The 72,089-nt window shown below is 34.3% G+C and overlaps 6 protein-coding genes and 2 non-coding genes across 8 annotated transcripts in view; all 8 read right to left on the bottom strand.

Moving 5' to 3' along the window:
- The window catches only part of LOC145075852 (uncharacterized), an 859-nt gene extending 579 nt beyond the window's left edge, over window positions 1-280 (bottom strand). Inside the window, exon 1 of the mRNA XM_079021943.1 lies at window positions 1-280. This exon is cut by the window's left edge and continues 78 nt beyond it. Within this exon, the coding sequence (XP_078878069.1) occupies window positions 1-280 (280 nt within the window).
- Window positions 281-1,490: 1,210 nt separating this feature from the next.
- LOC145077135 (uncharacterized) lies at window positions 1,491-2,978 on the bottom strand. The gene is made up of 4 exons (XM_079022908.1): window positions 2,899-2,978; window positions 2,432-2,502; window positions 1,963-2,337; window positions 1,491-1,872 (listed from the first exon to the last, which is right to left on the bottom strand). Exons 2-4 carry the CDS (start codon window positions 2,478-2,480, stop codon window positions 1,628-1,630), a joined length of 669 nt encoding a protein of 222 aa, XP_078879034.1. The 5' UTR covers window positions 2,481-2,502; window positions 2,899-2,978; the 3' UTR covers window positions 1,491-1,627.
- Window positions 2,979-5,373: 2,395 nt separating this feature from the next.
- Window positions 5,374-7,416, bottom strand: LOC145076685 (ribosome biogenesis protein BRX1 homolog 1-like). Its single transcript, XM_079022496.1, has 8 exons — window positions 7,116-7,416; window positions 6,891-7,032; window positions 6,562-6,640; window positions 6,322-6,446; window positions 6,135-6,236; window positions 5,986-6,054; window positions 5,801-5,899; window positions 5,374-5,706 (listed from the first exon to the last, which is right to left on the bottom strand). Exons 1-8 carry the CDS (start codon window positions 7,307-7,309, stop codon window positions 5,575-5,577), a joined length of 942 nt encoding a protein of 313 aa, XP_078878622.1. The 5' UTR covers window positions 7,310-7,416; the 3' UTR covers window positions 5,374-5,574.
- A 7,852-nt stretch (window positions 7,417-15,268) lies between these two features.
- LOC145075850 (uncharacterized) lies at window positions 15,269-15,794 on the bottom strand. The gene is made up of 3 exons (XM_079021942.1): window positions 15,654-15,794; window positions 15,413-15,561; window positions 15,269-15,299 (listed from the first exon to the last, which is right to left on the bottom strand). The coding sequence occupies exons 1-3, from the start codon at window positions 15,792-15,794 to the stop codon at window positions 15,269-15,271; spliced, it is 321 nt and encodes a 106-aa protein (XP_078878068.1).
- Window positions 15,795-17,742: 1,948 nt separating this feature from the next.
- On the bottom strand, window positions 17,743-20,039 carry FIB2 (fibrillarin 2). Its single transcript, XM_079019157.1, has 7 exons — window positions 19,927-20,039; window positions 19,507-19,850; window positions 19,321-19,416; window positions 19,162-19,239; window positions 18,897-19,073; window positions 18,179-18,247; window positions 17,743-18,099 (listed from the first exon to the last, which is right to left on the bottom strand). The coding sequence occupies exons 1-7, from the start codon at window positions 19,946-19,948 to the stop codon at window positions 17,923-17,925; spliced, it is 963 nt and encodes a 320-aa protein (XP_078875283.1). The 5' UTR covers window positions 19,949-20,039; the 3' UTR covers window positions 17,743-17,922.
- On the bottom strand, window positions 18,401-18,472 carry LOC145077328 (small nucleolar RNA snoR60). The gene has a single exon (XR_013693110.1). It is a non-coding gene; the product is annotated as a small nucleolar RNA snoR60 (small nucleolar RNA).
- Window positions 18,591-18,662, bottom strand: LOC145077327 (small nucleolar RNA snoR60). Its single transcript, XR_013693109.1, has one exon. It is a non-coding gene; the product is annotated as a small nucleolar RNA snoR60 (small nucleolar RNA).
- Window positions 20,040-50,575: 30,536 nt separating the features above from the next.
- LOC145074362 (sec-independent protein translocase protein TATB, chloroplastic-like) lies at window positions 50,576-52,331 on the bottom strand. Its single transcript, XM_079020757.1, has 5 exons — window positions 51,943-52,331; window positions 51,645-51,766; window positions 51,466-51,525; window positions 51,038-51,356; window positions 50,576-50,943 (listed from the first exon to the last, which is right to left on the bottom strand). The coding sequence occupies exons 1-5, from the start codon at window positions 52,157-52,159 to the stop codon at window positions 50,813-50,815; spliced, it is 849 nt and encodes a 282-aa protein (XP_078876883.1). The 5' UTR covers window positions 52,160-52,331; the 3' UTR covers window positions 50,576-50,812.
- Between the last annotated feature and the right edge of the window lie 19,758 nt (window positions 52,332-72,089).

Here is a 72,089-nt window from a genome sequence, read left to right as displayed (position 1 = left end):
CCAGTGTGCAATCAATGCTTCTTAGCATACCCAGAAAACCATGTCTTTCTTTGTGCGCCGCATATAGTTGTTGTATATCACTCAACGAAGGTTTACGCAAATAAACATCACCGAAGGTTTCGACAACACCCATCGCCAATCTATACAAACTTTCTCTTGCAATTCTCTCATACATTCTCATATAGTCGTCAATCAAATCAGGCGACTCTCCCATTGCCATAAGCTTAATTGCAGCAACACATTTGCAACCCTGTGAATCCTCGTTTACCTCTACGGTCATATCTCATTTGGAAAAATTCATACCTAAACATATATTTAATATATAAAAACTATATATTGAAAGAAGCTATGTATTAAAAAAGTATAAAAGCTATATTAGAAAAAAACAATACCTGCTTTCCAACACGTTGACTATCCGAACAAATACATTTTTCCGCAAACGAAACCTTTTTTTGAAATCGCGTGGCTGGTAGACATAATCATCCGCAAAATAATCGTGATCTAAACGTCTGTGCCGTTCTTCGCGATCTCTGTTTAATGTTGCACGCCTGGTTAATAAAGGAGCTGGAGCTGGTTGCATTAGCACATTCGTGCAATACTCGTACATCAAATTGACAAACATGTCATCGTCGTCACTATCATCAAATGGATTCATTTTTTTTTATGGAATGTCTTCAAAATATATGAGAGAGAGAGAGAGAGAAGTAGTGAATAGAGAGAAAAATTGTGATTTTTATATGGAAATGTAGAGGTAAATTATGATTATATAGGTAAAGTTTTTTTTTAAATGTTACATTTATTCAACGGTATAAAATGAAAAAAGAAAAAAATAATAAAAAAAAACATGTTATCGTCTATTGCCACGAAAACAAATGACAACATAACAGCTAAAAACAAAAGGGCAGGGCGGTGTTCCGCGTTATAACGTCGTTGAGGGGCGTTCCACATCACAAAAACGGTTGTGGGCGTTGCCCACACCGTTCAGTCTAACCACGGTTGGTTGCTATCTATCTTTGGCAACCCATTTTATTGATAGTTCTTGATGCTTGCAAAAACTAATCCTTAATTTCATTTTTTTCCTCTATCACATTGCTATGAGTAATCATGTTTTTAGCCTTTTGAAGGATTAGGGAATTACAAAAAAAAATGTTTTCAATTACTTTAGATAATGCTTCTTCCAACGATGTAACGGTTGATTTTCTTAAAATTGAAATTGATTTGCTTTTCTGAAGGCGCATCATACTTTCATGTTAGGTGTTGTGCACACATTATGAATTTAATTGTGCAAGATGGTTTGAAAAAGATAAATGATGTTGTAAATTGTAATAAAGGTCAGAGTGAGTGTAAAGGAAGAAAATCTAGTGTTGCACATGTAGAGTTACAAACTTACAAAATAGTCTTTACCAAATAGTCTTTACCAAATTTTACTCATCTTGATTTCTAACACTCAAATGTATCATTTAGTCTTCCTTTTTGAAAAAACTGCCAAGTAACCAAGAATTATTATTATCCATTAATCACCACCGAGTTGCCCAAAACATAAGAAACATAAATCCTAATATGTTTCACTACAATACAAGTCAAAAGCTTGACTCCATAACAACTATATTAACCACAAAATCCCATTTTACTTTGATCCTCTTCCTCTTGGTGTCTCTGTCAAGATGAAGCTAGGAAACTCATCATAATCCTTCTTCATGTATGACCACATTCTTGGAGAATTAGGGCTTCCAAAAATTGGGGATCTTTCTCCAAATGCATCATCTTCTATTATCGGCTCAAGTATCTCCTCCATTTCCATCTCAACAAACACATTTTCATCCCTTGGTTTTCTTACTACTTGATTGCGTCTCACAGATTCACAACAAACATCTATAATTCATGGAAACAGGTTATTAGCTAATCACTTTCAATTAAATTAAGTCAAAATATATGAAAAAAAGTGAAAATTTATGACAATACCTTCATGTAGCCCAATGTTCTTCAAGAACTGGTCAAAATCCAAATCCAAAGATTTCTTCTGTGATTTCACACATTCATCATGGTTATGAAGGAATCGTTCTTCTGCAACAGCTATTGAAGAATTCTTCTTTTTCTTTAAAGACTGTTGCTGCTGAATCAATGGTTTGACCGAGTTTGTAAGATCACCGAGTGCTTTCCTGCCACTAACTTGAGTCTTCTTGGAGACACCAAGATCTTCCCCAATTGGAATCACATTCTTGGGATTTTGTTTTCTTGATGTGTTGAGTGCAGGTGGTTTTCCAGAGTTTGAGATGTCGTTAAGTGCTTTCCTTCCTCCAAGACCCCCTACTCTGTTCTTTTGAACAGTCTTAACACCTGAAAGGAACAATCGTATCAAAAATGGATATTAGATTACAAGCAAAAACTGGAAAAAGTAAAAAGATTGTAGATATTTTATCAGGAAACTTACCGTTGAACTGAACACTGAAATTCTGATCTTGAATAACATTCATCGCCATCTTTTGTAATCGATTTGATTTCCTGCAGTCGGCAAAAACAGATTTCAGGCATTGATGAAGAAAACACGGATTGATAAACCGTAGATGGGGAAATCGGTGAATCAAATTCGAGAATGTAAAACACGCAGAATAAATGCGATTTGAAATGATTTGAAACCCCAACAAAGAGGATTTATAGATAGGTCAGATTCATTGAAAATTTGAAGTTCCGTTTTCGAATTCACCTACGAGAAACTCCAGACGTTTCGACACTAATAAACGCGATAATGCACTGCAGATAGACACTTTAATCAACGAAAAATAGAAACTAAACACGAAAAATCGAAATCATTTATTAAACGAATAAATCGATATCTGTAATTCAACTACTAACATACAGACAGACTAAATTAGGGTTTCATGGAAGAAGAATACTTACAGATTAGTATAGCGATCGAGCGAAAGAGAGTGAAGATTTTGTGCTTTGAACTGCAATATTTCTTTGATTGAAAACGATTTTTCTGTAAAATATTTTATTGAAACCTTCGGTATATAAACGAGGGGGAAGACTCCCTCACAACGGTCATATTTTTTCTTTCTTTTTACGGTTTTGCCCCTGGAGTGGCAATTATTTACATCAATTTATTTTCCCACAAAATTTTGTCCGTTCATGTTAAAAAAGGATCTTAACAAGGGTTTGCTACAAAGCCTTATATCTTTGTATTTATTTTCGTCTTCGATCTTTTTTTTTCAAAATAAACTTAACTTTAACTAATTAAACATTAAAATTTCACCAGACTCGGTAGGAAATTCGGTTGACCTGTCCCAATCGGGGACATGTATTTCTCTCTCTCTCTCTCTATATATATATATATATATATATATATATATATATATATATATATATATATATATATATATATATATATATATATATATATATATATATATATGATCTATTTCGTCGGACCATTACGCTAGAGCGTTTAAGTGACAAATCTGAAATGAGTTGCCTATATATATACATATATATATATATATATATATATATATATATATATATATATATATATATATATATATATATATAAGTCCATTAAACATTAATTGATATATATTAAACCATCAGACAGAGTTTATATATCAAATTACTTTCCAAATTTTAAGAGTTCGTCAATCGTCACTTCATTTGACGGCCAGTATACCAAATCGTCACATCCTTTTTTGATGTTTGTTAAATTTTATGAGTGTTGTAAAAAAAGTTTGATTATGGCCTTTAGTTTTGAGCAAGGTTTTAAAAATCGTTCGAGGCGTACGCCTTGAGGCGAGGCGGACGAAAAACGATTCTGAGGCTACACTTCTTAGGGGGAGAATGAGGCGCACGCCTCAGTCTTGTGTGGCGGTGAAAAGCGGTCCGAGGCGGGGCGTTCCGAGGCGAGGCGTAAGAGGCGTTCTGGGTTTTTTTTTTTTTTGACTTTTTGACCTTAGAAATCACGTGATATCTTTACTTGACCTAATTTTTCTCTAGCCGTCACTCCTTATTCTCTCGTTTCTTCTTTCTTTTCTCTTCTCGTTTCTTCTTACTCCCCCTGTTAACTGTTGTTAGCCAAATCGAACATGGTCATCAACTTGTGAGTTAAAATCGAAGTTGTTCCCCGCTTCTTACTCCCCCTGTTAACTATTATGCATTTGTTTTTACTAATTTGGCATGATTTGAAGACTATTATGAATTTTAGTATCTTTTTATTTTTGGGATGATGGCATTAAGTAAGACTGTTATGTTTGAAATTGGACTTTAGTATGTTTTTTTATGATTAATATAATATATTATTATTATTTTATTCCGCCTCGAGGCTTACGCCTCATTTCGCCTCGAGGCTTACGCCTCATGAGGCGAGGGGTAAACGCCTTGAGGCCCGATTCCGTATTTTAAAACCTTGGTTTTGAGCGCTTATTAAACTTGAATTTTCTTTTTTGCATCAATTGAGTTTGTTATGTTCATAAATCGGGGACGGGCTAGGGAACCAATTACTCGTTATTTCATTGATAGAGTCGGTTACCAACAAGTAACCATATATCCTCCTAACTCACATGTGCCTGAACTCCTAAGCATCCATCGCCTCAAGTCATCTAATTAGATATTATGTTTTTCACCCCAATGATGGTTTAAAAACTTGATAACAACTAACCCATTAAAGAGAATAAACATTTCTTCATCAAGGTTTTATGTTGGAGTTATAATTCCACATACAAACAATACAAGTGCTTAAAAGGTCAATATAGCTTCATCATCTTCATTTGTAGTGATTAATATTATGCTATTGGATTAGAATGGAAATCAAGCACATTACATATCCCCACCCCCATCCCTACCGCACACCCACCCACATTTTTTTCTAAACCTTACCATTATCATCAAACACAAGAGTTAACGAAATGTTATGACAAACCCAATCTAAGTCTCTTATTCATCAATTAATGCCAAAAACAAACACACCCACTTTCTCTAAACAAAGTTTTATGTCTTTCAATCCAGCCTTGTAACACGATTATTTAAAAAAAAAAAAACATTAGACATTAACAAATCATAAAACTTCCATTAAACAACATGGTTACACAAATATCAAGCAAATTAATAAAGAATTAAACGTGTTCAAAAGCTCAAAAAATCACAGACAAACACCATATAGAAGGATGGACCCAAGGGTTTTGCATTGAGCAACACCCCTTAAACACACACGAAATATTAAAAATCTTTCATACAAATTAAACAAATTATTTGCACTCCCCTGGCATTAAATTATTAAAATTGATCTATATTATGAAATTTGTTTCTTTTGAAACGCACAAGGATATAATGGTCATTCAATACAATTTTTAGGTATAATCACTCATTACACATTAAGTCAAAAGAAACAAACAACAGCTTACATACTTTTAATTTATTAAAGATAATCTAATTACACTAAAAACTGTAAGTGTACAAAAAACATGCATCCAAAAAGCAGAGAATCCACAAGTTTTCTCTTATATCAAAATTCAACAACAGGACTCTTTAAATCGATCATTAAATCCTACATATCAAAATTAAAAATACATAATAATTAACAATCAATCATTCCTTCCACATGTCTGCAAACTCATCAGTCTCAAGTGGATTACTCATCTCATGCATTTTTCTTCTTGTCTTTGCTTTAACCTTCATTGCATACTTCCCAGCCTTTTGTCTCTTCTCCAAAGATCGTATCTAATCAATAATAATTTTTATTTAAAAATTAGCATCCATTAAAACATAAATATGCTTTCTTTAATAATATCCAACCAAATAAATAAATAATCACCTGATTTGGTGAAACATAGAATGGATTCTCATATAGAGTTGGACCTCCAAAACTACCCCCAAATATCTTTATTGGATTCAAACAAAATCTTGGACCAACCTGTAACAATTATTTTTAAATCTTTAATCTTAATTAATAAATTTATTACAATATTTATAAAAATATAAAAATACATCACTACAAACCTCAATAAGTGTCATCTTTTCCAACCCTCCACGATCAATTTTATCTGCTCCAGTATGAGGACATGATATCTGTTACATTAAACAAAAAAACATTACTTTTAAATAATTATATAAAATCTTTATTTATTACAAAAAAAAAACAAACAAACCTGGTAATTACGGAACCAAATGTGGTCATCAACAATTGAGAAGACAAAGACATGGTCATGGTAAGGCTTTGACTTTCTGTGCTCTTTAGGAGTTCCAAATATCTGTTTAACAATTTATAAATAAGCACCAAAATAAAAAGAAAATTTGTGGGAGGTATTTGTTTAATAAGAAGAAAAGGAGGCATACCTGTGTGATTATTTCTTTCAGAAGTTTCCAATGAGGGTCTTTATCAAAATTTGATGAAAATGTGAGAAGAGGGCGAGACCCTTTCAGATGATTTCCAGTAAGTTTTAACTCTTCCATTGTGTGAACTGTTATAAAACATTCATAAGTCAAAATAAATATAACCATATGTATCTTCAACTTAATCGATTAAGAACCAAGATACATAATGGAATCAATGAGAAATTTTGGGAATGAGATTACCTGCATTCACTAAAAACTTCACAGATGGACCATTTGGGCATTTCGACATCCACAGGTATAAGTCTTTGTGTTTCCTACACTGAAAATGAAGGCGTCAATCAAACACCTGTAAACTTCTGTTTCATGTGATGATAGAAATAGATTGATTCAATTACTTTATTTCTGTTAATGTATTGTATGTCTGGAATAATGAATGTAGGATTAAAAGAACCTTTTCTCAAAAACTTAAATCTACCATGGTTTAAAAGATGAATTGCAAAATTGCTCAGCTTATGACAGTTTTTGAGGGTGTCCATTAACAAATATAACACGAAAAGGAAAAAACTAACCTCAAAGAAGAGACAAGATGAACAGCTCTTAAGTTCAACAAGCTCATTCAGGGTTGCTCCTTTGGTAGCCTTGGATTCAACTTTGTTGTCTTTCTTGCAGTGAGGCAAAATCGATACCAAATTCAACATCAAATGGCGATATCTAAAGTAATTCACACCGATCAATCAAATCAAAAAGAAGATGAGTAATACAATATAAAATGACCAAATCGAGAAACAGCTAACCTGTAATTTATGCGACGAGAGCAAGTGACAAGAACTTTCTCTCTGTTTCTAAAAACTGGATTAGTTGTAGAGTCTTGTGGGTTTTCCGGCTTGTCTTTCCAACCCAAAAGAGTCCTTTTAGGCCTCTCCGGCGCCGTTTCATCCTTCTTCGCCTCCGGCACCACCACTTCACTGTGTTTTCGCTTCTTTCCCATTTTGTTTTCAGAGAGAGAGAGAGAGAGAGAGAGAGAGAGAGAGGTGAAATTGATGTCGTCGACTAGTTGAAGTTCACGTAAACCCTAAACCCTGTGATTGATGTCGTCGTCTGGCAAGATTTAGGAGATACTGAAATTGGCTACATACTTGATGGGCTTTTGGGCCTATTTTTATAAATGTCAAAAACTCACAATAACAACTTATTTATTTTTAGGGATTTTGAAGTCACTAAGTTTTCAAAATTTGTTCGGTTTAGTCCCCGTGACGATTTTGGTGTGTTAATGCCCAACATTTGGGCTCTTTTTGTCAAAAACGTCATTTAGCAGGTCATCCGGTAACATCCGGTGACACACCTCTCATTTACTCCCGTTATCTTGTCCGTTAGATATCGAGAACACAAATACCCATCACCTTTACACCAAAACGTACGTCTTCGTCATTTCTCCACAAAAATCATCATTGTCGCCCATATTTCTCTGCATTTTCAGAGCTTTTTAGGGTTTGATTGTTATCAGAAGCGCGAGTAAAGAAGAAAACGATAATCAGTGTTGATAGTGTAAGTCAAGTAAAGATCATCACATGTTAGGTATTTACGGTTTTGGACTAAATTTTCATTTTTTTCCTTTGATCTCTTAGTTAAAATGACGTTATGTAACCTTGATTTTATGTAGGAGTGAAGAATGGCTTCATCAGAAGAAGAATGGAACGATCAATTTGCTGCTTTGAACGAACCTTTTTGCTGGGTTGAACGAGATGGACTTTGAACTACATCGTATTTACATGGACCATGAACCAGAGGATGAGTTCGTGAGCGCACTAGATAAGTGTAAGGATAATTTCTTGAATGTATTACTTAATGATGCTAATCTTCGTAATGCAAGTATGTCTAATGAAATGAGAGCACGAGTATATCATGAAAATGGCTAGGAAAGTGATAAAGATGATGAGGAAGAAGTACAACCTAAGTATAGGGTTCATGATCCTAACATCAAATGGGACAAGATGGAACCAAAATTTGGCGATATATTTGAATCCGCTGAGCAACTTAAATTTTGTGTTGCAAACTATGTTGTGTCCCATGGGTATCAAATATATTTTGCCAAATGTGATAGTGTTAGAATTGTTGCAAAATGTGGGAAAAGTAATGAAGACAACCAATGCCCTTTTAGATTGCATGCTGCTTGGATGTACAAGGAAAGGTCATTACAAATCAAAACTATGACTAGGATCCACAAATGCTCTAGGCCATTCACGTTTGGTTCAATTGTGTCTCCTAAATGGATTGGGAGACATTACATGACTGAGATTGCAAAAAAGCCAAAGCTTAAGCTTAGGGAGATGATAAGTGATATTAGACGGACATTTAGATGTGATGTGTCTATTAACCAATGTAGGAGGGCAAAAAAATGGGCAAAAGAGTTAATTTAAGGAAAGTTAAATGAGCATTATGCAAGAATATGGGACTACTTCTATGAGCTTTTAAGATCAAACCCAGGGTCTACTTGCAAGGTTAGTGTCATCAACAACCCTGATGGAAAGAGTTATTTCTACATATTTTATATTTGTTTTAAGGCTTTAAGTAGTGGAAGGAAAAGTGGTTGTAAAAAAATGATTGGTTTAGATGGATGCTTCTTGAAAGGTGAGGTGAAAGATGAACTGTTGACAACAATTGCAAGGGATGCAAACAACCAAGTCTATCCAATAGCTTGGGTTGTTGTAGATGCAGAGAATAAACCTAATTGGACTTGGTTTTTAGAGCTCACACATGATGATCTAATATTGGATGGTGGTAGAGGGTTGGTTATCATATCAGATCAACATAAGGTACTTTTAGTTGCTATGTTTTGTATTAATATACTATATAATTGAAATGTTTTGTATTAATATTCAATGTACTTATATGTTTCAGGGCTTACTGGAAGCCGTGAAAGACATTTTGCCACATGTGGAGCACAGACAATGTGCTAGACATATTTATGAAAACTTCAAGAAGGCTTACACCAAATTAGAATTGAAAAGACTTTTTTGGGCTTCATCAATGAGTTGCGTAGAATGAGACTTCAAGAAACATATAGGTGAAATAAAGAAGCTTAGTCCTGGTGTATATGAGTATTTGATGTCCAAACATCCTAGAACTTGGTGCAGAGCTTTCTTTACTCCAGGGTTTGCATGTGAAGCAGTTTAGAATGGAATCTCATAATTCTTTAACTCCATCATAATAGAAGCTAGGAAAAAACCTTTGATAACAATGCTTGAGGAAATAATAATCTACATAATGGTTAGGTTTGCTCACATGACTGATAAGTGTAACAAATGGAAGTCCAATGTGTGCCCAAATGTGTTGAAAAAAATGAACCTTTTTGGGAAGTATATGAAGTATGTATTATTTAGCCAATTGCATTTGTATTTTATAAATCAATGCTCTTATGTTAATGTTTTTAAATCTATGTGCTAATTTCAGTTTTTGGATGGTTATTCATAGCCAAGGTTCGGTGTTTGAAGCTAGGTTCAATTATAAAAGTTTCAAGGTAGACTTGGAGGCCAGGACTTGCACATGCAGGCTTTGGGATCTTTCTGGAATCCCTTGTGTTCATGCAAATGCTGTGTCGCACCCCAAAACCACGAACAGCGGAAACGTTCAGGGGTGGAGGACGTCATGTACAGTATCACAATAGTGTAATATAATAAACAAGCAACAACATCATCCATTGCATTATAAGTAGAGTTTCAATACATGTGTGTTCTTTCATAATGTACATCAATAAAATGAATAATCAAAATAAGGCGAGTCTTGTCTGTGCTCCATCTTCTCAAAAACCTGACCACCGCACCTGTCTAACTGATGACCTGAGAATACGAGTTATTTTGAAAGCGAGTATCAGCTTTAAAGCTGGTGAATTCATAAGTATTTACATGATATTGTCCTGTTTTGGAATGTTGTTAAGAATGTCATATAAATCCTTAAATAGAACAGTTGATATAAGTATGAAATGCGATCTTCTACCAAGACCCGAATGTTTTGTTATGACCAAGTAAAATGATAGGTTTTCCCTTCTATTGTCTAGTACTAAGAGTACTCAGTCTAACTCATTGTTTATGTGAATATATCACAAAATAAAGTAAAATAGGAAAATGATATGATAGTCTTCTACCAAGACCCTAATGTTCTGTAAGAAAATTGATAGTTTTCCTTTCTATCGACTAGTACTAAGAATACTTAGTCTAACTCATCGTTTATGTGAATATCTCACAAAATAAAGTAAAATAGGAAAATGATATGCTAGTCTTCTACCAAGACCCTAATGTTCTGTTATGACTAAGTAGTCTTCTACCAAGACTCGAATGTTCTGTTATGACTAAGTAGTCTTCTACCAAGACTTGAATGTTCTGTTATGGCTAAGTAGTCTTCTACCAAGACTCGAATGTTCTGTAAGTAATATGATAGTTTTTCCTTTCTATTGACTAGTACTAGAGTACTTAGTCTAACTCATCGTTTAAGTGAAAGTATCACAAAATAAAGTAAACAGGAAAAATATAATCATGTAAGTGTTATTATCTTGGGTTACCAGGAAAAACACGACATCGCCGAAGCGAAAGATAGACCCTATGGACATCCGAAGAGTGTCCCCTCATCCTCTGTAGCGGCAGCAGGGTAGAGGGAGGGTTAGTCCCCGTATCGATCTCTTAATACAGATCGTCAACCTAATGATCCTCCGAAGATTCACATCTCATCCACTGTTGCAACAGTGGACAGAGGGATGGTTAGTCCCGTCACTAACTACTAAATAAGTGACAACCTTAGACATCCGTAGACGTTCATCGACCACTGGTGCTAATCAGTGGGATTCGGAATGGTAAGTCCCGCCGAATTATCCCATTGAACTGGGGTAGGAAAGATAATTTACACAGTAAATACTAATAAATCATCCTGGTAATTCTAAGTACAAGTATCCAGGTAAGTAAATACAGGATAATGTACCTAAGTAACAGTCTTCTTGTATGGTATTCATGTAAGTGTGTTCATGTAACAGGTAAGTATATGTAAACATATTCATGTATCAGGTAATCCTAAGTAAGTGTACTCATGTATCATGTAAGGTATTGGTATAGACTCATGTATGAACTGACTCTTGTGTGATCCCTTGTAGTAGTAATAATGTTTGATATCTTCTAACTATCCCTATGATAATTAACTAGAAAGTAATTGGTTGTTTACGTAGGTTTAGGCACTCTTGCTACCCAAGAGTATTGGCAACTAAATGAAGGGTGAAAACTATAATCTCTAACATATATATGAACATATGTGCATAAGTATAGTTTGATTCAAGAAGGTAAAATAATGGTTTTGCAAGATATCTAGGAATTTTGAACAATAATTAAGAATGACTTGATGTCATTTTAATAAACATTTCAAAACTAATACTTTTGTTATCAAGGTATTTTAAGATAGAAAACCACTTCATGTGTCACCTTTTGAAATCTGTGAAACCTACTGAGTGAAAACACAGTTATAAAATACATAAGATTTATTTAATAACATACTGTTTTCTACTTGTATTCCCCCCCCCCCCATTAAAACATTTAAAATCATTTAAAACATTGATTAAGGGGTATGAACTCACCTGCAGTAAGTGACTGGAATTGAACGGACTGTTATCGTACGGAAGGATCGGACAAGTGCTTGGTGTCAAGTGAAGACTTAGACACACACAATGATCCTAATTACATATGAAAACATATGTATATAAATAATTAGTGATTAAAACACTAATTATACAAGTATAAACATTTAAACGCGAGGAAAACACTTTTGGTCAAGTGCTAGGAGGCTAATGGGTTGCAACAAAGGAGTGCAATGACCCTATTTGGAGTTTAAGGTCTAATGACCATAATCATTGGAGTTTATGGCCCAGGGGAATAAGCTCCTGAAACTCTCAACCAAGGCCTAAATGGAGCTTAGAATTATCACAACTCTAGTGGGGAATTGTTTCAAGGCTTAAACAAGTTTTTGGGTACCATATTGACTCCTTTGGGGAGTTTACGGCCCATAGACCATATTCCCTTGGAGTTTATGGCCGTAAACTCCCTTGGGAGGGTTCTTATGATGTTTTCAAGTCTCAAACATTTCTAGGAACTAAACTAGGCTTTGGTACTTGTCTTTAGAAGAGTTTATGGCACATTTGGCACCATTTTTATGGAGTTTACGGCCCTAGAACCTTTTGGGCCGTAAACTCCCTCACTCATGGGGTTCTAAATGTTTTGACTAGTCCATAACTTATTTAGGTACATGCCCAAATTGTTTCATGGCTCAAGGAAGGTGTTAGGGTGTCCTTTGACCCCTTTATAGGAGTTTACGGCCCAAGAACCACTCTTGGCCGTAAACTCTTCAACACTTGTGTTTTCCTTATGTTTTCTAGGTACTAAACACTTTAGGGTATTAGTCTAAAATAGTGTCCAAGCCTTAGGTGCCTTAAAAGCACCATTTGAGCAACTTACATGGGAGTTTACGGCCTAAGCTATTCTTGGGCCGTGAACTCCTAACTTGGGTGTTTCTTGGTTGATTTCTTGTCTCACATGTACATACATATTATCCTTAACTAGTTGCCTAACAAGGAAATGGGACTAGGTGGCCTTTTAAGCTTGATTTTGGAGTTTACTCCCCATGAACGTTCTTGGGCGGTAAACTCCCAGATCTCATGTATTTGACATACAATCTATGTTAATAAGCATAAAACAAGCATTAAAACACAACTAGAGAAGTGTACTCACGATTTGGGATGAAAACTCGAAGATCCGTGAGAGGGAATTTGGCTTTTCTCTAATTGGAATTCAACTAATGAATCAATTTGGTTCAGAATTCTATTTATAGTCCTGAGATTTTTGGCAGAAAATATTTTTATTCTCGGAATGGATTCTAATGTCCCAGAGTATTGGATTTACAGTGTTGCACAAAACCCTAGTGCATCCACTCTCCTAATATCTCCTTAGATGTACAATCCTGAAAACTGCCAAACTTATACTCGAAATTTGAGTTTTCACTGTAACTGCTCTACTTCTATTGGCTTGATATGGTTTGTTCAGAATTGAAATTTCGGGTTGTCACATGTTGCCATTAACTATATCTATAAGACAGTTGATGGATATGTTAATGAATGCTTCTCAAAAGACAGGTTTATTGAATGTTACCAAAGTAACATAATGTCTGTCAATGGGAGCAATTTATGGGAACAAACTCCCTTCCAAAAGCCTTTGCCACCAATAGCTAGAAGAATGCCAAGAAGACCTGCCTCCAAAAGGTGAAGGTATTCAAGTGAAAAAGAGACCAAGTTTGCTACTACAAGAGTTAAAGTATCCAGAACTGTGAGGTGTGGTAATTGCTTTGAATTTGGACATAACCAACAAAGCTGCACAAGTGAAACAAAGCCAAGAGTTCCACATGTACCCAAAAAATTGGTAGGCCAAGAAAAAACCAAGAGGAACATGAAAGTGCAACAACTGAAACTCCAATCAATCAAAATGTGGATCCCAATCAAGCATCTGGTTCTAGGAGAAAGACTAGAAGGAGGAGTACAAAAACCAATAATGAGCCAAATCAAGCAACTGCTCAAAGGAGAAAAATAAATAGTAGAAGGGGTGGAGGTAGAGCTGGAGGTAAGGGGAAAAACGTGTGGATGAGGGACAAGTTCAGATTGAGGGACAAAAACTTGTTGGTGAAGGGAAAAATCAGGAAAATGGACAACAAGAGGTTGATGAGGGTATGGTCAGTCAAGTTATAGATGAAGTTGTTGAGGGAAAATCTAAGTCATGAAAGCTGAGTGAAACTCTTGATGATGTTGAGGATGGTATAAATGAAATTCTTAGAGACATTCAAGAGGAAGAACATGTGTTTCTAGAAGGTAATGCAGATGATGTTATACCTGAGAAAATCCAAGTGAATGAAGAAGATGTAGCCATGCTACTAGAGTCAGGATATAGCGTTGGTGAAATTAAAGGGAGTAAAAGGATAGTAATGTCATTAGATGACATGGCACCTGTTGAACTGGTAATTGAGTCTCTATTTATTCTACTTAAATTCAATTTTATTCTATTTGTCCCATATTTTAATTACATGTCATATATTGCCTTAACATGAATTAGAAGATCAAGAAGGGCATCCAGATGATGTTGAGGTGTTTGATGATGATGAAGTTGATGATGGAGGAGTTGATGCAGGGGGGAAGCATGGAGTGAAGGTGATGATGAGGGAGTGGTTGTAGCTAATAATCATGTAGTGGATGAGGTACAAGTGGAAGCATGGATTGAAGCTGCTATTGAGGGAGTGGATGATAGAGTCAATAACTTGTCAAACCTGTCTACCAAACCTGTGCATAGGAAAAGGAAACCTTTTGAGAGGATATTGAAGCTAAAGTTGAAGAAGACTGTGTATGAAAAAAATGGTAGTGGTTCCAGTGCTACCAAACTTGTCAAGTTGGATTAGTGGGTAGTGATTATGAAAAGGGGTGAAGTAGGGTGTTAATCATTGGCATATGATGCCTTCTTTTTGTATATCTTTTGTTATTCTTGGTTTTTGCAGCATACATCCAATTGTTATATGTGTTGCCTTATATGTTGCCTTGATAGGCTTTTTGGCACAATTGGATGATTGCTACATGAAACATTATATGAAACTTTATGTAATGCATGCCCCTTTTCTTTGAAATATGGTTTATGGTACTATTATTTGATTATAGCGTCTTACAATAGGTTTGGTTAATTGCATCTTAGGTGTGGATTATAACATCTGATATTTGGTTTTTTATGCTTTATAGCATCATACTTTGGTATGGATTAAAACATCTTAATTTTGTATGAATTATATCATCTGAATTGCCCTATGTCATGACATTATTCAATGCCTAAACTGCCCTCTATTGATATTATTCAATGCATATTATTCACTGCCTAAAGTGGGTTACCAATTACAACTTTGCACATACCAAATTAGAAAGACTACAAAAAGGATTATCATTACATTATCATTGCCTGAATTATAGTGATTCCAGTTCAAAACACAACTTCATTACATTACCAACCACATTGCAAAAGTACAATACCTAAATTACATTTTTAGGACAACAATTACAAGCATTATTGCATTAAACAATAACAACCCTACAACAATCTTCATCAAACCCATCAATTCATCTTCTTGCTGGATAGATTTGTTCCCACATTCATCCATCCAGTTGAATAAACGACACCTTGAAGACTCCTAGAAAATAAAAGGGAGAAAAACGCGTAATCAAAACCCTAAAACCCTGCTAATAGTAATCATTTCAATTTAACACAAAAATTACAAAATACCTTGAAATTAGGGCATCCCCAAAATTTTCTACCAGGGTTATCTGGTGTTCTTGACACTGCTACGTAGCACACATCACCACAATAACATTTAACAAGTTTCGTTCTGCATGAAGTTGTTGAGATTGAAGACGATGCAGCCATTGGTGCATGAAGATGCTCTGATTAAAGCTACGTAAATGAGGGAGAAGGGCTACGTAAATAAGGGAGGGGGGACGGAATTCGTTGGGATTCCCTTTTTTATAAGGGTATTTCTTTAACAGGTTGGATGTCACCGGATGACCGACTCCAAACCTGCTATATGGCGTTTTTTTGACAAAAAGAGCCCAAATGTTGGGCATTAACGCACCAAAATTCGTCGCAGGGACTAAACCGAACAAACTTTGAAAACTTAGGGACTTTTAAGTCAAAAGCCCTTATTTTTAATTAGCAGATGAACATGATTTTTTTTATTTACTTTAGGTAAAATTTATGATAGACAACCATTTTTGAGTTTAATTGTCAAAAAGAAATGTTGATTTTGTCAAGTGTCATAATCGTGCTATTAATTAGAATGTTAAATAGAAAAAATTAAAAAAAATTAAAAAAAAAAAAAAAAAAAAAAAAACTTGTTATAATTATATATCGGTATGACAGTAAATAATAATTAATTCAAATGAATCATATACAAATCGGTACAATATTCAAATCCATAATTATCTATATATCTATATATCGAGAATTATCTATCTAAAGATTTAGATCAAATCCAAATGATGTATATATTTTCATATTTCTTACTTAAGAATGGTACCATGTAAAGAAGAATGTGCATCATGTTTTAATTAATCATTGAAAATATTTCTTATTTGGTTTCTATGTCCTTGTTCTCTAGGTAATTGTTAAAAATAATATTTTCAATATAACTTAAAGATCAAGATTTATCATTGTCAAGATGAAAAGGCCTGGAATCCATAAGATAGTGTGCGTTGGGTAATGGTACAAAATGGAACGAGACTGATCAAACTAGGATTGAACCGGACAAAACTGAGTTTAAAATTACCAAATTTCCCTACAAGGTTATGAATTTCTCTAATCCTTTTATACGGCTACAAAGAATCCAACACCCTAAAAAAATTAAAGTGCTAGGTAAAAGATGGAATTTGGAGATTCTTTGCTACCAAATTAATGAATTATATAAACCCTCCTTCACTAGACCAAGGGCGTATTTGGCAAAATAGATGTTAGCTGAAAGCGGGTAGCAGTTAGCTGGTAGCGGGAAGCAGTAGCTTTTATTTGTCATATGAATGTTTGGCAAAAGTAGCTGGAAGCTTTTGAAATATATAAAATTACATAAAATGACAATTAATTAAAAATTAAAAAAAATATACAAATATATTTTTAAGGATAATTATGAAAATTGATTTCAAAAGCTCCGAAGCGTTTTGTTAAAAGCTACATGAAGTAGCTTTTAGAATCGGAACATTTGTTAAAACTAAAAGTTAAACGCTCGTACCGCCAAACGAAGCTTTTTGCTTAAACTAGAGCGTTTTGTCAAAAGCTAAAAGCTAGAAGCTCCAAAACGCTTCCAAAAGTTCCGTGACAAACACGCCCCAAATCCAGTTAGCTCTCTCTCTCTCTCTTCAAAACCATTTCGTTAAAACGAAAGCTCCATTATTTACAACCCCTTCTTGGAGTTGGAAATCAAGATTCGATTGGGCTTGTGGTAATGAGAAGGCCATGAGACCTAATGCCTACACTTTGAGATCCTTAAAACAATATTAAGATAATCATAAATCTCGATTCCATTAAGTTCATCAAAGGGATTGCAACTCTCCTTTCATCTCTCTAATCCCAAAAGTTTGTGATCCTCTCTCCCTTAGAGATTACTGGCCTTATTACTCTTTATTGGTTGCATGTTCGAAGTCATGTCTAAAAAGCTTTTAACTAATCGCTTCAAGGTCAAATATTTATACCCTATTGTTTTCAGAAAAAACATTGTTGAGTGTTGGCATTCCTATTATTACAAAGTAGAGAGTTGAATTTATTTTTTGACTCTTTCCTTAAACTTTGTGATGGGAGTTGATGACAACAACAAAAAGATAAAGGTCGCTTTGGCATAACAAAATTTCCATCATTCTCACCACAAAGAACATAGTACAGACAAAAATTAAATCCACTATTCTGATAAACTATTAAAAGTCACAAAAACGAAACCAAATCCACAAACCTAAAATCACAAACCCCATAGAGAGTTTCATTACATTTGGTGTAAACAAGAAACATTAATCTATTAAGCTGCAGTCTTTTGTTTCTTTGGGACACGATAGGCTCCAACAACACAAGCATGATCTCTCTCAAATGGCTCAAGTGTCACCTGCTCCATTGGCTTAAACTGCTCAGCTTGAAGCTTCTTCACCTCAGAAGCAAACACAGCTTCAGCAGGAACTGTTGAGTCAATGCAGTTTGCCTACACCATTCAAATTAATCAACTACTTACTCAAAAACTAAATTAAGTTGAAATAACTAAAAAAATATAGAAAACATACCTTGATAGAGATAACAAAATAGCCTCCAGATTTCAGGAAATAAGAAGCATTCAGTGCTAGAATTCTTGCCTGTTTTTACAAAAAAGACATAAATAAATAAATAAGTAGTGATGTTTGAATAAATAATAATCATGAGGATATACTAGAGTTACAGAATTCGTTACCAATTATAAAAATTAGGCAGAAGATATGAAGAAATTAAAATTAATATTTCATCATGGAAGCATCAGAAACTCGATTTTGCATCACTCATGACGTCTTGAAGGGGAATCCGAGTAAATTCATCATGCACTTGAAAGTCAAAGTGACTTCCATTTAAAGAACTAGTTTAATAATAAACACAAAGTCTAAAAAGTAATCTTTAAAGTCGACAGCAAAAAACATTGAAAATATAAATATAGAAATCAATAGATGCATCAGAAACTCGGTTTTGCATCATCCAAGATGTCCTGAAGGGGAATCCGAGTAAGCTCATCATATGCTACATTGTAACTCAAAAAGGAAAACAAAACATATATCTTTAAAAACTAACTGAAAAACACATTTTAGCAAGTTGAAAAATCTTTAGAAACTGGAGAAATACAAAGCAAAACAGAAAATGTTTTCATGTTTTTCAAAAAGGTTAAAGATTAATGTGATGCAACTTGAAAAGATTTCTTATTTAATCAACCTATAACAATGTAACATTAATGTGGTCTTAATAGGTGTAAAAGCAAACCTGATCAGGTTGAGCAACATCAGAAAATATGACATCAACCATGCCAACAAGCATCCTGTACTTGGCTGGATGTCTTGCATCCTCAATAATAGGAATCACATTCGTACGCTTCTTAGCCATGTTCACCAAATCTCTACCACTTCTGTGAGAAAACTCAACAGCATACACAACTCCAGTCTGTTGATCAAACAAAAACAAGTAAATAACACAATAATGGTGACTGTTAATATATGAAATGACTCAAAGTGAATCGAAAATTACTTACAGGTCCAACAAGATCAGAGACATGAGAGACGGTGGTTCCTGATGCAGCTCCCAAGTATAGCACCTTTGATCCAGGTTTCTAAACCAGATAAAAAAGAGAAATGTCAACACAAAAATAGCATTATAGATCTCTGAGAAATTGATTATGAAGTAAACTTACCATCCAGATGTTGTCAACTCCACCAAGAACAGCAGCAGCCAACTTTGATCTAAACGGATTCCATACTCTGTATTCAACCTTTGTCCCATCTTCGTTCTGATGAGAAGAAATCGATGCATGTCAAAATGAATAATATATGCGCTAAATTGAACAGTTTAAATAGTCGGTGGTGCTCTGTTGTAATACCTGAACAGAGATCCTCTTTTCATTGTATACAGCTTCTCCAGGAACCATGTTTTTGGTGCAAAGAGCATCTTCTTTGCCCTTGGCGATGAACACGCCTTCGTGTCTATGTGGCTCAACTACAACCTTGCTTCCTCCCTTCATTCCACCGCCTCTACCACCACGACCTCCACCACGGCCTCTGCCGCCACCTCTTCCACCTCCGCGAGCCATATCACCACCTCTTCCTCCACCAAATCCTCCTCTTCCCCTTCCTCCTCTACCGCTTCCATCTCCACGGCCGCCGCTACGACCGCCGCTGAAACCTCCACCACCACGTCCTCCACTGAAACCTCCACCTCCACGTCCTGTAAATCAAACAGCAACAAATTAGTTAACTGAAAAATAAAGATAAATAACTGAATTGGATGTAGAAGAACATACCTCCTCTCATTGGTGCCCTCATACTTGCTGAAGGCGTTTTTTGTGTTAGAGAAAATTTCTAGGGTTTATGGGGTGGATGGGAAAGCAGAGCGGCGAATTGGGTATTTTATAAGGACAGGGTTTAGGGTTTTTGTTTATTAAAGAATTTTTAATATATTTTGTTTGTTTGTTAATTGGGCTACGCCCAAACACAGGCGAATGTGGGCCAGTTATGTTGTATTAGCCCAACTCACTTTCAAAGAACATTATTGTTTTTTGTAAATCGTATTTAATTTGTGGATATACATGATCGCTAGTAATAGTATCTACGAATTTTTCTTTCACAAAATATTTTCTAAAATCTATTAAAATGAGGAAAGTTAGAAACATTACTAAACATAATCAACTCACATACAATTTATATCAGTGGCGGATTCATAAAAAAAATCAAGAGTTGTATAAACTTTTTAGGGTTTGCATTAGTAGAAAAAAAATCATTTATGAAGACAGTCTTCATCACAAAATTGTCAATAAACCGAAGAATTTACACTAAATTCACAATTATCAGACTTTGTGATGGATTGCCAACGGATTCATGATGGATTTGTGAGGGATTTATGGATTTGTGACGGATTTGTGACAGCTTTTGATGAATTTTCACTAAATTTACATTTGATAGAAAAAATTGAAGGGTAGTCCATGCAACAAAGTAAATCCGCCCCTGATTTATATAGTTTGTTACTCTAGAATGCCAACATATAAAATGTGATTTATAAAGCTATAAGCAAAGTTTAAGAAAATTAACAAACTCAATGTTACTATGATCTATCGTCAAAGTTGATTGTTATACGTTAACAAACTACAATGTTCACTTAAAACATTTGTAGTACAGTTAACAAAGTACAATTTGACCATTTGGGGTGTGTGGAAGATATGATGAATAATTTATTGACTCATGTTCAAATTTTGGCACGACTTAACCCATGTGGTCATGGAGGTTTGCATACAATAACTCTGGGACATGAGACATAGCCTCATGTTTGCAGCGGGGGTATTAATCGGTGCATGAAAGTTGGCTCGGAAACTCTCATTAGGGAAGTTATCTTTCCAAAAAAATTACAACTTTAACATGTATGGACTTACTTTCATGGACTCATCTTAGGAATCAATAATGATAGTTTTTTTTCAACCCTCTATCATGAACATATCCTACTTTCATAATATTTAACCAATGGATATTAAAATAAGTAAAGATTCGGAACCCAAACCAAACTAGCATTGATCATTGAATAAGTTTCTTCGGCTTGAGTCAGATTAAATCCAATACATAACTGTAAAATCAAGCAGATGGAGAGATACACATATGGACAAAAATAATGATTGTTTGATGAAGACAAAGATGGGACTAATGTGGTATTTGTTTTGTTGAAAAATATTTTTTTTCGTCATTTATGGTTACGCAAAAGTAGACATATATTAAAAAAATAATGTTTTTTAGAAGAAAAAGGACATAAAACATATGTTCATCCTCTTTTTGCATAATATATAAAAAAATAAATAATAACTTCTAAACTTGTCAGAATTTTCTTACGGTGGAGTCTTCATCGTAACTTTTTGATATGTCTCAAATTTCATCTAAAATTTATTATGGCCTAAGACTGAACGAAGTGTGACTCGTTAAAGACTCGCTATCGTCGCTATGGGGGTTGGAACACCACCCTTAGCGGTCACGCAGGGGGGGCACTAATACTTAATCGTCGATTTCTTCGTGAGAAGAAAGAGAACAGATGCAGGGCTTCTTATTGGTTGAACAATGTTGGAGTGGATTGTAATTCAATTTCATTTGACCGAATATTCCACCTGCCTTATCCAATTCAATTGCATTTACCATCCAATTTAATTTTACTTTTAATTTTCACCAACTCCCTCAAATAATTAAACAAAAAAAACGTTTTAAATAATATATATATATATATATATATATATATATATATATATATATATATATATATATATATATATCTTCAACTACCATTCAATTAATATAAATCAAACCACACTCAACAATTAACGCACACAAAATATTATCTCTCTCACAAAATCTTTCAATTCACCAAAGAAAAATGTCTTCATCTCAAACAAATAAAACCCCAAGAACCAACAAAATGAAAGTTTCAAACCTTCCACCTCCAAACACTCAATCATTAAACATTCCATCCCCAAACCTTCCATCATCATCATGTTATCGAACATCATTTGATCAACCAATTCACTATCTCACTAGCTATTACTTTCCTACAATGGCTCCGCAAATGTTTCCATTTAATCCGTTCTCTTCTCAACCAATGAGATTTTACCACAACCAATCTAAACCAACACCTCATCCGAATGTGGATCTAGATCTGTTTGAAAAGGTTCAAGAAAGTCAATTATTTTCTCAACCTCAACCGCAAACTAACTTTCAATCCCAACCACACTGCCTACCCAACGAGTCAACCAATTCTTCCGATGAATGCCCCATTGAAGATCCCGTTTAAGAATCTTTTCAATAGCCCGAAGTCGAACCAGAAGCACAGAAAAAGGAAAAAGGGAGGGATCAATGTAGAGGGTGGAGGGATGATGAATAGAGGGCACTGGCTCAATCATGGCTAGATGTGTCGAGGATCTGATCCACGGAAACAACCAAGACTCAATAACCTTCAAAGCAAAAGTTTGGCTTAATTTTTGTCAACTCATGAAAAGGAAGTACTGCAATCTTGATTCACTTTACTCGAAATGGATAACCGCCAACCGAGCAACAATGGAGTTCAACGGTATCTACCTGAACGCAATCTGCAACCCCCAAAGTGGTGTAACTGAGGTGGATGTCATGGCTAAAGTTCGTCAAATTTACAAGGCGAAAGTCGGAAGAGCTTTTTCCAGTGAGTATTTTTGGGGTTTTGTGAAAGGCAATCGAAAATGGATAGATCTGAAAAGTCCTGATAATCACGTGGGAATGTCCAAAAGAAGCAAAACTTTGGAGTCAACCCACAGTCAATCTTCTGATGCGCGTATCAGAGATATTAACCTCAACAGTGATGAGCCATATGAAGTTCCAACTCTTCCTATGGGATGAGACAAAGCAAAAAGAAACCTGAAAGGAGCACAAATTTCATCAACTGAAGTGGAGGAGATAAAAAGCGGCATCAAAGGGTTGGACGATAAGCTTGAGGGTTTTTTGGAATTGGGAAAGATAAAAGAAAGGAATCGTGTGATAAAAGAAAGGAACTTTGCGTTAAAGCTTTTATTAACTAGAGAGACAACTTGTCTGAGTAGGATTGTAACACCCGGGTCTGGTGCACATTATTTCTATGGAGTTAAAAGTTTTTGATTTTGGCATTTCTCACTACGTGAGGAATGCTTACTCACGTTGTGAGGAGTATTTTGGCTTGTGCGTCATTTTGAGGCTCACGATGTGAGCAAATCCAATGCTCACGACGTGAGATCAATCTAAGGACCAAAACCCTAGTTTTCGATATTTAAAGAAAATAGGGGGCTATGGTTGTTCACCCTACGCCTCCCTCACACTCTAAGCCCCTAAGAACCCTGAGATTTATCATCCTTGAAGTTCTTAACCATTTTGGTGCCATTTATAGCTTGAAGAAGGAGATATGAAGAGGAAAAGAGTAATCTAGTGGTGTAGTGGACAAGTAGCAACATTATCATCACCTCTTCTTGTTGTTGGACCTTTTTAAGTATCAAAGATCCAAACTTTATTACATTTCATGGGTGCATCTAGGATTTTGTCCACCTTTCTTTATGTTTAAGCATGCTTTAGTGAAGTAAATCCATAAATTTAGCAACTTTATGGACTCTAAGAGTTCCTTAATCATCATATTGTTCAGATCTGGAAGTTGGTGAGGTATAAGAGGCATGCATGAAAGTTGGAAGCATATTTCTTCACTTTTGACCTAAAATGGGTTGGTTCATGCATGATGCAAGCATGGATATAAAGGAAGCATTTTCATGGACTATAGGAGTCCCCTTTAACTGTTAGATGAGATGGATCCAATGAATTAATGGAATAAGGACTGAAAATGGTGACTTTTAGGATCAGACTATGCACACGACGTGAGACCTAAGATCTTACAGCGTGAGGTTTGAATAATCCCTCGTTTCCTGTTAGGATCCTTGGAGCTCACGACGTGAGAATGAGTGCTCATGTCGTAATGTCAGCTCAAGTGATTTCTTTGACTAAGTTGGCTAGGTTGGGTCGAGTCGAATTAGATTCAGACCGAGTGGACTATCACGACGTGACCAAGGCCTGCTCACGACGTGAGGATGGATATTTGTCGTTAAAGGTTCATTAACCTTGACCTTGACCTAAGGTTGACCATGTTTGACTTAAGGGTATTTTGGAGCAGAGTATTGTTCGGCGATTCGTCGGACTGTGAGGTGAGTTTTCTTCACTGTACTTGTGGGTCGAAGGCACCAATGCCGGCCAACTAGGTTATGTATCCTGGTATACCGGATGTTGTTATGATGTGGTGATCTGTTAGATATGTGCCATGGTATATAGGATGTTGTTATACGGTGATGATCTATAGATCTGCTTGTTTGTCTATTGACTGGTTATGTGTTATTTTGTTATGTATATGTCGACATGTTATGGTTTTGGGTCGAGACTTTACTATTATGTGCATGAGTCAATAGACCGGGGGTATTCCAACCCGATGGCTATGGACTCGAGGGTATTCCAATATGATAACTGAGTGGACCCATGATATATTGGTATTCTAGTTCGATGACCGGTTGGGCCGGGGGGTAATCCAGCCCAATGGTTGGGGACCTGTGGGTATTTCAGTTGTAACATCCGGTTTTCCAGGTATATTATTTTAATTATTTGATTTGAGAATCTTGGAGAGACTCGACGAGTTGACGCCTCAACTCGCTGAGTAGGGTCGTGACTTGTGACGCGTATTAATGAATGGACTCGACGAGTCTGTGAGTCGACTCGCCGAGTCAGCATTGTTGAGGGAAACCCTAATTTAGCGGGCATGAGGCCTATATAAAGGCACTTATAGCCTCCCTTTGGCGGCCACACTTCCCTGAGAAACCCTAAACGACCGTGGAGCTCATAGTGTGTGTGTGTGTGTGTGAGAGAGAGAGAGAGAGAGAGAGCTAATTTTGAGATCTTTGGTGCATTTTTGGAACGGAGAAGAGAGTTTTCAAGCAAGGAGTAAAGGAGGGGCATTGGATCTGCTAATACTCGTCCAGGAGCTTCTGTTAAAGGTATCAAGTTCGAACCTTTCCTTCTAATTAAGTAGATGGCATTTTTGGGAGGTTAGGGCTCCTTTTTGTGTATATATTGGGACTTGAAAGGTTTGGGGTTCATGAGAAAGCTTGAAATCCAGATCTGGATTGTAGGAGACCCTTAACATCTTAAGGTTCAAGCTTTGTTCTGATTTGGTCAAGTCCTTGTGAGAAAAACCTTTGTTAAGGCATGATATTGGCATTTCTTGCCCAAGTTAGGGGTTAACTCGACAAGCTGGATCTTCCTGAGGTTACTGAGAAATGATGGGACTCGACGAGTCGCACAAGTGCACTCGGTGAGTCTGGTCAACTTTGGACTGTTGACTAGAGTTTAACTTCTATTGACTGTATGGTCTGGTCAATTGAGTAGTAAAAGTCAGGGAGGGGTAAAATGGTCTTTTACCCATTTAAGGGACTAAGAGTGTAGGAGAGATCAACGAATAGTGTAATTGAGTGTGAGGGGAGTATTGATTAGAAATATTATCCATGTGATAGGCGGAGGCTAGATCGAGGATTTCGAGCACGAGATTTTACTAGCTAGCTTACGAGGTGAGTCTTCTCACTATGCTTTACCTTGAGTGGTATTTATGTGTGACCAGAGGGTCTTATGTGCTTACTGGAGTTGTGCTTTATTTGTGTGATATATATTATGATGTATTATGTGAGGCTGAGACCGGACCGGAGGGTCTAACGAGCCATGGGACTGGAGGGTCCCAACCAGACGGGACCGGAGTGTCCAACGAATCGTGGGACTCGAGGGTCCCACTGAGACACATAGACTGGAGGTTCTTACAGTGTTATAGCCTCGAGTGGCTAATATGTTGAATGTGGTATTTCGGGGAACTCACTAAGCATTCGTACTTATCGTGTTATGTGAATATGTGTTTCAGGTACCTCTGAGGATCGCGGGAAGCCACCGACTTGATTGTACACACACACCTGAACTGAAGTTATATTTTTATGGATCTTGGTAGCGGTGAGCAAAAACCGCACTACAACTAAAATTAACCGCAAAACCCGCAACCGATAAACCGCAACCGCAATAAAAACCAATGGTGAGGTTTTCTGTTTTTCAAAAACTACAAATTTGCGGTGCGGTGTGGTTATTAGTTTTCAAAGACCGTGAAAAAACCGTACCGCACCGCATATATTATGTACAACTTTTTTATTAAATATTAAAAATAAGATAAGTTTAATGAATGAAAGATGAATAACATATTAGAAGACAAAAATGTTGGTTTTTTGTTATGTTTAACTTTGAAAAATGGTGAAATTAGACAATTTTAAGAAATTTATTGTTAATTACTATTGATTTGACGTTTTAAAGATATTAATTGTTTGTGATTTAAGTTAATTGTCTTATACCTCGTGTTTTTTTTATTACACGTACTATGTTTGAACTCTTAAAACCGTTTGAGCTCTAAACTGTGGTTAGAAATCACAGAAAATAATCGCACCAAATCCATGTGGTTAATAACCGCAACACAGGAAAAACAAAACCGCACTGCAAAAATAACCGCCTAACCATACTGCAAAAATAACCACACCAGGCGGTTTTGAAATGGATTAGCCGCATTTGCGGTTAGTGGTGAGGTTTTGGCTAATAAACGCACCAAACCACACCGCACTCACCCCTAGCATGAATGTAACAACGTAAAATTCAAAACAGATTTTCACTTTTAATAATGCAATTTCATTCATAAAATATTCCAATTCTCAATGTTTCACATAACAATTCCATAAAATCACTTCCCAAGATCAAACATATGAAACTCCGATAGTGTGTACTGGTCATGCCGGCGCCTTCCCGCGATCCTCACTGGTACTTGAAACACATCACACAAACACTGTAAGCACAAGGCTTAGTGAGTTCCCCAAAATACCACATACAACACATACGCCACTCGAGGCTACAATACAACCCTCCGGTCGACGTGTCTCAGCGGGACCCTCCAGTCCCGTAACTCGTTGGACCCTCTGGTCAGGTCATAGCTCGTTGGGCCCTTCGGCCCGATCTGTATCGTTGGACCCTTCGGTCCGGTCTATGTCGTTGGACCCTCCGGTCCGGTCTATACAATCATACAACATATATATATATATATATATATATATATATATATATATATATATATATATATATATATATATATATATATATATATATATCAAATTACACATAATCACATACATACACATAGCACACACATAGCACATAAGACCCTCCGGTCTACACAAATATACCACCTTAGGTAACGTATAGCGAGAAGACTCACCTCGGGTATCTCGGATAATCTCGCGCTCGAACACACTGATCTAGCCCCCGCCTAAACACATACAACATTCTCAAATAAATAAAGGCTCTCAAAGGCTAGCTTAAATCCACTCTACAATTCCACAGAAGGGTAAAAGACCATTTTACCCCTCCCTGACCTTAAAAGTCCAAGGTTGACCAAGACCCTAAAAGTCAACGGAAGTCAACAGAAGGCAGTACACGGTGCGTACCCTTCTCTGTACGCGGGGCGTACGCCGGCGAGTCACAAACGGGGTCTCAACCCCTTACGTTGCGCGTATTGAGAGTTACGCCCAGCGTAAGTCTCAGTTCAGCCTTTCCTTAGTTTTTGGTCTTAAACGGTTAAGACAAACATTCATCTCCCATATCTGACTCTTTCTAGACCTCTTATCCCATAAAGTCGGAACCTTTAAGCCTTTGCATGGCTGTAAAGGTCCCTACACTCTCTAACACTTTTCTTTCCTCCTCAAAAGGTCTAGATCACATGCATGGCTCAATATCCACGTCCAATATTGCATTTTTATGGACACACAACTCATTTTGTCCTGAATATATGGTAGATCTAGGCCAATGGAGACCACTTGCTCATAAAGTCTCCATTTTTGGACCAAAACCCTAGAAATTGGTCCAAGAAGCACACCACACAAAAGACAAGTCAAGATTTGAGCTTTTTACCTCAAGAAGAAGCTCCAACCTCTGAAAAGCTCGGATCTACTCTTGTCCCCAACTCCTAGGCTCCAAAATGGACTCTCCTTCTCTTCCACCACCTTGAAATGACACTTTGAAGCTTAGAACACCAGCACACTGAAATGGGGGCTGAGGTCAAGACCATAATGTTCCTTTTATAGTGCACAAGCCCCAAAATAGGGTTTACACCTGGGCTCGCTACGCCCCGCGTAACCATGGGTACGCCCAGCGTACCCAGGTGAGTCTGCGTCCAAAATTAAGCGTGCAAGTACGCGCAGTGTGCTCGTCAGTACACCCGGCGTACTCACAAGCCTAACAAATATTTTAAGGGCTCAACTTGACAACTTGGGAAAAGAAGAAGGGTTTAAGAGACACACCTAAATTCGGGGTGTTACAATTCTCCCCCACTAGAACCAGACTTTGCCCTCGAAGTCTCATGCCACAAACAACTCCGGATGCTGCTCCCGCATCTCTGACTCCGACTCCCAAGTCAGATCGGACCCTCTCCAATGTTGCCATTGGACCTGAACCAGAGGCACCTCATTGTTCCTCAAAATCTTGACCTTCCGATCCAAGACTGCGATCGGTCTCTCAACATAATTCAGGATCGCATCCACCTGAATATCCTCCAACGGTACCACTGCCGACTCGTCAGCAATACACTTCCTCAGTTGAGACACATGGAAGGTATCATGAATTTGGCTCAACTCTGCAGGTAGCTCCAAACGATATGCTACCCTGCCCACCCTCGCGGACACTCTGAATGGACCGATGTACTGGGGCCCTAGCTTGCCCCTCTTCCTGAACCGGATCACTCCTTTCCAAGGAGACACCTTCAGGAGTACAAAATCTCCGACCCGAAACTTGAGCTCGGATCGTCGCCTATCCGCATAACTCTTCTGGTGACTCTGAGCTGTCAACAATCTCTGTCTGACCTGTTGTATCTGCTCAGTCATTTGAAGCACTAACTCAGTGCTACCCAACACTCGTTGCCCGACCTCTCCCCAACAGATAGGAGTACGATACCTCCGCCCATACAATTGTTGGATTAGTGTCTAAGGCTGTAACTATATTTTGTAAGTACTTGACCTGGTTGTGTATGGTCCTTTTGGGTTGCCTTCACCATAGCAACTTTGACAGGGTGATTTGTAAAAAGAGAAATATTATTATTAATATATTATGAGAGTAATATATTAAAGGAATAATAATATTATTTGATTGATATAAGTCATAAATTAATTAAGAATTAATTTGGTGACTTAGAGAGGTTAATTGAATAAAGGGGCATAAATTGTCAAATGTATGATAGTTGTGTTTTGGGCTATGTATCCTTATGGATATTAGGGTGGACGATTTTTAGGGTTAGGATATCTTAAAATCGTCCAAGCCTCATGTCTAGGAGGATCTTTGGATTGCTTAGGGCCTAAGTTATTCAATTAGGGTTAAGGGTGTAACCCTAGTAGCTCATAATATAAATAGACCCCATGGGTGAGGGAAATCGGACACTCTTGCAAGGAAGAAACCCTAGAGCCGATTTTCTCACCTCCTCTCTCTCTCAAGATCATCCTCTTGCTAGTTGGTGTTTGTAAGCCATTAGAGGAGTGACAATTGTGACTCTCAGCTCCAAGAACAAGAAGTTTCAAGCAATCAACTTAAGGTATTCTTCTAGATATAATTTCATATGTTATGATTCAATTGTTTACACTAGATCTAGAATTGTAAGCCTTGGATACATTGCATGTTCAATTAGAGAAACCTAGATCCAAACATTAGGGTTTGCATGTGCACATAGGAAAGTTCTTATGGCTCAAACCCATCAGTGGTATCAGAGCTTTGATTGATTTCTATTGAATTGATGCTTTGGTTGATTACTTTTGCTTGAAAAAATTCGATTTTTGTGATTTTGACTGGTGAACTCGGCGAGTTCCATTGTGGACTCGGCGAGTAGCTCCAACTCGGCGAGTTCACAGTGGAACTCGGCGAGTTCTAGCGCCAGATAGAGTTATTTTCGGGTTTTCTTGTTGTTTTGCTTGAGGATACTTGTCTTAATTGTTTTGGGTCATTAAAATCTGAATTTTATGATATATTGGATTATATTCTTGACCAAACAAAAGATAATTACCATTTAATTGAATAATAATTTCCTTATATGATAATAATTGATTATTTGAATTTAATTGGTGAATTGTCTTGCAAGTAATATTGACTAGATCAAATTTAAATAATCTAATTTGTTGCTTTATATTATTTGCTATTTGATCCTTATGTTTTGAAAAGTTTAAAACTTGTCATCAAGTTTTGATATTTAAGTTTTGTGATTAAAAGTTTAATTTTTGAAGATGATATACACAAGACTGCATTTTGAACTCACCAGGGCCATTACGAGTTAATATGCCCTTTGGTTTCACTAATGCTCCAATAATTTAAATTTCAAACCCTAGAATTTTACAAGTTTAAAATCCAACCCTATACTATTATATTATTACAAGCTTAATATATATATATATATATATATATATATATATATATATATATATATATATATATATGATTTAAAATGTTAGTCTTACCGTTAGTAGGCCTCATTCACGAAGCCGGTCTATAAGGTGGGTATATGTCACACCCCCGAACCAAACGACGGAAACGTTCGAGGGCTCGTGTGACTTTAATTGAATATCATCACAATGAATATACATGAATCATAACATAAGTGTCACCATGCATCAATATATTACAACTGGAATTGTTCACATCAAGTACATTGTTTTAACACTACACATTCATAACCTAAATGCTTTTAGTACATTTAACAACATAACATCTAACATTACTTCTTATAACTCTTCCGTTTACCTGTTACCTGAGAATACAAGTTATTTTGGAAAAACTTCAACATATGAAATGTTGGTGAGTTCATAAGCAATGTTGTGATAAAATGATTTGTGTATTTTGTAAAACCCAGAAAATCCGATATTTTCTGAATGTGATATTGTGGGTCCCACTGAGACACATAGACTGGAGGGTCGTACAGTGTTATAGCCTCGAGTGGCTAATATGTTGAATGTGATATTTTGGGGAACTCACTAAGTATTCGTGCTTACCATGTTATTTGATTATGTGTTTCAGGTACTTCCGAGGACCGCGGGAAGGCACCGGCTTGGTTGTACACACACACACACCTGAACTGGAGTTATATTTTTATGGATCCTAGATTGTGATAATTGCTTTTTGAAAACTATGATGATGACTGATAATTGGAGTTTTTGACATATGTGACATGTGTTTTAGTATAAATGAAAATGAAAATTTGTTTAAAAATTTACGTCATTACATCAGTCTGATGACTGAGCGGACACAACATGCTTGTTTGTATATCATATGTGTTTTGTGTGGTGGTACTTTGGGAGAACACTAAGCTTTGGCTTACCGTTCCAGTTTATTGTTTCAGGTACTTTTGAAGATCACGAGAAAGCGAAGGCTTGATCGTGCACATTCCTTCGGGTTTTTGTTATTTGGATTTTGGGATACTTTGATGTTTGATAAACAATTTTGAAACAATGTTTTTGTAAACAATGATAGATTTTTGTTGTTTTTGAAAAATTAAAATTTATTGTGATTTTTGGGATGTTACAAGGATCGTCAGATTTTTAACAATGCGAAGCGGGATTTTGCTAAAGAATACAACTGGGATAAGCCGTAGTTTTTATGTATTAAATGAAGTTTTAATTTATATTTTTTGTCTAATATTAAGTCGTGTTTTAGTGTAGTATTTAGGAATTAAGTCGTGTTTTATATTTTTAATCGTAATTTATATTAGAAATTAATGTAACCTTTTTTTATTTAAATATTAAGTGTTTGTCTTAAAAAAAAAATTATGTACCATATTTAATTTATAACATTTACAAAAACGAATATATATATATATATATATATATATATATATATATATATATATATATATATATATATATATATATAGAGAGAGAGAGAGAGAGAGAGAGAGAGAAAGTTAGGATCATATATAACCAACAAATAGTGTGTGAAAATATGACCAATTTTGGTCCAATCAATAGTTAGGGATAATTATAGAATTTTGCAATTAATTTATTTATTTTCATTAATTAAATAAGCAATATATATGGAATTGATAAAGTTACGTTTCAATTTATCAATTTTTCCAAATGTTCATCATATATGTTCTTGTATAACAATCTCACCGTAACTATTAAACAAAAACTCATAGAGGTAATCAACTAGAGAAAGGGAAAAAAAAACATTTTCAATCTCCATGGATATTGATGCTGATTATTACAAAACTATGGGAAACAATGTATTTTTTTTTGATATGTTTACAACTAACGTTAGTTCTTTAAAGAATAAATGTTGATTTAAAAAAAAAACTTTTTAAAATATGAGTTGAGGTTTCGATGTTGGAGTTTAATTGCATGTGATTAAGGTTCCAATGTTGGAGGCTACTTGTATTGGATTAGATTATTCTTAAAGAATGTATTTATTATTAGCACGTGTTGTAGGTTAAACTGAATTTGAATCTAACAAAACATATTCTTTAAGAATGTATTTATTTCTTTTACAACATACTGTATGCTTAATTGATTTTATGTGAAACTGAACACATTCTTTAAGAATATGTTTAGTTTTACCGTGTACACATTCTTAAGAATATATTTAGTTTTACCATGTACTCTAAGTTCAATTAATTTAGTGTGCAACCAAACACATTCTTTAAGAATTATTACATACTAATAATTTACTTTCTGTAAGAATAATCTATTATGTTTAGAATTTTTTTTCACAACAACAAGAATCAAATATTTTCATTTACATGCTTTAAATTTGCATGTTAGTGTTTGTTACTAATCGGAGGCTTAGGTAATTCACAGTCTTTAAGAATGCACCATACTCTTCAAGAATATTAAGACAATGATCTGAAGCACTTGGAGAAGATGATGAATAGTACTCTCTGAGAAAGAATCCTTATCATTATGTTTCAGAATGCACATTCTTTTCATATTCTTTTAGAATGACCATTATGTCGAAATTCATACCCAAAATGGCTTATTTACTATATACTCTTTAAAATTATGATATATTGTTTAAAGTTTGATTATATGTAAAATGAATATTTCATATTCCTCAAGAATTCTCATTTGGTGTTATAGCTTTGTTTGTGTAGAATGAATATTTTATTTTCTTTAAGAATATGTTAGATAAGAGTCATGAATCATTCTTAAAGAATGAAATCAATTCCATGTATGAAACTAGTTTTATGGACTTGCGCTTCTTAAACAAAATGATGTAATTATCCATGCTTAATTTTGTAAAATAAGATAAATAAGTATTTAATAAAACTCCAATTAAATTATGCAATAAATAAGTAGTTTTTCTTTTTTAAATATACGGTAATTGACTAAAATACTCTAATAATTTATTAAGTGCAATTATATAGTGCATGTTATCCCATGTTAATCATATGTACCCTCATATCATATCATTCATTTTTTTAATCCAATGGATAAGAAATAGTCATACATTCACACAATAATTGTAGTTCATATTTAATCCTAGCCATATATATATATATATATATATATATATATATATATATATATATATAGGCAAAAGTGAATATAAGGCTGTTAGGTATGTAAGCATACATATAGAACACATCAAAACTATGTAGTTTTGATTAAATCTTACATAATAATAGAAGATTATTCATGTTCGATCTACATTTTCTCCTAATTTTTCTCCAAGTCATTCGTCTCTTTCCTGCATTCACTCCACCTAATTGCGTCAGTTTTTTTTTTACTATATTTTTGTTAAATGTTTTTAAATGACCAAATACAACATAAATAAACATCTTCACGAAGTTAAACTGTGTGTATCTTCTTTCGTTTGAAATATTCTATTCATGAATAAATAACAAAACTATATTAACAATTTTTTAATATAAAATTGTTTTCAGACTTCATCATATTATTGTTTAAAATTGTTTTCAGACTTCATCATATTCTTGTTTCTTTATTGCTTTTTGTTGTGCTGCGAAGCAACTGTTTGTAGATATGAAAAATCATGATTCACAAAAAGTTGTTATAACTTCGATATACCCAGTTACATATGAAGACATATATATTAGAAAATAAAGATGGTTGAAATAGATTTTGAGGTCGTGGACAATACGTTCGCAAATGAAAAAAAAAATAGATGAGGTTTTTACCATTTGGTTGTAAAATTAACGAAAAACTAAATAATTAATATATGAATTTCACATAATAGGAAGGTAATTTAAATGATTTTAATCGAAACTACGTAGTTTTATCAAGTTCTATATCTAAACTTGTATACATGACAACCACATATTCACCAAACCCATATATATATATATATATATATATATATATATATATATATATATATATATATATATATATATATATATATAGTAATGATAAAATGAGAACACCAATGCCAATAGGTAAATAGGTAAATTTGCAATTCCTATTATGCCCTTCTGGCCATTTAAAAGTTACACTTTAATGCCAGTAGTTTTAGAATTTTTCATAAATCGTCCGTTTAATAATAACCTTAGATCTAAACATTTAAATGGTCTAGATCTGTTCTCACATTCTCAACCTATGATGATGACTGATAATTGGAGTTTTTGAAAACTATGATGATGACTGATAATTGGAGTTTTTGACATATGTGACATGTGTTTTAGTATAAATGAAAATGAAAATTTGTTTAAAAATTTACGTCATTACATCAGTCTGATGACTGAGCGGACACAACATGCTTGTTTGTATATCATATGTGTTTTGTGTGGTGGTACTTTGGGAGAACACTAAGCTTTGGCTTACCGTTCCAGTTTATTGTTTCAGGTACTTTTGAAGATCACGAGAAAGCGAAGGCGTGATCGTGCACATTCCTTCGGGTTTTTGTTATTTGGATTTTGGGATACTTTGATGTTTGATAAACAATTTTGAAACAATGTTTTTGTAAACAATGATAGATTTTTGTTGTTTTTGAAAAATTAAAATTTATTGTGATTTTTGGGATGTTACAAGGATCGTCAGATTTTTAACAATGCGAAGCGGGATTTTGCTAAAGAATACAACTGGGATAAGCCGTAGTTTTTATGTATTAAATGAAGTTTTAATTTATATTTTTTGTCTAATATTAAGTCGTGTTTTAGTGTAGTATTTAGGAATTAAGTCGTGTTTTATATTTTTAATCGTAATTTATATTAGAAATTAATGTAACCTTTTTTTATTTAAATATTAAGTGTTTGTCTTAAAAAAAAAATTATGTACCATATTTAATTTATAACATTTACAAAAACGAATATATATATATATATATATATATATATATATATATATATATATATATATATATATATATATATATATATATAGAGAGAGAGAGAGAGAGAGAGAGAGAGAGAAAGTTAGGATCATATATAACCAACAAATAGTGTGTGAAAATATGACCAATTTTGGTCCAATCAATAGTTAGGGATAATTATAGAATTTTGCAATTAATTTATTTATTTTCATTAATTAAATAAGCAATATATATGGAATTGATAAAGTTACGTTTCAATTTATCAATTTTTCCAAATGTTCATCATATATGTTCTTGTATAACAATCTCACCGTAACTATTAAACAAAAACTCATAGAGGTAATCAACTAGAGAAAGGGAAAAAAAAAACATTTTCCATCTCCATGGATATTGATGCTGATTATTACAAAACTATGGGAAACAATGTATTTTTTTTTGATATGTTTACAACTAACGTTAGTTCTTTAAAGAATAAATGTTGATTTAAAAAAAAAAACTTTTTAAAATATGAGTTGAGGTTTCGATGTTGGAGTTTAATTGCATGTGATTAAGGTTCCAATGTTGGAGGCTACTTGTATTGGATTAGATTATTCTTAAAGAATGTATTTATTATTAGCACGTGTTGTAGGTTAAACTGAATTTGAATCTAACAAAACATATTCTTTAAGAATGTATTTATTTCTTTTACAACATACTGTATGCTTAATTGATTTTATGTGAAACTGAACACATTCTTTAAGAATATGTTTAGTTTTACCGTGTACACATTCTTAAGAATATATTTAGTTTTACCATGTACTCTAAGTTCAATTAATTTAGTGTGCAACCAAACACATTCTTTAAGAATTATTACATACTAATAATTTACTTTCTGTAAGAATAATCTATTATGTTTAGAATTTTTTTTCACAACAACAAGAATCAAATATTTTCATTTACATGCTTTAAATTTGCATGTTAGTGTTTGTTACTAATCGGAGGCTTAGGTAATTCACAGTCTTTAAGAATGCACCATACTCTTCAAGAATATTAAGACAATGATCTGAAGCACTTGGAGAAGATGATGAATAGTACTCTCTGAGAAAGAATCCTTATCATTATGTTTCAGAATGCACATTCTTTTCATATTCTTTTAGAATGACCATTATGTTGAAATTCATACCCAAAATGGCTTATTTACTATATGCTCTTTAAAATTATGATATATTGTTTAAAGTTTGATTATATGTAAAATGAATATTTCATATTCCTCAAGAATTCTCATTTGGTGTTATAGCTTTGTTTGTGTAGAATGAATATTTCATTTTCTTTAAGAATATGTTAGATAAGAGTCATGAATCATTCTTAAAGAATGAAATCAATTCCATGTATGAAACTAGTTTTATGGACTTGCGCTTCTTAAACAAAATGATGTAATTATCCATGCTTAATTTTGTAAAATAAGATAAATAAGTATTTAATAAAACTCCAATTAAATTATGCAATAAATAAATAGTTTTTCTTTTTTAAATATACGGTAATTGACTAAAATACTCTAATAATTTATTAAGTGCAATTATATAGTGCATGTTATCCCATGTTAATCATATGTACCCTCATATCATATCATTCATTTTTTTAATCCAATGGATAAGAAATAGTCATACATTCACACAATAATTGTAGTTCATATTTAATCCTAGCCATATATATATATATATATATATATATATATATATATATATATATAGGCAAAAGTGAATATAAGGCTGTTAGGTATGTAAGCATACATATAGAACACATCAAAACTATGTAGTTTTGATTAAATCTTACATAATAATAGAAGATTATTCATGTTCGATCTACATTTTCTCCTAATTTTTCTCCAAGTCATTCGTCTCTTTCCTGCATTCACTCCACCTAATTGCGTCAGTTTTTTTTTTACTATATTTTTGTTAAATGTTTTTAAATGACCAAATACAACATAAATAAACATCTTCACGAAGTTAAACTGTGTGTATCTTCTTTCGTTTGAAATATTCTATTCATGAATAAATAACAAAACTATATTAACAATTTTTTAATATAAAATTGTTTTCAGACTTCATCATATTATTGTTTAAAATTGTTTTCAGACTTCATCATATTCTTGTTTCTTTATTGCTTTTTGTTGTGCTGCGAAGCAACTGTTTGTAGATATGAAAAATCATGATTCACAAAAAGTTGTTATAACTTCGATATACCCAGTTACATATGAAGACATATATATTAGAAAATAAAGATGGTTGAAATAGATTTTGAGGTCGTGGACAATACGTTCGCAAATGAAAAAAAAAATAGATGAGGTTTTTACCATTTGGTTGTAAAATTAACGAAAAACTAAATAATTAATATATGAATTTCACATAATAGGAAGGTAATTTAAATGATTTTAATCGAAACTACGTAGTTTTATCAAGTTCTATATCTAAACTTGTATACATGACAACCACATATTCACCAAACCCATATATATATATATATATATATATATATATATATATATATATATATATATATATATATATAGTAATGATAAAATGAGAACACCAATGCCAATAGGTAAATAGGTAAATTTGCAATTCCTATTATGCCCTTCTGGCCATTTAAAAGTTACACTTTAATGCCAGTAGTTTTAGAATTTTTCATAAATCGTCCGTTTAATAATAACCTTAGATCTAAACATTTAAATGGTCTAGATCTGTTCTCACATTCTCAACCTATGATGATGACTGATAATTGGAGTTTTTGAAAACTATGATGATGACTGATAATTGGAGTTTTTGACATATGTGACATGTGTTTTAGTATAAATGAAAATGAAAATTTGTTTAAAAATTTACGTCATTACATCAGTCTGATGACTGAGCGGACACAACATGCTTGTTTGTATATCATATGTGTTTTGTGTGGTGGTACTTTGGGAGAACACTAAGCTTTGGCTTACCGTTCCAGTTTATTGTTTCAGGTACTTTTGAAGATCACGAGAAAGCGAAGGCGTGATCGTGCACATTCCTTCGGGTTTTTGTTATTTGGATTTTGGGATACTTTGATGTTTGATAAACAATTTTGAAACAATGTTTTTGTAAACAATGATAGATTTTTGTTGTTTTTGAAAAATTAAAATTTATTGTGATTTTTGGGATGTTACAAGGATCGTCAGATTTTTAACAATGCGAAGCGGGATTTTGCTAAAGAATACAACTGGGATAAGCCGTAGTTTTTATGTATTAAATGAAGTTTTAATTTATATTTTTTGTCTAATATTAAGTCGTGTTTTAGTGTAGTATTTAGGAATTAAGTCGTGTTTTATATTTTTAATCGTAATTTATATTAGAAATTAATGTAACCTTTTTTTATTTAAATATTAAGTGTTTGTCTTAAAAAAAAAATTATGTACCATATTTAATTTATAACATTTACAAAAACGAATATATATATATATATATATATATATATATATATATATATATATATATATATATATATATATATATATAGAGAGAGAGAGAGAGAGAGAGAGAGAGAGAGAAAGTTAGGATCATATATAACCAACAAATAGTGTGTGAAAATATGACCAATTTTGGTCCAATCAATAGTTAGGGATAATTATAGAATTTTGCAATTAATTTATTTATTTTCATTAATTAAATAAGCAATATATATGGAATTGATAAAGTTACGTTTCAATTTATCAATTTTTCCAAATGTTCATCATATATGTTCTTGTATAACAATCTCACCGTAACTATTAAACAAAAACTCATAGAGGTAATCAACTAGAGAAAGGGAAAAAAAAAACATTTTCCATCTCCATGGATATTGATGCTGATTATTACAAAACTATGGGAAACAATGTATTTTTTTTTGATATGTTTACAACTAACGTTAGTTCTTTAAAGAATAAATGTTGATTTAAAAAAAAAAACTTTTTAAAATATGAGTTGAGGTTTCGATGTTGGAGTTTAATTGCATGTGATTAAGGTTCCAATGTTGGAGGCTACTTGTATTGGATTAGATTATTCTTAAAGAATGTATTTATTATTAGCACGTGTTGTAGGTTAAACTGAATTTGAATCTAACAAAACATATTCTTTAAGAATGTATTTATTTCTTTTACAACATACTGTATGCTTAATTGATTTTATGTGAAACTGAACACATTCTTTAAGAATATGTTTAGTTTTACCGTGTACACATTCTTAAGAATATATTTAGTTTTACCATGTACTCTAAGTTCAATTAATTTAGTGTGCAACCAAACACATTCTTTAAGAATTATTACATACTAATAATTTACTTTCTGTAAGAATAATCTATTATGTTTAGAATTTTTTTTCACAACAACAAGAATCAAATATTTTCATTTACATGCTTTAAATTTGCATGTTAGTGTTTGTTACTAATCGGAGGCTTAGGTAATTCACAGTCTTTAAGAATGCACCATACTCTTCAAGAATATTAAGACAATGATCTGAAGCACTTGGAGAAGATGATGAATAGTACTCTCTGAGAAAGAATCCTTATCATTATGTTTCAGAATGCACATTCTTTTCATATTCTTTTAGAATGACCATTATGTTGAAATTCATACCCAAAATGGCTTATTTACTATATGCTCTTTAAAATTATGATATATTGTTTAAAGTTTGATTATATGTAAAATGAATATTTCATATTCCTCAAGAATTCTCATTTGGTGTTATAGCTTTGTTTGTGTAGAATGAATATTTCATTTTCTTTAAGAATATGTTAGATAAGAGTCATGAATCATTCTTAAAGAATGAAATCAATTCCATGTATGAAACTAGTTTTATGGACTTGCGCTTCTTAAACAAAATGATGTAATTATCCATGCTTAATTTTGTAAAATAAGATAAATAAGTATTTAATAAAACTCCAATTAAATTATGCAATAAATAAATAGTTTTTCTTTTTTAAATATACGGTAATTGACTAAAATACTCTAATAATTTATTAAGTGCAATTATATAGTGCATGTTATCCCATGTTAATCATATGTACCCTCATATCATATCATTCATTTTTTTAATCCAATGGATAAGAAATAGTCATACATTCACACAATAATTGTAGTTCATATTTAATCCTAGCCATATATATATATATATATATATATATATATATATATATATATATATATAGGCAAAAGTGAATATAAGGCTGTTAGGTATGTAAGCATACATATAGAACACATCAAAACTATGTAGTTTTGATTAAATCTTACATAATAATAGAAGATTATTCATGTTCGATCTACATTTTCTCCTAATTTTTCTCCAAGTCATTCGTCTCTTTCCTGCATTCACTCCACCTAATTGCGTCAGTTTTTTTTTTACTATATTTTTGTTAAATGTTTTTAAATGACCAAATACAACATAAATAAACATCTTCACGAAGTTAAACTGTGTGTATCTTCTTTCGTTTGAAATATTCTATTCATGAATAAATAACAAAACTATATTAACAATTTTTTAATATAAAATTGTTTTCAGACTTCATCATATTATTGTTTAAAATTGTTTTCAGACTTCATCATATTCTTGTTTCTTTATTGCTTTTTGTTGTGCTGCGAAGCAACTGTTTGTAGATATGAAAAATCATGATTCACAAAAAGTTGTTATAACTTCGATATACCCAGTTACATATGAAGACATATATATTAGAAAATAAAGATGGTTGAAATAGATTTTGAGGTCGTGGACAATACGTTCGCAAATGAAAAAAAAAATAGATGAGGTTTTTACCATTTGGTTGTAAAATTAACGAAAAACTAAATAATTAATATATGAATTTCACATAATAGGAAGGTAATTTAAATGATTTTAATCGAAACTACGTAGTTTTATCAAGTTCTATATCTAAACTTGTATACATGACAACCACATATTCACCAAACCCATATATATATATATATATATATATATATATATATATATATATATATATATATATATATATATATAGTAATGATAAAATGAGAACACCAATGCCAATAGGTAAATAGGTAAATTTGCAATTCCTATTATGCCCTTCTGGCCATTTAAAAGTTACACTTTAATGCCAGTAGTTTTAGAATTTTTCATAAATCGTCCGTTTAATAATAACCTTAGATCTAAACATTTAAATGGTCTAGATCTGTTCTCACATTCTCAACCTATGATGATGACTGATAATTGGAGTTTTTGAAAACTATGATGATGACTGATAATTGGAGTTTTTGACATATGTGACATGTGTTTTAGTATAAATGAAAATGAAAATTTGTTTAAAAATTTACGTCATTACATCAGTCTGATGACTGAGCGGACACAACATGCTTGTTTGTATATCATATGTGTTTTGTGTGGTGGTACTTTGGGAGAACACTAAGCTTTGGCTTACCGTTCCAGTTTATTGTTTCAGGTACTTTTGAAGATCACGAGAAAGCGAAGGCGTGATCGTGCACATTCCTTCGGGTTTTTGTTATTTGGATTTTGGGATACTTTGATGTTTGATAAACAATTTTGAAACAATGTTTTTGTAAACAATGATAGATTTTTGTTGTTTTTGAAAAATTAAAATTTATTGTGATTTTTGGGATGTTACAAGGATCGTCAGATTTTTAACAATGCGAAGCGGGATTTTGCTAAAGAATACAACTGGGATAAGCCGTAGTTTTTATGTATTAAATGAAGTTTTAATTTATATTTTTTGTCTAATATTAAGTCGTGTTTTAGTGTAGTATTTAGGAATTAAGTCGTGTTTTATATTTTTAATCGTAATTTATATTAGAAATTAATGTAACCTTTTTTTATTTAAATATTAAGTGTTTGTCTTAAAAAAAAAATTATGTACCATATTTAATTTATAACATTTACAAAAACGAATATATATATATATATATATATATATATATATATATATATATATATATATATATATATATATATAGAGAGAGAGAGAGAGAGAGAGAGAGAGAGAAAGTTAGGATCATATATAACCAACAAATAGTGTGTGAAAATATGACCAATTTTGGTCCAATCAATAGTTAGGGATAATTATAGAATTTTGCAATTAATTTATTTATTTTCATTAATTAAATAAGCAATATATATGGAATTGATAAAGTTACGTTTCAATTTATCAATTTTTCCAAATGTTCATCATATATGTTCTTGTATAACAATCTCACCGTAACTATTAAACAAAAACTCATAGAGGTAATCAACTAGAGAAAGGGAAAAAAAAAACATTTTCCATCTCCATGGATATTGATGCTGATTATTACAAAACTATGGGAAACAATGTATTTTTTTTTGATATGTTTACAACTAACGTTAGTTCTTTAAAGAATAAATGTTGATTTAAAAAAAAAAACTTTTTAAAATATGAGTTGAGGTTTCGATGTTGGAGTTTAATTGCATGTGATTAAGGTTCCAATGTTGGAGGCTACTTGTATTGGATTAGATTATTCTTAAAGAATGTATTTATTATTAGCACGTGTTGTAGGTTAAACTGAATTTGAATCTAACAAAACATATTCTTTAAGAATGTATTTATTTCTTTTACAACATACTGTATGCTTAATTGATTTTATGTGAAACTGAACACATTCTTTAAGAATATGTTTAGTTTTACCGTGTACACATTCTTAAGAATATATTTAGTTTTACCATGTACTCTAAGTTCAATTAATTTAGTGTGCAACCAAACACATTCTTTAAGAATTATTACATACTAATAATTTACTTTCTGTAAGAATAATCTATTATGTTTAGAATTTTTTTTCACAACAACAAGAATCAAATATTTTCATTTACATGCTTTAAATTTGCATGTTAGTGTTTGTTACTAATCGGAGGCTTAGGTAATTCACAGTCTTTAAGAATGCACCATACTCTTCAAGAATATTAAGACAATGATCTGAAGCACTTGGAGAAGATGATGAATAGTACTCTCTGAGAAAGAATCCTTATCATTATGTTTCAGAATGCACATTCTTTTCATATTCTTTTAGAATGACCATTATGTTGAAATTCATACCCAAAATGGCTTATTTACTATATGCTCTTTAAAATTATGATATATTGTTTAAAGTTTGATTATATGTAAAATGAATATTTCATATTCCTCAAGAATTCTCATTTGGTGTTATAGCTTTGTTTGTGTAGAATGAATATTTCATTTTCTTTAAGAATATGTTAGATAAGAGTCATGAATCATTCTTAAAGAATGAAATCAATTCCATGTATGAAACTAGTTTTATGGACTTGCGCTTCTTAAACAAAATGATGTAATTATCCATGCTTAATTTTGTAAAATAAGATAAATAAGTATTTAATAAAACTCCAATTAAATTATGCAATAAATAAATAGTTTTTCTTTTTTAAATATACGGTAATTGACTAAAATACTCTAATAATTTATTAAGTGCAATTATATAGTGCATGTTATCCCATGTTAATCATATGTACCCTCATATCATATCATTCATTTTTTTAATCCAATGGATAAGAAATAGTCATACATTCACACAATAATTGTAGTTCATATTTAATCCTAGCCATATATATATATATATATATATATATATATATATATATATATATATATATATATATATATATATATATATATATATATATATATATAGGCAAAAGTGAATATAAGGCTGTTAGGTATGTAAGCATACATATAGAACACATCAAAACTATGTAGTTTTGATTAAATCTTACATAATAATAGAAGATTATTCATGTTCGATCTACATTTTCTCCTAATTTTTCTCCAAGTCATTCGTCTCTTTCCTGCATTCACTCCACCTAATTGCGTCAGTTTTTTTTTTACTATATTTTTGTTAAATGTTTTCAAATGACCAAATACAACATAAATAAACATCTTCACGAAGTTAAACTGTGTGTATCTTCTTTCGTTTGAAATATTCTATTCATGAATAAATAACAAAACTATATTAACAATTTTTTAATATAAAATTGTTTTCAGACTTCATCATATTATTGTTTAAAATTGTTTTCAGACTTCATCATATTCTTGTTTCTTTATTGCTTTTTGTTGTGCTGCGAAGCAACTGTTTGTAGATATGAAAAATCATGATTCACAAAAAGTTGTTATAACTTCGATATACCCAGTTACATATGAAGACATATATATTAGAAAATAAAGATGGTTGAAATAGATTTTGAGGTCGTGGACAATACGTTCGCAAATGAAAAAAAAATAGATGAGATTTTTACCATTTGGTTGTAAAATTAACGAAAAACTAAATAATTAATATATGAATTTCACATAATAGGAAGGCAATTTAAATGATTTTAATCGAAACTACGTAGTTTTATCAAGTTCTATATCTAAACTTGTATACATGACAGCCACATATTCACCAAACCCATATATATATATATATATATATATATATATATATATATATATATATATATATATATATATATATATATATATATATATAGTAATGATAAAATGAGAACACCAATGCCAATAGGTAAATAGGTAAATTTGCAATTCCTATTATGCCCTTCTGGCCATTTAAAAGTTACACTTTAATGCCAGTAGTTTTAGAATTTTTCATAAATCGTCCGTTTAATAATAACCTTAGATCTAAACATTTAAATGGTCTAGATCTGTTCTCACATTCTCAACCTTTTAAATGTTCCCATTTTATCCTTTTCATATATAAACTTCAAATATGTCTTAAGTCCCATATAAGCACTTAAGAATACCCGTTACAAAATTATAGTGACAATCACTTATCCTTTTATTGATATCTACCAATCATGTGTTGGGAAGTTTAAGGTCTGTGGTGGAGATCTGGATACCAACTTGGATCGTGATATCACTTTCCGAACTGATATTTCTACCCTATGCCTGGGTTACAAGAAATTCAACCTAGGATAATCCAAGTGGACACTTACGTTTCTAGGCACAGAAGACATAAGCCAATATAACAGCGGATTCTGTGAAAGTATGATGAAACGAGAGCTTAAGATCGTAACCCTCTTCTGTAGAGGAAGAGTTGTTTATCTATTAAACACGACTAGGGTTTCATTAGGGTTGGGCTTAGTTGCTTTGGAAGCAAGTAATGTTAATCTAGATTTAATGAGGATTTAGGGTTACCAAAAACTAACGGGTTTCATTAGGGTTGGGCCGTCATTAGTTGCTTTGGACCTCGCTAGGGGCGCTGCCCCTAGACCCCGCCAAAGGGGCACTGCCCCCAGACCCCCGATTAATCGTCGAACCGACTTCTAATTCGATCTTATACATGCGTGCATTCCACACAACCCCGTACATATAATAGAGTACAAATTATGAAGCCCCTTAGCTCACATGTTAGTTCCAGTTACTTAAAATGACATGGTGACACTAATATCACCAACAATCCTCCCCCATTTTAGTGTAACCCTTGAACAAACATAACCTTTATCAAACAAACCAAACTAGTACATAATGAAAATATCGAAACAATTGAATTTCCACTTACTATCATACATTTGCAAATACTCGAGAATCAGGGTGTTCTAAGAATTGAACCCATCAAACCATTTGAATACCAGAAAGTAAAATACATACTAGTTTATTGAATTTCTAGCATAATACAACTTGACACTATTATAAAGCCATGTGTCCCAATCCTCTCATGATCATATCAAGGTTAACTCCACAACCTCTTGAAATGCGGCTACACTTCACAATCACGTAGGTAACTCCTTTCCATGTATCTGCACATACATTTATCAAAGGAATTATTAAGAAGTTAAACTTCAACCCGACTAACTTGCAGAACCGAACACATACCTGGGATGAATACTTCATGTGTTCCAATCTATAAGTATGAGCTTTCCACATTGAATTCAATTCCTAACATTATATTAGGAGGGAATTGGGTGTCTCATCATTATAGAATTAAATGGACTTTAATCCCATCCTGATTACAGACTTGTGCACTAAGTCTGTTATCAGACCTTTAGTCAAGTGATCTGCCAAATTTTGTTGCGATTTCACAAACTCAACCAAAATCACACCATTCATGATTAATTCTCTAATCATACTATGTCTAACACCTAGATGTCTAGACTTGCCATTTGCAACCAAGAGGTTTATAACCTGGAGGCAAATCAGACAACACCCATGTGTTGTTCTCAAGAATTGATGACATTTCATCATCAATTGCCTCCTTCCAAAAGGCGCTATCACGAGACTCCATGGCCTCTTGATAAGTCTCAGGATCATCTTCAATACTATAGCAATAAGAGTATTCAAGACTAATTTCATCCCTTGAACCTTCTACCAATTACAGTTGGAAGCTGGATCCGAAAATTTTCACAATATTGCCTCTTTTGCTTTTACGAAGCTCTTGTGGTTCTTGCACATTACCACCATCTCGACTTTCTGAATTTTGCTCTTTAAGAGAACCAAAAGTCAGATCCTTAGGCCTTTGAATCGATGAAAACCGCATCTCATCAAAAATTGCATCTCATGATTCGATAACAGTGTTAACCGAAATCGAATCATTAGGTTCTATTACATAAAACCTATATGCCTTGGAATGTTCAACATATCCAATGAATATGCAATCAATTCCACGTTCTCCAAAATTCTTATTTTTTGGCTTGGTGAGTTTTACAACTGCCCGACAGCCCCAAACCCGAAAATAACTCAAATCCGGATTTTTCTTGAACCAAAGTTCATATGGGACTATTTTGTTCATTTTATTTGGAACCCTATTCAATAGATAGCAGGCCGTTAACATGGCCTCTCCCCAAAATCCTTCACTCAATCACGAGTAAGATAACACCGACTTTACCATTTCCTTTAAAACTCGATTTTTGCGTTCAACAATACCATTCTGTTGAGGCGTGTAAGGTGTTGTGGTCTCATGAATGATACCCAATGATTGGAAGTATGTGGGATCCATATATTCACCTCCCCTATCAGTCCTGAGACATTTAACCGGAATGCCCAATTGCAATTCCACCTCAGTTTTGTATATTTTGAATTTATCTAAGGCTTCATCCTTAGAATGCAACAAATACACATAGCAAAACCAAGTGCAGTCATCAATAAAAGTGACCACATACTTTTTATTTCCCAAAGAAGGAGTGGAGTGAAAATCACATAGGTCACTGTGTACAAGTCCCAAAACAGCTGAATTTCTAGTAACACTAGGAAATGGTTGTTTTGTCACTTTTGTAAGCATGCATGTTTTACATTTATCAGATGTCATATCAAAGGCTGGAATTAATCCATCTTTTGACATCTCATGCATCCTTCTAAAGTTGACATGACCTAATCTTACATGCCAAAGCATAGGTTTATCAACATTAGAAGCAGAAGATACAAATGCAGAATTTTGAACAGGTAATAATTTGTCAACAATATTTAAACGAAACATTCTATTATTTAAATATCCAAAACCAACAAACATTCCACCCTTAGACAAAACAAACTTATCCGACTCAATAACTTGTTTAAAACCATCAGAATTCAAACAACTAGAGCTAACAAGATTCTTGCGAATCTTGGGAACAAACAAAACATCAAATAATCTAATTGTCTTTCTAGAAGTAAATTCAAGACACACGACACCTAAACCACAAATAGGAATAAAAGAATCATCTCCCATTTTTAGCACCGACCCATCTTCAAGCGGAGTTAATGTTTCAAACATCTGTTTATCCTTGCATACATGGTTCGTTGCTCCGGAGTCAATCCACCAAGCAACATCATCATCCTGCACATAGAATGATTCAGGGATAAATGAAACATAATAAACATAATTCTGATTAGAATTATCAAAGTTAGTCAAAAACTGACCTCCTTTAACTTGGGCCGAAGACCCGCTTACTTTCCCATTGGCTCCACTGTTTCCAGCACCATTGTTGCCCAAATTCACACGACAATCACGCTTGCAATGCCCAACTTGATTACACCTCCAACAAACCATATCCTTTCTCTTTTTGTTGGAGTTGCTTGAGACACATTCCTGCTTACTTTTGCCATGTCCTTTGTGGTTGTGGTTCCTTGGTTTGTTTTCAACCATATGAACCGAGGGCTGTCCAGGTTCAACTTTTCCTTTGGGGTTTTCAGATTTGTCACTTTCCTTCGCACGAAGAGATTCTTCAATACGAATGTGACTAGCAAGTTGAACCAATGACTGTTCCTCCTTTTGATGTTTCAAGTTATGTTTGAAGTCTTTCCAGGACGGAGGCAGTTTGTCAATGATAGTGGACACATCAATGGATTCATCCATGTTCATACGGTGCAGTTTAAACTGACCATATATGCCAAGGAGTTCATTGTACTGTTCAGTGACAGACCTTGAATCTTCCATCTTATAATTATTAAAGTCACTGACCAGAAACTTCTTTCTAGAAGCATCCTTAGTAATGTATTTCAGTTCAAGAGTGTCCCACAACTCCTTGGCACACAAGGCTTCACTATGGATATCAAATAAAGCATCAGACATACCGTTCAGAATGTGACCTTTGCAGATGTAGTCATCATTGTCCCACTTATGTCTCTTTCTTGTCTCTTTAGCCGTCTCAACAACACCTTCCTCAGGCTCTGCTGGTCTAGGAGTAGTCAGCACGTACGTTGCCTTGAGAGTAGTCAGCATGAAGTGCATCTTCTTCTTCCACCGCCTGAAGTCAACACCTTTGAACTTCTCCAGCTTTGCAAACTTAGTGGTCATCTCGCGGATTGAGTCACCCATCTCCAGAAACAGAAAATATCAGTTCGAATGTTGGGAAGTTTAGGGTTTGTGGTGGAGATCTGGATACCAACTTGGATCGTGATATCACTTTCCGAACTGATATTTCTACCCTATGCCTAGGTTACAAGAAATTCAGCCTAGGATAATCCAAGTGGACACTTACGTTTCTAGGCACAAAAGACGTAAGCCAATATGCTAGAGGATTCTGTGAAAGTATGATGAAACGAGAGCTTAAGATCGTAACCTTCTTCTGTAGAGGAAGAGCTGTTTATATATTAAACACGATTAGAGTTTCATTAGGGTTGGGCCGTCATTAGTTGCTTTGGAAGCAAGTAATGTTAATCCGAATTTAATGAGGATTTAGGGTTACCAAAAACTAACGGGTTTCATTAGGGTTGGGCCGTCATTAGTTGCCTTGGACCCCACTAGGGGCGCTGCCCCTAGACCCCGCCAAAGGGGCACTGGCCCTTTGGAAACCCCGGACCCGGGGGCGCTGCCCCCAGACCCCCAACTAGTCATCGAACCGGCTTCTAATTCGATCTTATACATGCGTGCACTCCACACAACCCCGTACATATAATAGAGTACAAATTATGAAGCCCCTTAACTCACATGTTAGTTCTAGTTACTTAAAATGACATGGTGACACTAAAATCACCAAAATCATGCTCCATATATACTAGATATATGGTTTAGTACTTTAGTACATAACATGACATACATGATGGATTTAAAGGAAGAGTCCAAAATAGCTTTATTCATGCGTCTTACCTCATCTGTTGTGGCGCTACATTGATACTTGCTCAAAATGGACCATGCTATATTGCAAGGTTCCAAAATTTGGAGCTTTGCATCTTGGATTGATTCAAGATTTCTTCAATGTTTGTACTTTGAATATGACCAATTTGTTGCTTAGATTTATCAATTCAAATTTTGATTCCTATGATATATGTTGCTCTTCCTTGATATGAAGTAGCAAAACATTTCCTAGACAGGATTTATATCCTACAAGGCAACATATCAAAACATTTCCTAGATGCTTGCTTGCTTCAATGAATGAATAAAATAACTTTGGATTCAAGAACCATAATGGTGCACCAAGTATACATCCTTGTTAGAGTGACCATTCAACAATGTGTTTGAAATCCACTTTCCATGACTCATACTCATATAATGTAGTTATGGTGACGAGTATTCTGATAACTTTAATGTTTGTGACTGAAAGAAGGTTTTCATTTCTCCTCATTTCTAAATCAAACATGATATAATGGAAACAATAAGAATCAGCTAAATGTACAACAAAGTACAAAATCTTACACTTGTTTTAACCTACCAAGTTCCTAACTTTTTTGAGCACATAAAACTCACGCACCAACATATCCCAAAAGACACTTGAACTCACAACCTATTGTAGAACTTACGTGGCACTATAAAATCTCTCTCTCTCTCTCTCTCTCTCAATGTGATTTTATGATCAAAAACCGTATTTCCTTTTAACTTCTTCACATCTCACTTTCAGGTTTCACTGGTGGCTCCTCTTTCTGCTGTTGTGAAGCAACTGCTTTCAGCTGCTCTTCTGTGATCTTCAACAGCTCTTCACTCGTATACACTCTGCTTGAAGGAGACCCGTTTGCTGAATCAAGTGTTCAGTTACAGTCAAATGTCTAAAATACCCTCGTCTAAATTCTAACAACCAGAATATCAAGAAAAAAGAAACAGGGTCTTACTAGTGTCGACTGTAGGCTGAGAATCCTCCTCCATGGTGACAGCCGGAGTTGCTGTTGTGTCACCAGAATCTTCCAGACTGACATCTGGGGTGGTTGTGGCTGTTGCCTGAGGATCTTCTGGGGTAGTTGTGGTTGCCGGAGAATCATCATCGGTGGTGTTGGTGGTGGCAGGTGGTGTTGCTGTTAACTGAGAATTCTGAAGGGTATCGGGAGGAATTTGGGTCTGTGTGGTGGAAGTGTAATTTCCTTGTAAAGGATTTTTAAGCTCATCAAGGCCAATTTCCTTTTCAAGGGTGCTCTTGAATTCCCGTGAAACTTCCTATTTTGAAGTAAGTTGTGCATTTCAAACATTCAATCAGTATCGGATTCTTATTCTTCAAGTTGCGATAAGTAATCAGTTTGAAACCATACATTCAAACACGCATTACCTGTAATTCCCTGATTGTTGGTTGAAACGAACGCAGAGTTTTTCCCAAAGTTTTAGCAACCTGCAGTTTAGGTTGTTATAATTTCAAGAAAACATGGTATTGACACAAAGATAACATCCTAAAAGAGATAATAAAACAGAAAAAGATTACAAAATGAAGTTTTTGGGATATACACTCACCTCAGCAAGACCTTTAGGGCCAAAAACCAACAAAGCCACAACTCCAATCACTAAAGCTTCAGGAGCTCCAACTCCAAATAAAGATGCAAAAACGCCCTTCCCTTTACATTTCTTTCTCTTTTCTGCAACCACCAAAACAACCCAATCATTCAAGCCTCGAATCGATGTGAAAGTTGTCCAATTTTCATGGTGAATTTTATCAGTAATGCATACAACACGATGTAGATGATGAATTGGCAACGAATCTGATACAAGTTTACCTTTGACATATACTAGCATTAACATCTAAAAGATATACCTAATTTCAAGGATTGAAGTGAGATTGATAACCCATTTGTCCTGAGGCCATTCCAAGAAGAAAATGGAGTTGAACCAATATGAGGAACCCACGTTAAAGAACGAACGGTTGGGGAGAGAGAAGCATAAATGGGGGGTTTTCTAAAAAATTTGGGTGATATTGAAGATGACGATGAAGGGTGAGATAAATATGGAGGATTGAAGATCGCGGAAGCCATGATGGTGGTGTGGTGATTTGTAGATTAAAAGGTGAATCGATCTGAGATTGAATTTAGGGAAAAATCGGAAATCTTGGAAAGAAGGGCGATTGGAATTGGTTCGGATGTTGGGCCCAACATAATCCTGGTTTCATGTGATTGTGGACTTGTGGTAGTTGTCTATCAAGCAATTTAGGACTCGTTCGCCTATTCCAAAAAGATCGGATACGTTTTTCTATTTTCTACTGGAATGCATAAATCTACACAATCAAACTTTATAAAGGCGCAAACTATGTAAAGTAAGGTGTTATTTGTTTTTTTTTTTTTTTTGGATTATTTCTGTAAGTCTCTACAGCAAAAGAGGTGAACCAAACATATGTAGTCTGCAATAAAAAGTTTGTTTGTTTTTTAACGTTTGCATAAATTGAATTTTAAATAAACTGATTTTACAAACTTAAAATAGATTTTGAACATCAAAATTTAAATAATCTTAGTCATACAACTTTGAAATAAAATTCATGCAACCAAATTAGTCTTACAATAACAATTTTAGTTTTACAATAACAATTTCATTTAAAATAATTTATTTCATATTTTGCATTAACCGCTCAACAATTTCATCATGTAACTGAGTCACATATTCACGGTACGCTGCAGTACCATGTGTTGGAACCTCGTCTTCATCATCATCAACGGACGCATTGTTATTTCGAAACGTGACATTGGGTTCATCGTATCGTACGGAATACTCATCACTCAATTATTCTTTCTTTATAAAATTATGAAACGTGAAACATACAATGGTAATGTTTCTTTATGTAACAAACGAGAATGATGTCATCCTCTTAAATATAGGGAATCGTGCTTTCAAGACGCCAAAAGCACGCTCAATAACATTTCGAATTTTTACATGTGCATGGTTAAATTTTTAGTTATTGGTTAATGCAATCTTTGGCGAAAATCTCCAAGTCAATGTCTCACATTACGATACGAGGCCATAAATCCTCGAGTGTATGCATACACGACATCACAAAGATAACATTTTTCTGTAAAAATGCAAAACATTAATCAATTTTCAAACTAAGATAAAAATATTAAAAAAAAAAAAAACATAAGCTTACCTGGAAACAGGAATGGTTCATGTGGATCGGCCAATGTTTCTGATAATATTCTAGAATCATGTGCTACCATTTCCCAACCGGTCACAACAAACGTAAAAATCATGTTGAAGTCACAAATTACGAATACGTTTTGGTAACAATTGCACTTTCCTACCTCCATATAAATCTTGTTTCTTAGCAAGGACAACATCATGTATCAAAGTTTCATCAAGTGCACCAAACGCTCTTTTGAAAACCTGTCGTAGCCTCTTATTATGTTCCAAAATGTCGGAATTCAGATTAAAAGAAGTTTGTACTATAATGTCTTTTGCCAAACGCATCATTTTTTCCAGCACCTCATGAAAAAAATTATGAATTAGTTGCTTTGAGTGTTGAAATCTCTGCTTGATAATCATGTAACGTTGATTATGATCGAATATCATAAAAAACTGTTGGAACTTGAAAGTGAATCTCTAGCAATCAGGAGAATGTGAAGATCCGAAGTCAGTCTTGAGTCCGAGATGTGAAGTGGTACGAGATAAGCTTTTGGTACGATGTACCTCATTTCCTATATAAGGAGTGTTTTGAATGACAAGTATAATAACGGGTTGTTCTTCCAAAGATAGCTAAAACTTCATTTAATTCACTTTCACTTTTATCTCACATCAAAATCTTTCACTACATTCTCATTGTTCATTTATTGTCTTTACATTTATTATACTCAAAGTTTCTTCATTAAACACTTGTGTACTCTGTTGAACATTTACTTCAAGTCTTGATTGGTATTACCAGACTTGACTGAAACACCAATTAAGAGCAAACATCGATCTTTTGATTAACTCAAGGTTTGAGTTTTCAAACCTTGTCCTTGCGCATCGTTCTTTGAACTCACAATTGGTATCAGAGCTCGAGTGATTGTCCTTTGAATCAATAAGAACAGATTATAGTTGATTTGAAATTACCTTGGTATTTCGATCAATTATGTGTTCATGATAAAAGTTCTTTTATATACCACTTCTGCTCTTATATCAAAGATTCAATGGCTGCTCCTAATTCTCAACAAATGTACTCGATGCAAATAACAAATAGCATGGGTTGCCTTTCTCGTGCCCCATTGCTAGCTGTTGAAGAGTATGATCACTAGAAAGTCAGAATGGAAATGTTTTTACTTGGAAAAGAAAAAGATGAAGCTATCTGGAGATCTGTTAAAGAAGGTCCTAATGTTCTTGTGAGACAAACTGTGAGAGATGCTGCTGCAAGTCTCATGGGACAGGATGAACAGCATCAAGCACCTCTTACTGTTGATGACATCAAAAAATTGCATGCAGCTCAAGTTGCATTTTCCGAAGTGGTGTTTGATGTTCCTCCTCCCCTCTTTGAGCACATCAAGTTGTGAAAATCTGCTCTCAAGACATTTGGGACACTCTCCAAGACCTGTTCGAGGGATCAGAAAACATGAAAGATAAGCGGTTGATTTCCATTGTTAACGAGTTCGATACTTTCACCAGAACTCCAGGTGAATCAGTTGCCTCAAACTCTAACTGATACATAATCGTCGTCAACAACACGCCAACTCATGGGATTGTCTGAACTCCTATAGAATACAATCTCAAGTTTATTAACACTATCGGAAAGGGATGGGGAAATGTGAAGTCTTGTCTACAGAGTAATGGATCTCTGAAGAAGCTTAAGCTCTACCAACTGTTCGATGAGCTTCAAGGTCATGAATCAATTATATTGCACAAACCCTAAGAGAACTCTTAGGAGGTCCTCTAGCTCTTGTCAGTTCATATAAACCTCAAGCTCCAAACCTCTCTGTCTCAGACCCTTTCAAAGCAGTTATCCCATCTATCCACCTATTCAACCCTCTCCACCAACTCTTGCCAGCTCAAACTATCAGTTTGATGGAAACCTCGATCCTGAAGATATAGACTCCGAACTATGTTTTCAACAAGAGTTTGTTTTGCTCTCCATGAAATATAAGCGACCTTTCAATCCAACTCACAAAACATACCAAAACCATTTCCAAGATCCTTATCAAAGTAATGCCCAACCATACCCTAAACCTTTCGAAAATCCACCTGCTTACAAGCCAAACATTCCAACTCAAACTCACACCTCAGAATCTCACGAGACTCCGATGTCAGACAAACCAAAAATTGTTTGTCACAAGTGTGGTCATGCGAACCACTTTGCCAAAGACTGCTTGGCAGAATCTCCACAAAAACCAAAGATTAAGGACTCTGCATATTATGCACGTCGAGCTCAAGAGATGGCTGCTAGTGAGAAAGCTTTTGTTATCACTATGACGAGAGATGTAGTAGGATATTGGTTATCTGGAGATGAAGGTGACATAGGTACTGGAAGAAACATGTGTCTTATGGCTAGAAAAACCATCGAATGCGATGAAGGCTACTGGTCATCTGGCTCAAGGGAAGATAATGATGATGCCGAACCAAACTACTGTTACATGGCAACCAAGACCCACCAGGTAGAAGCATCGTTTAACAGGTATAATCTATGATTTCTGATAATAATTTTGATTTATCTCTTTGTGAACCATATCTAACCCAAATGTAATTAGATATGAACATTATTTACAAAACCCATGAGTCATCCATAGAAGCCATTGAGAAGATGAATAGTGAATTAAGTCGTCTTAGATTACGTTTTGAGGAAAAGAAGCTTAAAATAGAGTCTTTAGAACATGAACTTGTAATGTCAAAAGATGAATGTATCATTCTTAAAGAAAAATATGAAATAACTTATTCTGAAAGAAATGTTTTGATTTCTGATAACAAACGTCTGAATGACAAAATAGATGTGCCTTACACAATTCCATAGACATTCTTGAAGCAAATGAAAGGATGACTCACAATTTTCGTCATCCTTGGTCTGAAGCACCTAGTCTTGGAAGTGAGTTTTCAAAACCTATTGCTCGTTCCTAGAAGAAGTTACAAAATCTAGCTTTTATGGGAGACATTCCGAACCTCAAACATTCGGACACCCCTATCTCACCATTGTCACCCCTTCATAACACCATGGACAGTTTTTCTTCTCTGATTCCTGAGTTCCAACCAATAGTTGTCAAGTGTCCTGATTCCAAATCTCTTCTGCCTCTGAGACCTGAATCAGATCTCAAATTTTTTTCCCAACATGTCCAACAATGTAGTTCACACTCTGAACCACAATCCTCCCCAACAATTTCCATGTTGAGGAAATTATTCCGGAGACAACTGGACCTGACTCTGAAAAGTCAAACTTTGTTTGGGCATCCTTAGATGATGACGTTGATGTAGAAACCATAAGTGATAATTCATCCGATTCATATGTTTCAAATTCTCAAGTGATTTCCAAGACCACGTTAGTGCCAATCAAACCCAAGTTTAACAACACATCCATTGTCCAAACTTCCAAGTCAACATATGACTCTAGGAAGAAACATTCGTTGAATAGAAGAGATGTCGTTGATCCTAAGGTAAAAGCCAAAAATGCTCTCAAAAAGGAAATTAGGTCTAGACAGAAATCCAAATTCATTGAGAACTCTATTAAGAAATCATCTCGGAACCTAGGAACCATAAAACACCTGCGCTTGTTAAAATCTTCAAAAGGCCATCAATCCTTCATAGTCCGGTTGTTCAAAAAAAAGTTGTTAGTCTCATTCCAATAAAGACTCTTGAGATTTGTCCCATAAGAAATAACTCTCCTCAGACTGTTTCCTTTGTTTCCATTGCTAAATCTGATGGTACAATTTTTAAACATCAACATCTTTCAAAACCAAGTGCACCATCAAAAGCAATAAACAAAGAAAGTTTGGTCAAATGCATTGTCACTCAAACTTTTTCAAAGATTTCAAAACAAAAATTTGAGCGGAAAGTTAAAAGTGTTGAAAAAGATTTTGCAACCTCATGTAACACCGAAATTCCTACAGCCTCAAAAACAAATGGTCCGAGAAAAGATGTTCCGAAACAACCTGCTGTTGAATATGATTTATGGATTAACAAAAATACCTTAGCAGTTTGCTTCTTTCCCAAAGGATCTCGGAACAAGCCTTCCGAGATACATGTTTCTCAAAAGTCACTACCAAAGTCCAAAGTCCATGCCCAAGTCCCGAAACCTAACTCGGAGCCTAAAAACTCCAAACTTCACTAATCCTTGCAGACACTCTGTGATTCAGAACAAGATACAATATGGTATATTGATAGTGCTTGCTCCATGCACATGACGGGCAGAAAGACTTTCTGCGAGATCTCAAACTTTCACCTAATGTTGGCTATGTGACGTATGACAACAACTCTAACTCTCAAATCCAAGGTTATGGCATCCTCACAAATGGAAACTTCTCTATATCAAATGTAGCATGTGTAGCTAATCTGAAGCATAATCTAATCAGTGTGGCTCAACTTACTAATGCAAATCGACAAGTTGAATTATGCAAGAAACACAGCAATGTCATGTCCGAAGACTGGAAAGAATGTCTGATCAAGTTAAATCGCAATAAGAACATGTATCCTCTTGACATCAACATGATCGTTGGCAAGCCCCAACTTTGTCTTCTCTCAAAGGTGTTTATTGATGTCAGTTGGTTGTGGCATCGAAGGCTTGCTCACTTGAACTTTTGTTATATGAACAATCTTGTTTCCGGAGAAATGGTCAGAGGTTTGCCTAAGTTCGAAAACGATCATCTATGTGCTGCCTGTGAATGTAGGAAGCAATCAATGAAAGGTCATCCTGTCATCATTGAAAAATCAATCTTGGAACCATTAGAACTGCTTCATATAGATCTATGTAGACCCTCCACTGTAGAGAGTTTGCATCACAAGAAATGCATTATTGTGGTTGTAGATGATTTTACAAGGTTCACCTGGGTCTTCTTCATTAGGCTCAAGTCAGAAATAGCCTCAGAACTTATTGAATTTATCAAAGGAATTGAAGTTCTCGTCAAAATGCCCGTGCGGCGAATCCGAAGTGATAATGGTGCGAAATTTACCAACACCACTATTGAGAAATTCCTCACCGACAAAGGTATTGATCACAACTTCTCAGCTCCTTACACTCCACAACAAAATGATGTAGTCGAAAGACGCAATAGAACACTAGTTGAATCTACTCGATCCATGCTTAACTTTGCTAATATTCCTTTCTATATGTGGGCTGAAGCCGTGTTAACAACTTGCTTCACTCAGGATTGGAGTATCATCAATCGACGCCTCAATATGACACCGTACGAAGCCACGAGCGGTCGTAAGCCGAGTATCTCTTTCCTTCATGTTTTCGGATGTAGATGTTTCATCAAAAACAACCGTGATCAACTTAGAAACTTTCAACCCAAAGCCGATGAAGCAATCTTTGTTGGATACTCAGCCAAATCAAAATCTTACTGAGTTCTGAATCGTCAAACTCGTGTTCTTGAAGAAAAATTTGATGTCACCTTTGATGACAACTATAGTTGGAATTCTGGCCCAACTCATATTACAACACACATCATGGAGTCTGATGCTCTAGCCCCAGGATATCCGAACTCACAAACAATTTATGAAGTTGACTTTGAAACCATGCTCGGACCTTCATAAATAGCTCTTGATTCGGAATCTCGAACAAGACAAACCTCATCAACTAAAGCTCCTGCTTTTCAAAATGTTTTAGGTCCGACACCCAGTTTTTCTCCATTTGATTCCGAACCGTTTCAATCTTCTCAGGTTGAGAGGGAGAATGGTCAACCCTCCCTTGAATCAAATGTGGATGGATTCGAAGATGCAGTGGACCAATATGTTGAATTTGATTCCACTCCGATCAACAACGACGATGATGCAAATTTCTTTGATTTCCCACCTGAGGACGACGTAAATGTGTCTGGTTCAGAAGTTCAGGGGGAGCATCATCTACTTCAAATTATTCAGGGGGAGCAACATAACCCCATCGTTGATATCAGATCTTCTGCCGCACAAGAGCTTCCGAGATTACACGTCTGGACCAAAGATCACCCTCTGAACCAAGTGATTGGAAACCTAAACGTCGACGTTCAAACTCCTTCTACCACAAATATTCAAAAAAATGTCATTTCTCGGCATTTATCTCAATGGTTGAACCCAAATCCATCAAGGAAGCATTAGAACATGCTGACTAGATTACAACCATGCAGGAAGAGTTGATAGAATTTAATCGAAATGAAGTATGGACTCGCGTTTCTCCTCCTCAGTATCATCCCATTTTTGGTACGAGATAGGTGTTCCGAAACAAGATAGACGACGCTAGAGTTATCATTAGAAACAAAGCAAGATTGGTGGCCAAAGGACTTACACAGATCGAAGGGTTTGACTATGATGAGACCTTTGCACTTGTTGCCTGTCTTGAAGCTATCAGAATATTTCTTGCTTATGCAGCTCACAAAGGCTTTAAGGTTTACTAAATGGACATCAAAAGTTCCTTTCTTAATGGTGAACTGGATACTGAAGTATATCTCCAACAGCCTCCCGGTTTTGTCAATCCATCTTATCCGAACTACTGGTACAAATTCCAAAAAGTTGTTTATGGCCTCAAGCAAGCTCCTTGCGCCTGGTACGAGACTCTCACCAACTTCCTCAAGTTTTCTGGTTTTCTAAGAGGTATTCTCGATACTACCTTGTTCCGAAGGTCAAATAGAAAACATCTAATACTTGTCAAAATATGCGTTAATGATATCATTTGTGGATCCACGGATCCATGAATGGTTGCCAATTTTGCTAAGTTAATTATCAATCGATTCCATATGAGTATGAATCGTGAATTGAGCTTTTTCCTTGATCTTCAAGCAAAGCAAACCAACAGAGGAATATTCATTCACCAAGAAAAGTACATATCTGAGCTTCTCAATACATATTCGATGGACACATGTGCCTCTGCCAACCTGTGGGTTTCAGACACAAAATCTTCTCGGACCCATTAGATGTTGCTGTTGATGAAAAGAAATACAGAGGAATGATTGGATCTATACTTTACCTCACAGCAAAGTCGTCCGGACATCATGTTTGCTACATGTTTATGTGTCAGATTTCAAGTCAATCACTCAATCCAAAGATGTCTCATCTTTTGGTGGTTAAGCAAATATTTCGATACCTCAAAGGTACAAAGAGTACCGGAATCTGGTACCCAACAAATGAGAGTTACCTCCTACATGCATATTCCGATTCAAACTATGGCAATCTTCAATTGGACAGAAAAAGCACCTCAAGTGGCTGTCAAGTTTTGGATGGAAGATTGGTTAGCTGGTCATCTAAAAATTAGAACTGCATTGCACTTTCGACAGCCGAAGCTGAATACATTTTTTCTGCTAGGTGCACCTCTCAAGCTCTTTGGATGAAATCACAGCTTTTGGACTATGACTACTGGTTTTAATAGATTCCAATCTATTGTGATTCGCAAAGTGTCATTGCTATCTCGCACAATCCAATTCAACACTCTATGATGAAGCACACAAATATACGGTACCATTTCATTAAAGATCATGTTCTAAATGGAAACATCAAACTTATTTTTGTTCCCTCTGATGATGAGATTGCTGATGTCTTTACTAAGGCATTAGACGAAACCAAATTCATTGGTTTTCTGAACAAAATAGGTATGATGATGCCTGATCCCCAATTCTTTCAAGAGGTTTCCACTCTCTAATGGAAACATCAGAAAGTGAAGTAGTTCCAAAGTCAATTATTTTTCATCTTGGAACTATTCCCTCTCAGATCAATTAGGATCATTTTACTTGTCTTTTTGTCTGGCCACCTCTTCTAGTTTTAAGCTGTACAGTTCACCTTGTTTCTTGAAGTTCATGACCAATATAGTCACATTGGTATTTTGCTTTAATCACGCCATGGAACTTAACTCATAAATATCATAAGAAGATCATCTAAAAACGGTAATGAATTTTCATTTCACTTCTATATCCGAGATTAGATCCTAATTGTCTCGGAGTCTCAAAATCTGTTTAATTAGTGCCCTCTAAGATCTTCCATTCTTCTACCTCTAATATTCAGTCTGAGTCCGTGCAATATCGTACTCTATATTATGTACTAAGTGTTTTCATTCTTAACTTGGAAGTATCTTATGACAATCCATCTCAGAACTTTCCTGCTCCGAGATCCTTTTATAAATTCATCTCGGACCCTCTATGCTCCGAGATCTTTTTGTTAATCCATCTCGGAACATTCATGCTCATAGATCATTTTCCAAATTTATCTTGGAATCCTTCTGCTCCAAGATCTCTCACTTCGAAGAAGTTCAAAAGGTTATTTCCTCATTAGTAATGAGACATTTTTCTTAATAACCCAAACGGTTATTTTTTTATGATGATTATCCTTAATCCTTGAAACTAGCACCTTTTTGCACACGTCTCAATAAATTGCACATCATGTCAATCAAATGAAGGTTTCCCTTTTATATGTCTTGCTTGTTGGATTAGTGTCTAAGTCCATAACTATTTTGGTATGTACTTGACCCGATGGTGCATGGTCCTTTTGGGTTGCCTTCACCAAAGCAACTTGATAGGATGAATTATGGAGAGAAAGGATTAAATATGATTTATTAATATATTATGAGAATAATATATTAAAGGAGAAATCATATTGTTTAATTAATATTAGTCAATAACTAATTGGTAATTAGTTTTGTGACTAAAAGAGATTAATTAAACTTAAGGGACTGGAATTGTAATTATAAGATATTTGCAATTTGGGCCATGGATTGCCTTTTATTATAAGGTGGACGAATTCTATGGGGGAAGCTCATATGAAATCGTCCAAGGCCTTAAGGAAAGGGCTCCATGGGTTGCTTAGGGCTTAAGCAACCAAATTAGGGTTTCCTTGTTAGATAACCCTAATTGCCTCACTATATATATAGACCCCTTAAGGACTAAAATCGTCGACAAGCAACCTTCTAGGGTTTCACATGCTTTTGGGCAGCCTCTAACCTCTCTCCTCTTCATCCTCTTGCTTATGGTGTTTGTGAACCATTAGAGGAGTGACACTTGTGACTCTAAGCCTTCCAAAGTCAATTCAAGGAGATTTGGGATTGTTATTGCTACATAACAATCAAGGTAATATCTTAAACCTAATTATATGTTAATTTCGATTTCCATATGCTAGAATTAGGGTTTATAGCCTTGGATAACTTGCATGTACAATAGAGAAACCTAGATCCAAGCATTAGGGTTTGTATGAGCACATAGGATGTTCTTAGGACCAAAACCCATCAGTGGTATCAGAGCATAGTCTGGTTTCTATTGTATTGATGCTTGATATGTATGAAAAATTGGATTTTTTGGTTTCTGGAGGCTGGACTCGCCGAGTCCATGCAGACTCGACGAGTCCAAGCCTGACTCGACGAGTCAACTCGTCAGATGGAGCATATCTCGGGATTTCTTGCTGTTTTTGCTTTGGGATAGTTACCTTATCATATTAGATCAATATAAATCCGACTTTATGATATATTTGACTATATTCTTGATCTAATTGAAGATATTTATCAATTAATAAGATAATTGTTTCCTTATGTGATAATTGATTAATTATTTTGACTAAATTGATAAATTGTTTTGCAAGAAATCATTAAATAAATCAAATATGGATAATTATGTAATTAAATGTTAATTTAGATTATTTGTTATTTGATCCTTGTTGTTATGAAATGTTTCATATTTTCCCCTTTAGGTTTTATAGTTTAAATTTGAACCCAAAAGTTTTGTTGTTTTGAAATTTAAATAGTTGAAACCCTAATGTTTTGAAAAAATGTTTCAAAACTTGCCCTCAAGTTTTGGAATTTAAATTTTTATTAATTGTTTAATTTTGATGTATATTTAAATTCTAAACCCTAATGTTTTGAAATGTTTCAAAACTTGTCCTCAAGTTTTGGAATTTAAAAGTTGATTAAAAGGTTTAATTAGGAATGTTAAATTCTAAAACCCTAGTATTGTTTTGAAAAAGTTCAAATTACACCCTTATGGTTTTATTAATTAATTAAGGTGTATAATTAAAAGAGGTTTAATAAATCCATAAAAGTTTAGGTTTACAATTTAATTGAATTAAAAGTATAATTGTTAAATTAGACCACCTAGTATTTTGAAAGTATAAAATACACCCTATACTATATATAACATTAAAAGTCTCACATTATATATATGTATGAGTAAAAGTCAGTCTTACCGTTAGTAGGCCTCATTCACGAAGCTAGTCTATAAGGGGTGTTTAAGGAAATTGCCTATAAAATGGCGATTGAATGGGTATCCACTCTTACCCACCGCACTCTTGACTAGTGGAGGGTCGTTAGCCGAACGGGTTGGATAGGACAAAAACCTTCCATTATACGTATAATGAAGTATCAAAGTAACTAAATGTTTTCATAAAATTCCCAATCTTAGTTACTTAGGCAAAAGTGAATTGATGCAATTCCATGAAATTACACTTTGTGCCCTTGCAAAGACGTTAGTGGAGCGTATGTGGTTTACTGGAACACTAAATGGTTCTAAGCAAAGGTAGCAAAGGGTGACTCAATGTTTGTCTTAGTTCGGTGGAGCGTGTGTGGTTTACCGACACATCGAATAGGTGACAGTAACATGTGAGGGCACCATGTAAGTTTGCATGGTTATTCACACCCGTTTTGTGATCCTCGGCATCCCAGTCACAAACAAGAGGGGCATATCGAGATTTAAACATGCCATTGAAAGTTCAATGAATCTCAAAGGATCTAGGAGTTTTCATAGATTTAAAACTTAAATTCTTTTTCGTTTTTCATGGTGGAAATTAGTGAATCATCATTCACTTACCTTCAAATATTCTGCAATTAGGGTTACGACATCCCTTTCCCGAGTTGTAGAATATTGTGTTGGGTCCTAGCCTTAGTATCTCATTTGGGTGATTTACTAAGGATTCAATCAATCAACTAACTTGAATTCATTTTCTCCCATTTTGTAGATTTCAAAGTTCGACAACTATGATCTTCCCAAATCCCGTGGAACAAGCCTTCCACATGAAGATGATATTCCACGATTCGATCGAGGAACAAGAAATCATGCTTCACTTCCTCTACCTCCTCCAATTATTCTCCCTAACCCACAAGTTCAAAGGCTTGAAAAGTTCAAGATCACTCAAGCCCTTTTGGCAAGTAAACATAAAGAAGGAAAGTCAGTGTGTACACACGTCCTAGGGATGAAGTCACACATTGATAGGTTAAGAATGTTGGGATCCGTTGTCTTTGAGGAAATGGCTGTTGATTGGGTTCTTCAGTCACTCCCTAACTCATATAGTGAGTTCGTAAGAGAGTACTATATGATGAACCACGACGTGACCCTTATAGATCTCACCTATATGCTTATTGCTGCTGAATCAGCAATGGTTTGGCGCAATAGAAAAGCAAAGTTGATTGGTGAATCTGTCTTCAAGACCTCTATGGATATAGACAATGGCAACGAAATACATGCTATGATCGAAAAGTTTGATCATAAGAGAAAGGAAATGTCTGAAGTAGTTCCATGTCAAGTTCCAAAGGAGTCAATTTGCTTTTATTGCCAAGAGAAAGGGCATTGGAGACGAAGCTGTCCCATTTACCTAAGAGATCTAAGAGATGCGATAGTCGAAAAGTATGGCTCTAATATAGGTAAAATCCATTAACTAACTCTTTTAAGCTTCTATTCTAGATTCTTAATACATAATGTGATAAGATTACAATTGATGTTTTGTAGGATCGAAGAAAAGAAAGGAAGCTTAAGGGAAGAAGTGAGCAGAATCTAACTGTGAAGGAATGGATTTCGATCACATTTCTCGAAGATTAGATTCTTGAGCTACTACTGAGAGTTAGAATTAGATTGCTAAGAAAAATGTATTAGCATAGTTTTTCAATGAATTGCATTGTAAAGACAAATTTTTCCGCAATAAAATAAATTTTGATTTTAAATTTTATTCATTTATCCTTGCAATGGCGTGCATGAAAAATTGATGTTAAAATGTTTCTATTATTAGCAATAATGGATTTGGTTCTTATTTATGGAAAGTCGAGAATTTACCAAATAGGGAGAGTTTCTCATCGCCCAAGTTTCAATTGGACAGAAATTTGGAATCATGCAACTTGGTTGCACGATGAATGAGAAATTTCATATTTGGAAATTAGACTAATTCATTAACAAAGTGTCAAGTGAAGGACTAGGAGATCGAGTACACAAAGTTGTGTGTTGATCCAGTCCACCATAAGAGTAACAAAGATATTCGTCATAATTTACTAAAGGTTTAGTAAATTATACTTACAAGATTAAGTGTAATTCTGAATTGATTAAAGGGTTTAGATCAATAGCAGAACGAATAAGAAGAATGAAGTAGGCAGAAAGATAAAAGTTTCTCCATTCTAAGAAGAAGGGAGAGTACCTTTTATGCTTTATGATAAGTCTTAATGATTAAGAACCATATCTCAATTGATCCTCTAAGTGAACCTTAGTACAATTGTATGTTTAAGAAGAGGAATCAAGGATTGGAGAAATGGTTAAATCAAGAAATCAATGATACTTCGTTCCAAAACAAGTCTTAGAGTTAAGATTGTGAAATTGAGTGATAAGTATTAAGAAGGTTTATAACATTCATCAAATGTGGAAAGTTGTGATGTCTTGGATAAGAGAAAGACCGACTAGGACCAATTTATGAAGAGTTTTGATAAAAGCTACACTAACTCTTGAATATTTGTTTGTCAAGAAATGTTTTGACAAGAGAATCTTATATGTCAAGGAGTCAGTGGGAGTCTTAATGGTCTTGAAAAAGTTTCAAGAACAAATCAAATAGACCTTATCAATCATCACTAGCACACGAGTTGAGGTTTACAACCTATCGTGTTGACATCATTTTGTTTCTATGCCATTCCAATTGAGTTAATTATGCATATGAGTTCTATGAGTTCTCATTTGAATGCATAAAAGGCAAGGACCTTGATCAATGGAAAGTACATTGATAAGACAAGGTGATCTGCTTAACTACTTGGAAGACATGGTGGGCAGCTGTGCTACCATAAAGGCAAGAAATCGAGATCAAGAAAGTTCGATCCATATGAGTTTGAATTTGTTGTAAACTTTGGTTTTGACAAATTCACATGGATAGGAACAAATACACCGTTAAATCTAAGTGTTATAAGATTTCCTCCTTCATGAAAATGATTGTGAGGAAATGCTTTCACTAAGAAAGATTTTAAGAAGATAGTGATTGTAAAATTGCATTCTCGAATTCAATTATGGTTACGGTATCCCTTTCCATAATTTGAATTGTGAGGTTTGGCAATTGTTTACACACACATATGAACTATCTAAGGGAAAGGTGTATAAGTTCAAGAAGCATTGATAAAAGATTATCAAAGCACTAAGTATTAGAAACATGAACTTAATAAATTCAATAAGTATTGTTTTTCTGAAAGTTAAGATGTTTATGAATACATGTCGAAGCTAGTGGGAGCATAAGTGTTATGTTTTATAGTAATCATCATGATAGTGGGAGCATAAAAGTTATGATTGTATGATTATTATGGAAAGTATTGCAAGTTGGCAATATTAATTATAGAAAACAAGAGTTATACCTTGCAAAGTCGTAAGGGTTGTAAAGTTGTTTTGCTATAATTAAGGGAGAGAATATTATGCTTCATTTCAAATCTAAAGGATTAGGTTGAGAAATGTTAATAAATTTAGCCAAAGGTACATAATGTGTTCTTAAAATTTCGATTATGATTACGGCATTCCTCTTCACAATTCGAATTTTGAGAACATAGCAAATAAAACATTGTGCGTCGTATCCCATACGCTTCGGGTATAGGATCGATTGCAAATGATTTAATGTTTGACCATTCTAAAATTTTCCAAATGTCGAGCGCATTTAGAGGGAAAAGGGACTAGAATTGGTTTTGACTAAAATAATTAGACAACTATCAAAGGACAATCCAAAGTTTGACGAGGATTGGTCGCTTGTGAGTAGTTGGAAGCATGGTATTAGATGGACCATATCGACATTATTATGAATAGAAAAGATTCTATGAAGAATGAGTTGTCATATGGAAATTGTGGAAATGTTTCATATTGGATGGACCATATCGACATCATTACGAATAGATAAGATTCTATTAAGAATGAGTTGTCATATGGAAAATATGGAAGCGTGTCCATATTGGGACTTGAATATTGACAAATCTATGTCTAGATTAGAAACTTTTATGCAAAAGGATGTTCAAAGGAATGTACTTTGAGTGAGAGACATCACATCTAAGAAATTGTATTGTAACAATCTCCGATAGAGAACTTTGTAATATCATTGGCAATAGTCTTTGTGACTTTGGTGCAGTGACATTACGAAATGATCATTGCATAGAATGTTAGAATCTAGCATATTTTATAAGTAACAAGAATTTGATATTCTCACACTTATGAAAAAAGATTTGGAGTTGTGAAATAAGAATGATTGGAAATGTGTTTAATTTGATCTATTTCACAAAAGTAAGAACCATAGGTAAACATTGTGTGCATGCTAAGAGCATGGGACAAGTGTAATAATTCAAGTAAGAAGTTGATTACCCGAAACGAAAAATAATGAGTAATCAATATGGTGATAAATAAAAGGAGTTTTATTTATACTCAAAGGTTTGAGGCCATATGGGATTAGTATTATTCTTGTGTTTCACATTTGCATGTTTTGACTTCCAAAATAATTGAGTTTATTAAGAAGAATCGAATTATTCAAACGGACCACAGTTAGTCATACGTTGGAAGTAAGTATGAATGAAGACTGTCATGAATTGGTGTCTGGATTGTCTATAAGGTATTAGACATAAGCAAATGTTTGCTGCAACGTTCATGAGTGCTTATGAATATGATTTGAGCATTGGATTAAACCCACACTCACTTGGATCATTCCATGAATTGTATCATGAGTGATTAGTGAGACGATAACATCTTATATTCTTGAATCCGAGATGTGTGAGTTGTATCTTGCAAATCGGTTGCACATTGATAATATGTAAACGCACAAGTAACTTGGTGTTATAAAACATATTGTTGTGTATGATTCGGTGAGTGAGTGCAAGCAAGCATTGTATCAAAGTTTATCCGTTCCTTTTATCCAAAGTAGGATAAAAGCGATATCTTTGGGCCCCTCGATGATTTAGTGACGACAAACGTAAATGCTCGGCCGGGCTAGGGCTAATTTGATTTGTTCAATTAGTCAGTCGTCATAAATCGGAAGTCGAGATATAGTACAAAGAGAATGATTTGAAATCATATCTCATATGATATCTAGAATGGAGGAATATATGATCCCTTATCTAAGGTCACGCGTATATGATAGGATCAGAGTTGACAGCGGCTTTGGAAAGCTACGATTGCAGATCAGGATCTGAAGTCATACACATAATAGTTATTAGACTTATCCAAGTGGGATACTATTGGATTAGTGTCTAAGTCCATAACTATTTTGGTATGTACTTGACCCGATGGTGCATGGTCCTTTTGGGTTGCCTTCACCAAAGCAACTTGATAGGATGAATTATAGAGAGAAAGGATTAAATATGATTTATTAATATATTATGAGAATAATATATTAAAAGAGAAATCATATTGTTTAATTAATATTAGTCAATAATTAATTGGTAATTAGTTTTGTGACTAAAAGAGATTAATTAAACTTAAGGGACTGGAATTGTAATTATAAGATAATTGCAATTTGGGCCATGGATTGCCTTTTATTATAAGGTGGACGAATTCTATGGGGGAAGCCCATATGAAATCGTCCAAGGCCTTAAGGAAAGGGCTCCATGGGTTGCTTAGGGCTTAAGAAACCAAATTAGGGTTTCCTTGTTAGATAACCCTAATTGCCTCACTATATATATAGACCCCTTAAGGACTAAAAACGTAGACAAGCAACCTTCTAGGGTTTCACACGTTTTTGGACAGCCTCTAACCTCTCTCCTCTTCATCCTCTTGCTTATGGTGTTTGTGAACCATTAGAGGAGTGACACTTGTGACTCTAAGCCTTCCAAAGTCAATTCAAGGAGATTTGGGATTGTTATTGCTACATAACAATCAAGGTATGTGACAACACGAAATTTCCTTTTTGAACAAACCACACCAAGCCAATAGAAGTAGAGCAGTTACAGTGAAAACTCAAATTTCGAGTGTAAGCTTAGCAGTTTTTCAGGATTGTACATCTAAGGAGATATTAGGAGAGTGGTTGCACTAGGGTTTTGTGCAACACTGTAATTCCAATACTCTAGGACATTAGAGTTCATTCCGAGAATAGAAATATTTTCTGCCAAAAATCTCAGGACTATAAATAGAATTCTGAACCAAATTGGTTCATTAGTTGAATTCCAATTAGAGAAAAGCCAAATTCTCTCTCATGGATCTTCGGGTTTTCATCCCAAATCGTGAGTACACTTCTCTAGTTGTGTTATAATGCTTGTTTTATGCTTATTAACATAGATTGTATGTCAAATACATGAGATCCGGGAGTTTACCGCCCAAGAACGTTCTTGGGGAGTAAACTCCAAAATCAAGCTTAAAGGCCACCTAGTCCCATTTCCTTGTTAGGCAACTAGTTAAGGATAATATGTATGTACATTTGAGACAAGAAATCAACCAAGAAACACCCAAGTTAGGAGTTCACGGCCCAAGAATAGCTTAGGCCGTAAACTCCCATGTAAGTTGCTCAAATGGTGCTTTTAAGGCACCTAAGGCTTGGACACTATTTTAGACTAATACCCTAAAGTGTTTAGTACCTAGAAAACATAAGGAAAACACAAGTGTTGAAGAGTTTACGACAAAGAGTGGTTCTTGGGCCGTAAACTCCTATTAAGGGGTCAAAGGACACCCTAAATCCTTCCTTAAGCCTAGAGACAATTTAGGCATGTACCTAAATGTGTTTTGGACTAGTTAAAACACTTAGAACCCCATGATTGAGGGATTTTACGGCCCAAAAGGTTCCAGGGCCGTAAACTCCATAAAATGGTACCAATTGGTGCCATAAACCCTCCTAAAGCCAAGTACTAAAGTCAAGATTTGTTCCTAGAAATGTTTGAGACTTGAAAGCACCATAATAACCCTCCTAAGGGAGTTTACGGCCGTAAACTCCAAGGGAATATGGTCTATGGGCCGTAAACTCCCCAAAGGAGTCAATATGGTACCCAAAAACTTGTTTAAGCCTTGAAACAATTCCCCACTAGAGTTATGATAATTCTAAGCTCCATTTAGTGCCTTGGTTGTGAGTTTACGGCCAGGAGTTTACTCCCCTGGGCCGTAAACTCCAATGATTATGGTCATTAGACCTTAAACTCACATTAGGGGCATTGCACTCCTTTGTTGCAACCCATTAGCCTCCTAGCACTTGACCAAAGGTGTTTTCCTCGCGTTTAAATGATTATACTTGTATAATTAGTGATTTAATCTCTAATTATTTATATACATATGTCTTCATATGTAATTAGGATCATTGTGTGTGTCTAAGTCTTCACTTGACACCAAGCACTTGTCCGATCCTTCCGTACGATAACAGTCCGTTCAATTCCAGTCACTTACTGCAGGTGAGTTCATACCCCTTAACTAATGTTTTAAACTACTTTTAAATGTTTTATGGGGGGGGGGGATACAAGTAGAATCATGCTAGTTATTATATCAATCACATGCGATTAATAAGTAGAATTACGCTAGTTATTATATCAATCACATGTGATTAATATACAACATTCAAAAGATTTGGCTACTCATTAGCCGTTTTACCAAACGGTTTTCTTTCAAATGATTTTTATAAACATTTTATATGTTTTAAACTACTTATTACACTGTACATCTTACTATGTACATTACCTTTCAAACTTATTTACAATTGTGTTTCAAACAAATGCTTCCTTATACTCAAAACTGTTTTATCATACTTATGCCTTCAAATTGTTTTGTAGATTGACATCAAGTCGATCTTTTCTTAAAATAATAGTTATGTTACAAATGTCTTACAAAACTTAGTTATGCTTTTATATTATTATAAATTGCATGCCTCTATATGTATAGTTATATAAGAAATGTTTAAAAGACTTAAGAAGGCTATCCACCCTATTTCCTTTTCGCGCTTGAGATGTGGTCTGGTGGGATATCGGGTACTCGTCCGAAAGTCGTTTAAATATTCGTTATATATCATATGTACATATATAGTCATAAAAGGTCCTTTCAGTTCATCCCATGCCCTTGAGTAGCAAGGGTATACATCCACGACCATACACACCAGTTAGATTACTAGTAAACTACCATACAGGTAGTTTAGGAAGATACTAGAACAATTACTAGAACGCGATATCATACAATGAATTAGTTCATTCATGAGTCAATACTTTCTAGAAAATTACTGTACATTACATATACAACTATACTAGGACGAGAACATATACAATTATACTAGAACGATTACATTACTATACTTGCTAGGTAGAGAGCACGTACATTACAGCTAGAACAGTTCATTACATTACATATACTAGAATACGTTAATTACTGTGATTTAAATCGGAGCATGACTTAAATGACATGGCCCGAGTTGTAGCAAGAGTCTCTTGAAGGGAGAGCGTGAGTTTGCGTATAGGTTCTATAATGGATTGACTATCCTACACCTTGCTGCTAGCTACAGCGGGACCTGCAGGTCTGCGGGTGCCAAACGTCATACATTAATTTCGACCATTCTTATGTCGATGTAACCAGTCTATAGTATGAGTTTGTGTATAGATCTATACTGGATTGACTATCCTACACCTTACTGCTAGCTACAGTGGGATCTGCAGATCTGCAGGTGCCAAACGTCATTCCTTATTACAACCATTCTTATGTCGTTGTT

Source organism: Lactuca serriola, chromosome 9 (genome assembly GCF_051521515.1).
Source record: "Lactuca serriola cultivar US96UC23 chromosome 9, Lser_US96UC23_V15, whole genome shotgun sequence".
NCBI lineage: Eukaryota > Viridiplantae > Streptophyta > Magnoliopsida > Asterales > Asteraceae > Lactuca > Lactuca serriola.
Note: the sequence above shows the minus strand (reverse complement) of the source record. Positions and strands in the feature narration are given on the sequence as shown.

What these genes read in the sequence shown, in the direction of transcription:
- LOC145076685 (XM_079022496.1), bottom strand. Translation starts at nt 7,309, where the DNA reads ATGGGAAAGAAGCGAAAACACAGTGAAGTGGTGGTGCCGGAGGCGAAG. An exon ending in TCTCGTCGCATAAATTACAG is followed by an intron (nt 7,033 to 7,115) that starts GTTAGCTGTTTC and finishes GAATTACTTTAG; the next exon opens with ATATCGCCATTTGATGTTGA. An exon ending in TGAAAGAAATAATCACACAG is followed by an intron (nt 6,237 to 6,321) that starts GTATGCCTCCTT and finishes ATTGTTAAACAG; the next exon opens with ATATTTGGAACTCCTAAAGA.
- LOC145077135 (XM_079022908.1), bottom strand. Translation starts at nt 2,480, where the DNA reads ATGGCGATGAATGTTATTCAAGATCAGAATTTCAGTGTTCAGTTCAAC. An exon ending in TTTCAGTGTTCAGTTCAACG is followed by an intron (nt 2,338 to 2,431) that starts GTAAGTTTCCTG and finishes TGTTCCTTTCAG; the next exon opens with GTGTTAAGACTGTTCAAAAG. An exon ending in GAACATTGGGCTACATGAAG is followed by an intron (nt 1,873 to 1,962) that starts GTATTGTCATAA and finishes CATGAATTATAG; the next exon opens with ATGTTTGTTGTGAATCTGTG.
- LOC145075850 (XM_079021942.1), bottom strand. Translation starts at nt 15,794, where the DNA reads ATGGCTGCATCGTCTTCAATCTCAACAACTTCATGCAGAACGAAACTT. An exon ending in GGGGATGCCCTAATTTCAAG is followed by an intron (nt 15,562 to 15,653) that starts GTATTTTGTAAT and finishes TTTATTTTCTAG; the next exon opens with GAGTCTTCAAGGTGTCGTTT. An exon ending in GTAATTGTTGTCCTAAAAAT is followed by an intron (nt 15,300 to 15,412) that starts GTAATTTAGGTA and finishes TCCTTTTTGTAG; the next exon opens with TCTTTCTAATTTGGTATGTG.
- LOC145074362 (XM_079020757.1), bottom strand. Translation starts at nt 52,159, where the DNA reads ATGGCTTCCGCGATCTTCAATCCTCCATATTTATCTCACCCTTCATCG. An exon ending in ACTTCAATCCTTGAAATTAG is followed by an intron (nt 51,767 to 51,942) that starts GTATATCTTTTA and finishes TGGTGGTTGCAG; the next exon opens with AAAAGAGAAAGAAATGTAAA. An exon ending in TCAGCCTACAGTCGACACTA is followed by an intron (nt 50,944 to 51,037) that starts GTAAGACCCTGT and finishes CACTTGATTCAG; the next exon opens with CAAACGGGTCTCCTTCAAGC.
- FIB2 (XM_079019157.1), bottom strand. Translation starts at nt 19,948, where the DNA reads ATGAGGGCACCAATGAGAGGAG. An exon ending in GAGTTGACAACATCTGGATG is followed by an intron (nt 19,240 to 19,320) that starts GTAAGTTTACTT and finishes TATCTGGTTTAG; the next exon opens with AAACCTGGATCAAAGGTGCT. An exon ending in TCTCTGATCTTGTTGGACCT is followed by an intron (nt 19,074 to 19,161) that starts GTAAGTAATTTT and finishes TTTGATCAACAG; the next exon opens with ACTGGAGTTGTGTATGCTGT.